The following is a 60,948-nucleotide window of genomic DNA, read 5'->3' as shown; positions in this document are numbered from 1 at the left end:
TGGAAATTCATGATATACACATAAAATGACTTCTGCTGCTGGGGATGGTGTATATAGGGACAACGGAAGCAGTGACACATGAAGATACATTGAGATACCTTAAGTAGACGTTAGCATTGGACAGTCTGGACTTAATAACAGCTCTGCTCCTCACCACCATTTAGTTTATTAAGTATTAGTTTGAGCCTCAGTGTTTCTTCTATGAAATGTAGCAGTTTGGAGGACAAATGATGAATGTATGCACATGTGTTTAAGCACAGGGAGGAATAAGCAACTAGTACTCTCTAAGTGGTGGGCTACTGTTAATCCAGGGCAGCTCTTCAAAGGCTGGATGTTGCAGGGGTTCAGAAACAGACTTGCACCCAGAGAAAATTAAAGCGCACAAACTTTATTATGTATATTATCAGAAAGGGATGCTATGGCAAACACTTTTGTACTAATGCTCTCACCCCAGGACTCCTTCTAGGCTTTTTCCCTCTCAAGGATGACAGTTTGATATCTGGAGAAATAAAAACTCATGGGACCAAAAAGCACTGTCATTCTACATCTAAAAAGATTTTTCACCAGGATATGGAGTTTCCTGTCCTCAGTGATCAAGGGTAAATAGACAAAAACATTATTTTAAAATTTAAAATGCAAGTGCAGCTAGAGTCCTGTGTTGAAACAGTGCATATACCTCTAATAAACTCAAGAACCTGGACCAAAAGTAGTTGAAGTTTTCTAAAATAAGCTTAAAAATGGAGAATGGTGGAAGGGATATTATGGGCTAGGATCAACAGAGTGATTCAGCTAAGGGCTGAGATAAAGACAGGTGCTGGAAAAGGAAGCTGTTATTCTCAGACTTCAGGTAAACTGAGAGCTTCAAAGAGGATATGCTGTAAATGTCAACCACCAGATTTCCGGGACAGTAGAAAGTGTCAGGTTGCTCCAATTCATAGGCACTTGCATAAAGAAGATGTGTCCTAATATTACAGGCCAAGAAGCAATGGCCCAAAGGAGCTGACTACTTCCTTCTGTGTCAACACAGACTTAAGGAAAAGAATAATGTGGCAAACTAAGAGTTCTACATCGCACATATGTATCCTAAGCTCTACAGTGTTGGCCCATAATCCTTTAACATTACAGGTCTTCATGGGTGGGATTGGTAGGCACGATATTTTGCAGTGTACAATAGTTAATAGCATGCAGACAGTAATGTTAATGGTTTTTTGAAGATATTTTTTTAAAAAATCTTTTAACTCTTTAGCTATTCAAATGGGTATAACTGTTTATAGAACTTAGAGAAATTTTTATTAAAAAATCAAAACTATTCAAAACGATATGTGAAAACAGGCAAAATTTAGAAGAAGCACTTTTGTGATAAGTAGTGAGGTGGTTTGAAAGACAGACCACAGAGGGCTGTCTTCCTCCCGAAGGAGGCTCAAAGGAGTTACAAAAAAAATGTATCTGCTATTTTCACAAGGACCAGCATAATGCTGAATTTAAAAAGTTACTGAAGGGTCAGTACAACCCTTTTCATCAATCCTGACCATTGGTTATGGGTTGATAGGTACAAGAAGAAGATGCCTCCTGTCCAGTGAGGTTTGGGTTTATGAAGTAGGTAGACACCAAGGAAATGTCCTTAATTAGGACCCCCTGGAGGTAAGGCACAGATGGCCCAGAGAAGCTGGCTGTAGCTTGTGTTCTTGCCTCTGGTTGGGCTGTTGACAGTGTTCAGCATGACTCAATGGAAGTTAAAAGAAGAGGGATTTAACCTATTCCAGGATGATCTAAAATACAAACCCTTAATTAGTTTAAAGAGTGGGACATTATCTTACATATAAATCGCCAGTCTCTCTCTTAGTATTTACAAGCCAGTAATTCATTCCACTGTTTCTATAATCACTACACATTCTAAAACCCTTGACATATAGAAAAGGACAAAGCAGGGATATTCAAGGTCCCCTGCTCTACTCTCTTCACGGAGCTGAGGGCTAACTTGGTCTCCTACTTCTTCCTCAGACATGTATAGCTCATCTCAGTGCTGGCCTACATGGCTCAGTGTTTTGCCCCCATGATGCCCTGCAACATATCTATAGGCAGAGGGAAGACAATTGTGGAGTTTTTCTCAGCAGCAATGGTGGTCAATGTCTGAAGGTATCGAAGCTGAAGGGCTGCAGGAGACTCGGTGATAACTATGGAGGCTTCTTTCAGAGCTCTGGATGCATTCATTTCTCCTTCAGCAGCAATAACCTATGGGCAGGGGAAAGGGGAGGTCAGACTGGAGGAGCCAAATGGTGGTGTACAGCAGTTTTCAAACTGGAGATGTATGCAGCAGGTAGTATGTGAAACTTCCCAGGGAGTGTGCCTGAGTAGTGTCAAGGAAATCAACTGCTATATATATGTATGTATTTCCATTTATCTCATTTTCTAGGGTACCATACAAAGGGATAAGTCACACTAGCGTATAGACTTGAGAAAGAACAATGACTTCAGAGACTCCACATAAATCTTTCTGCAAATCATGTGGATTTCTATTTCTTTGATTTCAAAGAAAGGAAAGAGGACCTTATTGAACTGAAAGTTGATGGATCAGCAGAAAAGATTGCTGTATGATCTTTTAGCACATATATTCAAAGAGAATGTTAAGAATTTCATGATTTTAAATAAAACTACTTCCATCAGCTTTATATTAATATTTCTCTTGTCTCTAAAAAATGAAAACTGGAAAGAAAATTGATACCAAATCCTGTCTCATTCTAATAATAAGTAATAGCCATCCACACATTTGTGATGTAACCCTTCATTTATTGCATTGAGCAGCATTTCTGGTAAACACTTATTCCTTATTTGGGAGAAATTCTAGAAACATTTCCCTTGTTTATAGTTACAAGAACTTTTAAATAATTCTAAATTTTATACTAAAGATGTTACAGTAGGGTAATAAAATAACTCATGATAAAATATATTAGGGAAAGCATCTGTAGGTAAGAGGTGAAATGGAAATATAATTTTAGTAAGAAAAAAGTATAGTGTAATACTCAGAATTGCTACAAAAGAGGTTATTTATTTTTAAATGGATTTTAAGGCACTGTATTATTTAAATTTTCCTGGATGTATTTAAAAGAATGGTGTTACTCATTTCAGTGTAAGATGCCAACATTTACAACATGGCAGAAATTATATACTTCGTATGCATGTATCTCCAAGATTTTTACATGCCAATTTAAAATGTATGATGGATATATATTTTACAAATTCTTTAAGGAGTTACATGGGTAAAAAAGTTCACAGATCATTGGAGTGGTATACAACAGCGAATTAATAACCAAATATTCTCAAAGAGGTTATTTTACATCAGAACCTCCATTTTTATTCTCAAAATGGGTCAACACTTCACAGGACGATTGTGAGGAAGACAGAAAAAGGTATTTAAATGCCGAGTGAGTAAGAAGAGATGACTGTACAGGAATGGTATGTGCTAACAAGACCCGATTTTTGAGTATAACTATCCTTTGATACACAAGATATTTAGAAACTAAATCAAGGCAGTTACTTTAAATTCATAATGCCAGAAAGAGAGAAGCTATAAAGTTATCCTAAATCATTTAGATTAAGGCTGCAGTTTCAGGAGATTGCTCTCAGAATGGACCTCAAGATAGAAATGGTTCATAAAGTCCTTGTGAACATCCGAATCAGCAGCAATGGCCTTATGCCCAAGGAGATTCTGCTCGCTTATACAGCAGACTTCAGGGGCCTTTAGGTGTAAATAAACCCTGTGCAGAAGTTCCAGATGGAGGATGGAATCCCTGGCCTTCTTGGCTCCTTTACATTAGCAGAGACAGTCATGGGACCCTAGTGTGATGAACACAGACAGAAATATGTGCAGGGAATGGTGCAAGCAGGAGAGGCAGGCAGAGAGCGAGGCAGTGAGGTTACAGAAGTTGAATCTTAAAGAATGAAAGATTTTCTGTTTGGATAAAGTTGTGGAAGAACATTTTAGGCAGAAGATAGGACATAGCACCGAGCTATAAAAAAGCTGGTATATTCCAGAAAACGGTTGGTGGCTGAATGCTGTGTGAGGAAGACAGAAAAGGCAGGGGGGTGAGTGAGGCCAGGATCTGCAGGGTAGGGAAGGCGAGGGCATCTGATTTTTGTTCTGTAGATAACAGGAAGCCATGGATCGGTTTGAAGCAGGTAAGTAACCTCATCAGATTTACTGTGAGAAAACAAGGAGGAATGTCTGAGGAGAGAGGAGAGGCCAGGAGCTGTTCACCGAACTGCTTCAGGGAGGCCAGTGAGACTCACTTGTGGTGAGAATGAGGACATAATGGATTGAGAGCTACTTTAGAGGGACAGTGGACAGTATTTGACTGGTGAGACTCTTGTTTCTAGGTTTTATTTGGATGGGTAGTGCCATGGGTGGAGCCAAGGTGTATAGCATATGGTTTGCAGGATAATGACCCTCATTTATCAAGGCATTGTGCCCACCTATCTTGGTCTGTGAGAAGAGGCAGTGCCAAACATACTCACAGAAAACCACACTACTATAAGACAAGCACTAGAGAATTCATAAATAAACCCCTCCCCTGGAAACAGCAAGCTCTGATTTTTTTTCCATGTCATCTTAAATATCCAATTTTATATATATATATATATATATATATATATATATATATATATATTGTAAAGGTATCTCATTTCCCACCACCAATCAATACACAATCTCTTGGCTGGGAAGCCAGACCCACCTGGTTGGTCACACGGTTTGTTCATGGAAAAGATATCCTGAGCAAGCTGCCAAAGACTGAACACGATACCACAGGCTTTGTCTAGATGAGGCCCAGTACACACCTCAGATAGCATGTTGGAGAGCAAAGCTATTTGTGAAGTGTGTAGGGCTGTTTTTTTTTTTTTTCTAAATGTGGGGCAATTTCATGTCAATCAATGCTTTATATTCTCAAACTTTTATTTTATTGTATTGCATTTGCAGTTTTGGGGACCAAACCTAGGATCTCATGCAGACTAGGCAAGTGGTCTACCACTGAGCCACCTTGCCAAGCTTCACAGATCATAATTTAAAATTCTGCCTTTACACATGTATGAGGTTGGCACTTCCCAGCCCTCTCTGGAGAATATGTGGGCTGGTGAGAGGAAAAGGCAGAAAAGATGACATTCTTCAGTTTTGCCCTCCACCCCTTCTCCAAGGACACCAGCCCAGAAACATGAGCCAGAAAGCATATGCCAGACATTTTTCTAAGTTGTCGAAAGGAAGTATGGGAGAACGCAAGCACTAAAGATTTATAACCTGAAACATTAAGAGTTGATCTAAAAGAGGCTTGTTTACATAAAGCACCATTTATAGAGAATCTGTCCTTTTTTGCAAGGCTTTTTACTTCCACTTGTGTTTATAAGCAGTTATAGGTTTGTCCTCTTTGTTACAGAGGATTCCTCCAGGTGAATAAACCACGCTTCACCAATTCAACTAGTGGACATCAGGGCAGTTTCTTGTCTGGGGCAATTACAAAATGTTGCTGTGCACATCCTAGTATATGCCTCCTGGTACACATTTATAAGCACAAACCCCTGAGACACATGCTGAGAAGTAGAGGTACTGGCTTACAGGGTCTGCAAATACATAGTCAGATTATCTTCCACAATACCAATGTACAATCCTACCAGCAGAGATGAGTATTCTAGTTCCTCCCTCAACCACACTTAGTTCTGTTCTATTTCTTTTTCCAAGTCATTTAATAGATAGCTAGATGTTATGGTATGTATCTAGATGTCTCCTCAAAACCTCATGTGCTCATAAGCAGGGCTTTTCGGAGGTGACTGGATCTAGGGTGTGTGAATGTGGATTAAGAATAACTAAATGAGTCCACTGTTTGGTTTAGTACAGTTCTAGTGTGTATAATGGGAAGGCCCATCCTGATGTGGGTAGCACCAACCAATAGGCGTATAGCCTGGGTGGGATAAAAGGGAAAGGAAAGTTTGCTGGTGCTGCTCTTCTCCCTCACTGCCTTCAGCTTGCCAAGCCATGAACTCTTTCGTCTCTACAATGCCCTTTGTCATGTCCCCACTGCCTGGGAGCCAGCTAACTATGGGCTCAAACCTCTACAAACCGCGAGGCAAAATAAACCCTTTCCTTCTTTAACTGGTGGATGTCAGATATTTTGTTCAAGTAATGAGAAAAGTAGCTAAGACATCAGAGTTGCATCCAAATTTGAATTTCCTTGTGACTAATTAAGGCATTTTTCTCTGAAGTCTCTTAATCTATAGATTCTCATAATGAATCTCTGTTCCTCTGCAATTTGTTGAAGAAACTGTGACTCCTGTGCTTTCCATGAGAACTTGAAGTAAGCCTATAGTATAGTAGGCTTACTGTTTTTTTTACAGAAGTGTTTGCTCATTGTGTGAATATTAACCTTGAAGATAATTAATTCTATCAAGGTTCATGAAACAACTGTGAAACTAACCTTTCAGACCTATCCAAGTGACACATGGTGACCAAAATTCTATCAGACTTTCTGATCTTGTTGTAAAGAAATGACAGGAACTTTTTCTCTAAACTGGTGTGCTGTAGAGAAGGTTCAGCCCATCCAGGACATAAACAGAAGGCAGGAGAAGTAGAGGAGAATTCTCATTTCCATTGCTATTAACCTTGAGGGAATCACTTAAATTTTCTAGGTTTCAATTTTTCACTTGGCTATTGGGATGGCAAACAAGTTCCATTTCTAGGGCTACCTCCAGGCAGTTGAGGGCTGACACTTGGAGCACTGAGAAGGACCGATTCTGAGGCAAATCTACGTTCAAGGGCATATAGTGCTGCTGGGGGTGGGGTACAGTGTGTTTGTATGAGGAATTTGTCATCTTGGGGGGGAAGACAATCTCTGAGGATCTTTCACACTCTGCTAGTCTATGCCCGGGAATTCTACATGCTATATGGTTTGGAAATGGGGCTTTTGGTTCACGATAGAGTCTAGGTAAAAAAAAAATCTTTAATTTTCTAAAATAACCAGATGATAGTAGGGTACATTTACTAACATTATCATAAATATAACTGAGGCTTTTTTTTTTGTAACTGAGTCTTCTAAAATGATGATTTTAAAGAAAACACTTGAGGATTCTGTAGCATCATAATGTGGTTATCACAAGCATCAATAATTATATTAGGAAAGTTTAGAATTCTGGTTAACATAAGATTCTGGAGGTGGCATGTCATGGCTACTCTTCTATTCAGTATTAAGAAATTATACTAACCAATTGTGGCTTAAAGAGCATTCTAGGAAAAAATGGGTTTTGTGGTCAGCTAATTATCATCAGCTATTACTTCTGTCCAATGATGATAAATTGGTTTGTTCTTTATGTCTGGGAGATCTGCCAAGGCTATAGCAACCCATCCCATGAAAACTCTTCTGCTGGGTGTGATGGCACATGCCTGTAATCCCAGCACTCTGGGAGGCTGAGGCAAGAGGATGGCAAGTTTGAGCCTAGCCTGGGCAACTGAGTGAGATTACAGCTCAAAATGTTAAAAAAAAAAAATGACTGGGGATGTATCTCAGTACAAAGGTCCTGTGTCCAATCTCTAGTAACACACACACACACACACACACACACACACACACACACAGACACACACACACACATATACATACACATACACACACGTTCTCTTCTTCCAGCTGTCAAGGAGTTGGGTGTGGGGTTGTGTTAGTACTAAACTTTGCCCTTGAACCAAAGTTGGACCAAAGAAAACCTCTTTTCCGCGAATTTGTTGTCAGGACCGGTCTGTGTCTTTGGTGCTTGCCTGCACAGTGTGTGACCTTGAGAGTCGAACGTCATTGGCCACAAACTATCTGCAAGTGGACCTGGCCCAGGGAAGGTAATGAGTGGTTCCTTTCAGTCCTGACTATGTTCAGGTCTGGTGGGCAATTCTGGTGAGGCTAGAGCCTACTGCCTATTCTTGGGTTTGGTGAGAAAACCCTGTATTTTTGTACATTATCACCTTAAAAGATAGCCTTTTCTTTTTTGTTTTTTCAGACAGATTCTTGCTTTGTGGTTCAGGCTGGTCTTGAACTCACTCTGTAGATACCAGGCTGGCCTTGAATTCATGGCAATCCTCCTGCCTCAAGCTCCCAAGTGCTGGGATTACAGGTGCATGATCCTGGCCTCTTTTCTAAATTATCTAAACAAATATGCCTTCAGGGCTATGCCCGTAAACTATTAAATAAAAAGGGCAAGGTGTACAACAATCTGTTGGTGTGACTATTTTTGCAAAACAAGCCAATTGTCCAACAACTTAAACAACATTTAAGTGTACTAAACAGTCAAGAGTGCTGGACGTGGTAGTGCATGCCAGCAATCCCAGCACTTGGGAGGCTGAGGCAGGAGGATCACCAAGAGTTTGAGGCCAGCCTGGACTACATAAGTGAATTCAAAGCCAACCAGCCCGAACTACATAGTGAGACCCTGTTTCAAATCAAAAAACAAACAAACAGTGTGACCTCGAGGGAACAGGTTCAGAGTGATGGGGAAAGCTTCCATCTTCACTAAACACTTCAGGGTTGTTTCAGTTTTTTGTTTTGTTTTATTTTTTTCAGTGAGCTTTGTGGGGTTAAAAAAGAAAATTTGACCAACAAAACAAAATAACAACAATGAAAAACAAAGAGAAAACATTACCTTGGCTCGAGCCTCCCGGGATGCTTCTGCCTCTGCAGCCATAGCTCTCTGGAGCTGCGTGGGGAGCTTCACATCCTTAATTTCCACTCGCTCCACCTTTATTCCCCAGTCGTCAGTGGCATCATCCAGTGTGCACTGTTAGGGGACAGCAGGAGAGCAGCACTCTGTCACCTCCCACCCAGATGCCCACGGTGGCTGCAGTCATTGAGACAGGGGGCAGAGAAGCAGGCTGACCAGAGCTGAGTTACGGGGAACTGATCATGAATCTGCTCCTAGAAGCCAATGGCCAGCTTCCAAAAGGGCAGTACAGGAACTGCATGTCATTCACTTGCAGTCTCTGCCGCAGCTACTACAGGTCAACACATGCGATGTGTGGGGCTTCCAGAGAAAGTTTACTGCAAAAGCGCACAGCCAGCCTGAGGGCTACAGTGACTGCATTGCAAGTGAGTGTGATGCGGCGTAAGGAATGTTACCTCTCTGTGTCTCACTTTCCTGTTTACAAGGGCAGGAAGGAAACTGTACTGTATTGTGAACTCATGGTGCACATTAAGTGAGATCATAGATTTTACATGCAATAGGTTTCTGCTAACAGTTGGGATTCAGACTTAAGGATTCACTTTAGCTTTGTGGACAGAGCCAGGCTTAAAACACCTACTACTGAAGCAAGACTGGAAAGCACAACAGGTAAAAGGGAATTCATAGGATTCACACACAGAATAAGGCTTGGATAATATCTGCAGTCTTGCAGAACAGCCTCGGAATGTGATTCTGTGAACTGAAAAGGCTCATACTGGTTGTGGGGAAAAATAAACACTGGAGGAAACTAAAAACATGCATCTCAGTGTTAAGGACTCATGAACAGTCAGGGTGACAAGCAGTGACCCCTTCCACCCCTTCCACCAAATCTGGAAAACCTAAGGAGAAAAACAGGCCAGAGATTCCCAACTTGAACGGATGAAAGGTTCTCAAACATCCATGACTCTGCTTAAGTTTCTGGTGAATCTCTTACCTGCATATTATGGGCAATTTCTTCCCTGTCAGAGAGGATCTGGGAAAGGTTCTTAGTGCCCAGAACATTCCTGAGAGTAGTTTGTGCCAGAAGACGGGTCGCTGAGTCGGCATTGGTGATGTTTGCCACTGCCAGGGTTGCGTTCTGGACGCGGTAATAGACCACACCATCCACACTGATTGTCACTGAGTCCTTCGTGAGGACCTGAAAGAGGAGGGAAGCAACTTGGTGTCTGCTGACCGCTTTCTGTCACACAGCTGTCAGGACTGCTATTCTACAGACTAGCTTTAAATGCTGGTAGCTTTTCTTAAGTAAGGCATCAGCAAGTTAATTTTATCCTTAGAAATTCAACAAAACAGATTCATTAATTCTTTAAATGCATTGACTCATTCAATCAGCAAATTTTTCAGTGCCATTCACTAGCAGAAATTGTATTGGGAAAAAGGCAGGAAAAAACTTTGGTCTCTACATCCAAGGAGGTCAGGGAGTCAAGAAAGCCTTTTAAGGGACAAGAGGTGGGTGGGTAGCTAAGATCAGCAGAGAGAGACCTGAGTGAATCTTGAGAAAAAGAATAAAATACTTTGAGGGTGGAGTGGACAGCACTTAAGGTAGAAAGGATTGTGTGTATAAAGGAATAAAGCCTTGAGAGAGCTGGGGTTCATAAACTATAAAAAGCACAGTACTACTGGGACAAAATGCATGGGAATGTTTTTATAAGACAAGGTCAGGCAAAAAATAGATTCATGGCATGCTATATCAGAATGCTTAACACGACATTGAACTAAAAGTTACCTGAGTGAGAGACACAAGACAGTAGGAAGGCAATAATACAAATTACTTAACCTCTCTGGGGCTCAGTTTCCTCATCTGTAGAGTTGAATAATAGTACCAGTATTACAAGGATGTTGTTGAAATAATAAGTTAACACATTTAAGTGTTGAAAATAGTGCTTGACACACAACAAGAGCTATCTTTAAACTGAGCATGGCAGTGCGTACCTGCAACCCCAGCACTCTGGGAGGCTGAGGTAAGAGGATTGTAAACTCAAGCCCAGGTGGGGCAACTTAGCAAGACTCTGTCTCAAAATAAAAAATAAAAAGGTGCTGAGGATATAACTCTGTGCAAAAGCCCTAGGTTTCATCTCCAGCTTACCCCCACCCGAAAAGAGCCATCTTTTATTATTTTTCTTTTCAGACAATGGCATTAATTGTATTAAGTAAAACACTGATCCTATTAACTGTAATGAGTTAATTTACATAATTCTTTAAAAAAAAAAAACTACTTCACTTTGTTTCTAATTCATGTCCTGTACAGATAGGTGGTTCCTGACTCAAAGATAGCATCTGACTTCATGATGATCCGAAATCAATTCACTGTCAGTAGATACTCAACTCCACCTTCTGAATTGTGTGGCCTCTTGCCAGGCTAGCAGTATGCAGTGATTTCTTTCTTATGATGCTGGGCAGCAGCAGTAAGCGTCAGTTCCCAGTCAGCCCCGAGACTGAGGAGAAACAAAGGCCACTCCACAGTGCCTGTGTTGTGAAATCACCAATGTTTGGTGGAGTTGATGCATTAAATGAATTTTTGGTTTAATGCTATTTTCACCTTACTGTGGGTTTATCAGTACTTAACTTCCTCACAAGTCAAGAAGCACCTGGGCTTACACGATCTTAAGTCCAAAGTCAGCAACCCTTGACTAACATGCTCCAGTGGCTTCCTGCCACTTTCTAGACAAAGTCCATTGATATCTGGCCTTGCAGTACCTCTGGCCTCGTTCTCCCAACTCCTACCCACATTCTGTGCTTGGCCACATGTGGGTCTCCTCCTGCTCTGCGATCATCCCTCAGGCCTTTATACCAGCCCTGACTCCACCTGAAATCTCCTGGCTCCTAACAGGAAACTAGCACATTGCTACGCATCGCTCATGCATCTTTCCTCTGTGAAACACCCCTGCCTCACTCAACAGACTCAGGCAGTCTTCCTTTGCACACGCGCTGTACCTCGGGGCTGTGACATCTTTTGTTGACAGCTCTACTTCTCTTTCAGTCTATGACCTTCTTAGGGGCAGTTTGTCTTTGTATCTCCAGCAATGGCTGAGGGCTTGATACACAGCAGGTGATTAATAAGTGAGAGGTGAAATGAATGAAAAATGAGATCCCAGCAGGAGTGGCTGATGAAGGGTGGAGGGGAGTCAGAGACCCAGACTCTATTTCCAGTTCTGCTTGTTCCCTCTGGGGGACCTCAGGCAGAGACTTTCGACTCTGCTCATGGGACCTGGTGGTCCTTCATTTCTGAGATGGGACTAACAATACTGCCCAATTCTCCCCAAATTTCTGTGCAGATCAATTTAAAAGACCTTTGTGCAATGTGCAAACAAAGTCTTTTGCAAAAAGAACTGAGTCATGTGAACGGAAGGCATGTAAACAACACTTTAGCTATTTAGTTCTATCAGGCATAAAAACAGTCATTGTCTTGTTTTTCCTCTCTCTTTAGCAATCTAAAAATATCTTTAACAAGAAAGAGAAGCAGGGGACTTGTAAATAAATGTACAGTCTATTACCATCTTGTGTGAAAATTATTCCCAGGATGTGGTGGGAAAATGAGTGTCACTCCGGGGCTGGATTCCTGTCACTGTGACTCTGCCACAGCTGCTTGCAAAGCTGCAGCGTCTCACACACTGTTTTGGAGGCAGAGTGTTTATCTCCCTTCACAGCGAGTTCACAGGGGATCAGGAAAAGGACTGCTTGCCAAGTTCCAATCTGCTCTGCGTTGTTCAGCAGCTTGCAGGGGAGGAGGGAGCGGCTAGAAGGGAGAAGCTCACAGCAGCCCTGCCAGATGCCTGCGATGTTTACATGGAAATTGGTCAGAATTCAAAGCAACTCCAAGAAAGGGGCTCCTTCAGGAAGCCATCTTTCTCATGAAAGATGGGAAAACTTGCAGAGAATACAGGGACACTCTCAGACTTGCCCTTGTAAGACAAGGGTAAAAATGATTTCTGGCATCTCTACAGTTGTGAGGCTTGGAAAGTCTGACCTCAGCAACTACTTGGATCTGTACCAGGAAGGGAGTTCCTGGGCTAGTTCTGGATTTTGTGACAAGAGAAAGCAACCTGGCCATTTTCCCCATCATGCTGAGAACCTGGGAGATAGCCAGGAAACCCAGACTGTTCTTTCCTCCTTCCCTTCATTACACATAGAGGTTTTCTACCTGCAGTGGTTATTTTGTCTTTTAAGGCATGGGCTGCGATCCTCTTCAGGGCTATGATGGAGCAAATGCAGGTTGCAGTTAGCAGGGAGCTTGGGCAAAAAGCACTGGACAGGATTTGGAAGAGCTGAATTTCTGTTCTGGCTTTGCCTTTACAGTTTGAGGAATTATCTCATTTTATTGCAACTCCGTTTATTTTCTACAGATTCTGCTATGGTTTTCAACTGGGACAATATTTATGAAGTTGCCAGAAAAAAACAAAGCACAAAATACTGATGAATATGTCTAAAATGCCAAATGAGTAGTTTCAATAATGACATCTCAACTATTGATCTAAATAAATAGCATCTTCTTTCTAAAACCCACTGAGGAGAACGTTGTAGCAAAAATAGTGATGGTGACTGCAGTGGGGATGCTAAGGCTCCTCTCCCACTGGCTGTACAGTCCACTCTGTTGTCACAGCAGCCAGCATTCATGCAGCACTCATCAGGCACTGTCCTAGGCACTTCGCATGTGATGTCTCATTTATTCCTCCTGGAATCCCGTGAGGTAGGTCCTGCTATTACAACCTCTGTTTAATAGTAAGAAAGTAGCTGAGGCACAGAGGAGGCCAAGCTCTTCCCCAGAGTCATGGAACTGGGAAAGGAGAAGGGATTCAGGTTCAAAAGTGTCCTCCTTTTCAAAGCTAACAGTGGTGGTCTACACCTGAAATCCCGGCACTCAGGAGGGTGAGGCAGGGGAGTCACTGTGAGTTTGAGCCAGCCTGGACTACATAGTGAGACTTTGTCTTAAAAGGCAGGGCAGAGAGGGGCAGTGGGGAGAGGGGAAGGGGTGGGGAGCAAGGGGCAGGGTAGGGCCAAAGTGTCTCCCTTTTCAGTGTTCACAGAGGATCCCTCAGCTCACTGAGCCAGACCCAAGGCTCTCCATGATTCAGCGCCATTCACTGGACTACAGAGCGAGAGAACCAGGCCTCACCAGGAAGTGATCCTTGCCTGGAAATCATCATTTTCATTGTTTAGTTGAGTTGGGTTTTATTGTCTTCACTTTTGTTTGTTTATGTTAACTCTGATGACATGAGCAGCTATTTAAGAGACAGCAAGACATATTATGGTAGCCATTTTAGATTTACTATTGGTTTCTTTTTTGCATTCATTGTTTTGTTTTTATTCTTTCTAATCTATGCTGTTCTGTTTGGTTTTTGCTATGTCCAAAGATATCTGCAGCTATTTTGAAGACAACAAAAGACATTATGGTAACTATTGCTGATTTTGCAGCGTTTTGAAGTCCTGTATCACTTCTACTGGTTTATTTTGATTGGTTTTATTCTGTTTTATTTTCCTTGGCTTTATCCTCTTTAAAATAAAAAAAAAAAAAAAGAAAAGAAAAAGGAAAGTAAAGCTCACCTCCTGAGGAGGAATGTCAAAGGAAATGGTCCTCATGTCCACTTTGATGAAGCTGTCAGTGCAAGGCAGAATAAAAAACAAGCCTGCAACAAAAAAACACGGGGTCAAACAGACATGGAGTCTCTGCTCCCTTTCCCAGCAGTTCTCATGGAATCCACTCAGTTCACCAAAGTTACCAACTGCAGAGCTGAAAGCTTGGAAAGTCATCCTCACTCCTCTCGCTTGCTTACTCCTCTCGAAAGTTTCCACCAAGGCCCCACGGCATTCATTTCCTTATGCCACTGTTCTTGTCACTTTTCTTCCTTCACTCAGGCCCGTGCAATTGCTTCCAGCTTCTCTCCTATGCCTCACTTGCTATGCTGCAAGCACAGGACGCTTCCCTAAGAGACTGGAGCCTTGCCTACCATGGTCCTGAAAAACTCACCTAGCTCACCTGTTCCGTCACAGCCTCTGTCCTCATACCCTTGCTCGCACTGGACTGAAGATCCCTCAATCCACAATGCTCTCCCTACAATGCTTTGTACAGGTTGTCATTTGAGTTGAGACTGCCTGCCTGTGGTTACCACCTTCCTTTACTCAAGACTCGGCTGGGAAGTCATTCCCAGGAGCCTTGTCTCATCTACTCATCTACGGTCTAGGTCAGTCACACATCTGTGAGTTTCTTGCTTCTCTGGCCTATGTGGTTACTCAGTCACAGTACGCGTCCCTACAATGCACTAGATATGATTGTAACACACAGTGAATGTTTACATTTTTTGAAATTCTTACATCAAAAGACATACTGCTATTGATCTCCTCAAAATACTTCCCCCTTTGTTGAACACATTTATTCCATCATTTTTGGACTCAGGTCTAGAATCCTTCAAGAGGTGTGATCAAAACTATCACTATCAAGAGGTGGGTGTTACTGCTGAGCGCCACTGAATGGAAAAGCAAACAGGTAAAAACACTGTGCTGAGTCCTCATCCAGCTCACTCATCTGACCTGGCACCATTTGACTTCTGGGTCTTCCCAAATGTCAACATGATATGGAAAGTAAACATTTTGGATTGATTCAGGATACTGAGGCAGCCACAACAGCACAACTAAGGACACCAAAAAAGAGGACTTTCTGCAAGTGCTTCAGAAAGTGGCAAGAACAATGGGACACCTTGTTGGTGTCAAGATCCTCCAGGGAAGGAGCTATTCTGGTCTCTCTTAAATTCCCAAGGCCTAGAACACAGTAGCAGTTCGGTTGAAGTTTGTCAAATGAATAGCTAAAGGCCTTTCCTTGCCAGGGGTTCTCATGCTCCCATTTGCAAAGCTGTGGCTATTCCTGGGGGAGACAATCTTATCAGCTGGAATGGAAAGGAAAGGGGAGGGGTGGGAAGGGAAGGGGATCAGTAGTGAGATCAGCTGGAACCTCCACTATTTTTATACAACTTCTGCTCCATGAACTCTTTCCAAGTACCAGAGCAGAGCCTGGCACAAGAGAAAAGAATTTCAGTGTCTAAGTGGGCAACCTCCTGCCCCAGCACTCACCAGGTCCTTTGGCTCCTCCTTGTACAATGCGGCCCAGTCTAAAGATGATGGCTCTCTCGTACTCCTTTATAATCTGGAAGAAAGACATAAATGACAACAGGAAGAGCACCAACATTTACAGGCAGGCGTAGCCTAAATGCTTTTCTTCTAAATAGATTAGATGCCTCATAGTCAAATAATATTTTTTCCATATTTTTCCTCTATATCCAGATATTATCTATAAATGCTATGTCCAATGTTTATCCCTTCCAAACATGATATTTGTTTACTAGGTTTTGGCTGATTATAAAAGCAATAGATATTCACTGTATAAATTTGGAAAGTATAGAATAGCATACAGAAATCCAAGACCTCACTCCTCAATTGTTAGTATTACTCATGCATTACTTATTTACATTCATATATTACTTATTTATGAGAAAACCTCAGTTTTCCTTCTGATTCTTTCTTTATTTATTTGCTTGAAATGGGGATTGAACTCAGGGCCTTTGCACTGGCTACATTTCCAGCCCTTTCCTTATTTTTTATTTAGAGACAGGGTCTGGCTAATTTGCCAAGATGCCTAAGGATTGAGCTTGCACTTGAGAGCCTCTGGCTTGCCTGGCTTCTTCTGACTCTTTTAATTATAACAAATTCATGCAAAAATGGCTGAAGCATATTTTATCCTTTTAGGAATATACAAACCATAGCTATTTATCCAAATACTATTAACTATAGAGAAAATAACCAGCATATGGCAGAATTTATTGTGGGTCAGGCATTGCAATAAGTCATCTATGCACCTTTCATTTAATCCTCACAGCAGCCCTATGAAGTAGGAACATTATTTTTCCCATCTTACAAATTTGGAAACATGGTCAAAGTCATATGGTAAGAAGCAGAGCCAGTAGGCAAACCTTGCCATCCTAATTCTGGGAAACCTGTTCTTGGGAGACCATCTCACATCCTCAGCCTAGATAAAATTTTTTGAGACAGGGTCTCGATATGTAGTTCAGACTGGCCTGGACTCACTACGTAGCCTAGGCTGGCCTTGGACTCAAGGCAATCCCCTTGCCTCAGCTTCCTGAGTGCTGAGATTACAGGCGTGTGCCACTACTATACCTGACTCCCAGAAATTTTTTTTTTCTTTTTCCTTTTTATCAGTACCAGGGATCGAACTCACGACTGCCTGCTTGCAAGGTCCCAGAAATTTTTAAATGGTGATCCTATTTTAATCCATGGAGAAGGATTGATCGGATAATGGCTAAAAAGCCAGTTACCATTCTAAATGGTAAGTAGCATGGAAGTTCAAAAAAAAAGAAGATAAAGGAAAAAGAATTGCAGGCTAAGTATGGTTTCTCTCTGTCTCCCTCATACACCAAGTGGGCTTATGGAGGCAGGAGCTGACCCCTTCCAGAAGTGAGTGAAATGTTCTTTACCTTTATGCACATCCATATCGATATTGGGAAAGTTACAAGTGTGAATAGGAATGAGACAGCCACCAAAATCCATCCACAAATTCCAAGACCCGTGCGGGAGGAATCTTCTGAAAACAAAAACCAGCAACGCTTAGCATGGCATTAGCATGATCCTTGCCTTCATTCCCACTATTTGCTGAAGAGATACGTGTCCGGTTTTATGCCGGCTCCTTCAGGTGCACTTTCCCATCCAGTCCCCACTCAACCCTGAAGTGCAGCCGCTATTTTCCTTGGTCTACTTACACAAGTACTGCCCAACATTACAAATTAATTTCTTCAGGAAACATTTATTAAACATCTCCTATTTCTTTTGCCCTGTACTTTGCTTTAGAGTGATAATGAATGCCCAGCTTTTTTTTTCTTTAAACATATTGTATCCTGTTTTCCCTCCAAATTTAATAATGCATACATAATTATTTAAAATGTTCCCCTCATACTGTAAACAACTTTTCATGTCAATATATTCTTTATCATTATTAATGATTTAGGTTGAATCTAAATTTCTCAATTAGAAAGTACTGCATTAAATATATTTTCAGCAAAGTTTTGGTAAATCCTTCTTATCGTGTCATGAAAATTAATTTCCTAAACAGACGAAAGTATACAATTTTCTTTCTTTCTTATCGGTACTGGGGATCGAACTCATGACTGCCTGCTTGCAAGGCAGGCGCTTATGCCGCTGAGCTAAATCCCCAGCCCCAAAAGTATACAATTTTAAACTTCTCTCATTTCACTTTACGATCACTATCATTTACCGAATGCCAACACATGTTGACTCCTTATATATTCTATTTCTAATGTTTACAAAAGTCTGAAGACATAAAATATTCTTCCCGAAGACCCAAAGTAATAATGCAAAAGATCTGGAAAAAAATACAAGAAAACAAATCCAAACCATAAAACATAAAAAAAGAGGAACTGTACAGGAACTGTACTTTTTGTTGGGTCACCTTTAGATAAAGCAGTAACACATTCTTTCCAAGATCCTAACTGAGGCCGGTGTTCAGAGGTCATTACCCATCCTTACCAGCTGGTTCACTGTAAGATTTATTGAACTTGGCATGACTGGAAATCACATGGCATAACACAGCCCATTCATCACTGAGACCAAACTCTAAAGTTCAAATACTATTGCGCTTTCTCTGCAGAGAAAAGCCAGAAACATGTCTTAAATTATATCTAAAAATGTGACTCAGAGCCACATAATAGTGCCGTCCCCCCAAAAAAACGGAGGGGCTAAGAGTTACTGAAATAATCTAACGCTTACAGGTCATCATTTTCCCCTCCCCTTTCACTGGGTTTGGTGTAAGCTGCCAGGAAAAAAACAAGGTCTGAGTGGAGACAGAGAGGACCTCAAAAGCACAGGTCACCTGGGCCCAACAGCACTTTTTAAAGGGGCCAATACACAAGACCTTGTCCATTTTCTTCTTAAAAGCCATTATAACCAGGATAGAAATGTTCCTTTGGCCATCATTATTCCACATAAGATATTCTATGTCAGGGTTTGGCAGACTTTCCCCATAATGGGCCAGACAGCAAACTGTGCTAGTGCAGTGAAGTGGCCACAGACAGTGTACACAGAGTATGGCTGTGTTCCAATAAAACTCAATTACGGGAACCATAAAATCCAACTTACATGTGTAATGTGAGACATTATTTTTTTTAAAAAAAATTTTTACTGTAAAACTACTCATAGCTCTGGGCCATTGGAAAATGGGCAGTTGGACAGATTTAGCCCCATGGGCAGCTATAGTCCCTGTCCTTGTAGTAGGACGTACAGGGATTTATTTGAGGAAGGAGATTCTCTCTTAAATCTTTCTTCCAACTACTCAAATAGGGACACATTTCCTAGCTTCTCAGTTCCTCTTTACTTGTCCTAAAACAAGGCCTTTATAAAATCTCAAAATGATAATGTGCAAAAGGGTCATTTTCATATGGAAATTTTAGGAGAATGACAAACAAGGGGAAAAAAGGGCAGAAGAGATGGAAACAGAGAAAGAAGGGAAAAAGAGAGAAGCAGAAATAAATGCAGCACCCTACAAACCAAAAGGGCTGGAGCGAAAAACAGAGTTAGCACCCAGCAGGGTCTCAGTAAGGACACAGGCTGACAAAATGGTGGTTAACTGGAAACCAAAACTTGAAATTCACAGAGGCAGAGGACTTCAAAGTAAATAAGCATATTAGGACCGGTCTTTCCACTATTTTAATTAGGCAGTTTCTGGTTATTAGGGTCCCTAATCCTTCAATCTGTAAGAAATTATTTTCTGGGCTGGAGTGGCTTCAGACCAGAAGGCAGCAATGGAAAATCCCTGACTGAAAGACACTACAGTACCTTTTCTTCTCTACCGGAAACCATCCACACTCTCACTGCAATCCAAAGAGCTCGTACTGATAGAGCGGTACATGAACTGAGCCATAAAGTTTCACCTGTGTTTACCATGGAATATTACAGAAAGGAAATGGACTTTGAAGTTTACACCAGCTTACACCAAACCCAAATCCTTTTTGAACGATTTTTCAGTAAAAATTGAAATAAAGGGAATTCTTTGCTTAGCTCAAAAATAATGAGACTGAGAATCAGGCATGGTGGTGACGCCTGCAATTCCAACACTCAGGAGGCTGAGGCAGGAGATTGTTGTGAGTTCAAGATCAGCCTGGGCTACAAAATGAGCTCAAGGCGAGCCTGAACTGCACAGCGAAACTCTGTCTCATAAAGACCAACAAAACAAAAGAAAACAAGCCCCCCCAAATCTCACCAAAAATTAACAACAACAAACACCCGAGACTGAATATGCATAAATGTTTTATTTCCCATATATTTCCTGAAGGTTTTCCATACCTTTTAATATTTGGACCTCTGAGTCTTAGCTCTCCTTCTTCTAAGCTGCACTTTACCTTACTTAAAACTTATCACACTTATAATCTTGTCTTATTCAAAATGTGTTCTCTTTATGAGAACACATAGCACAAGGACTTAGGGTTGGCTTTGCCATGCACTGTGTGATCTCAGGAAAGCACCTTACTGCTCTATAACTCAGTTTGTGGATCTGTAAGTAAGGTCAATGGGAGCGGGGGAGTCCGCAGAGGGTAAGCGGATGAGTAGTGAAACTAACTTTGCAAGATTCTTAGGTACTCCATACACCACTGCTAAATGGGTTAAATGAGTGGAGTGAGTCTGCAGTTTCTTTGGGAAAGGGAAAAGATCATCTGTTACATAAGACAAACTGAAACTACTGTATATGTCAGCACAAAAGGTCCAACAGCACAGCTTGGAATCACCCTCTGTCCCAAAGTCGTTGAAAACTTGTGCTCATCCTAAAAGAAAAGAAAAGAAAAGAAAAGAAAAGAAAAGAAAAGAAAAGAAAAGAAAAGAAAAGAAAAGAGACAAATCAGGCCTTTCCTAACTATAAGGTTAGAGAATTCAGGAAGTGGGGAAGCTGGGCTGACCACGGTCCATGTATAGAAATATAAAAACATTTCTGTTCAGAAAGTTGAAGAGAAAAAGACAATTTTATCACGGATATCAAGTTTATTTAAATCAGACTAGGCCAGAAAAACATGAAAATAGAATAAAATACTATATTTTAGTTCTTTCATGCTTGATGCTTAGTGTTCAACAAATAGTAGCTATTATTACTACAATTTTAAGATCATTATTGATATGTTACATGGCAATAAAGTTTTAAGTACATGAATTGCCTTCTGAGACCTGCGCACCATGGAGAAAATACCAAGACTAACAATCTGTCCAGGGACTCTGTCTCTAGAGGAGACAGATCACATTTGGTATGTTGTGGTGGGGGGATAAGTTAGAGCTCTAAATGTTGTTAAGTCATACATCATATAAACCTTTTATACTCACCCATAAATTCCAATTTACTAGAAAATGACTAGGCTGAGTAATACTCCAAATATAGCGTTCTGTTTGAAGGTCCTAGAAGGTTATGCCCAATGTACAGCTGAGGAACTGATTCTCTGGATATGCAGATCTGCCTAAAGTGACCCAGGTATGAAGTGATGGCCCTGAGATCGAGCTAGAGCTTGTCATTCTAAATTCTACATCATTTCACTACATAACACTATCTTCCCACAGGGGCTCACTCCAGGGGTCAAGTATGGCATCATCTTTATTGCGGGGTGCTTTAAGGAGGATGTTTTCTTGGTCTTATCATCAAGGCTAAGCAAATAAAGCATCAAGGCGAAAGCTTGGGGTTCACATTTCTTGAACAGTTCCAGAGCACAAAGATATGTATAGAAAAAACCGGAGTGAATGCATGTATCAGGAGGAAATAAAGACACGATTCTTTCTATTGCTCAGATCTCTACCTTCTCTATTTTCATAAATGAGATTTCTCATATTATAACATATTATCTTGGCAATTGTAGTTTCTTTCTTGATAATGTAAACTCAGATAAACAGTCTATATAGTAAGAGTATGTAATAAGGAATGTGATTGTTATGTTTAAAATCAACAGTTGGGGTTACAAAAACAATAAAATAAGCTGCCAATGGACATTTCACAACCATTTCATGATACGATTTATTCCCTTTCTAACTTCCTTTTTCTTTCATATATTTAATATTGCTATTACAATGAGGAGGGATCTTTGTTTTCTAAAGCTCTCCTGGTCCAAAAGGGTGGAGAATAATGGATAAATGAAGCTGGTAATCATAATACTATGTAATAAACATTGTGACAGAGGTATGCACAGGCTAATACGCTAACAATTTTCAGAAAATTGCTTTTCCTTGCTTGTTTCTCCTTCTCTATGCCACTGCACCCTTCTAGTTCCTCCTACTTTTTTGCAGTACCAGGGGATCTCACACATGCGTGGCAAGTGCTCTACCACTGAACTACCCCCAGCCCTTTAGAATTTGTTTTTCATTTTAAAGAAGAGTTTTACGAAGCTGGCAAGATGGCCTTGAACTTCTGATCTTCCTGTCTCAGCCTCTTGAGTGCTAGAATCACAGGTGTGAGCCACAGGATCCAGCCCATGCTGTCTTTAAAAACAGATTTTTAAGAGCTGGGTATAGTGGCACATGCCTGTAATCCCAGCACTAGGGAAACTGAGGCAGGAGGATCACCATGAGTTCAAGGCCATCCTGGGCTGCAAAGTGAATTCAAGGCTAGCCTGAATTATAAAGTGAAACCCTGTCTCAAAAAGATGAAGCAAAATGAAATGAAATGAAAAAAAAAATGAAATGAAACAAAAGATTCTTGTTTTGCCTGAATCCTATTTTATCAGCCTGAATCCTATTTTATCACTTTATCAACATCTTTAAATTTTTCTTCAAATGTGACTATCTTTTCTAGCATAAAATTTATCAGTTGACACCAAAAATCTACTTATAATCATAAAAAAATACACAAATGACAGCTTTTGTAGTTTTGCCCTCTGATTTCAGGTAATATATGACCAAAGATGGTTTCGCTCAGATTAATTACTAAAGAAGCTACAAAGTTCTTCCCCATTTGATCAGCCTGTAACAACTGAAATAAACAAATCAGTCCCATGATCCTGCTTATTTTCTGAGATTCTCCCAAAGGGATTTATCCTGTTGACATGGATTTTAATTATCATGACACTTCTTTTTGTGATTCACCTGCATTATTTCATTATAAAGTGAATGTACCAGCTTTAGGAAAAATGAGTCATATTCTAGGTTTGATTCTGTTTACCTACCTAGGAAGAATTCTTAGTAATGATATAAAGAGTGTGGGCTTTCTTGTCATTCCACTGTTTCTTGCAGAAGCAATGCCTGCAAGCTGCCATACCCAAGAGGTCTTGACTGATGCAAGCTTCTGCTGGGTTTTCTTTGGCTACTGACCTTCAGCAAAGTACTCAAGTTGGAGTCTCTAAGATAGACACAACAGATTGGAAAACCAGAGAGCCTGGGTTTGCAACCTGGCTCTAAATCTTATAACCTGTGTCTGATTTTTATTACTCTGACCTTCAGCATCCTTTTGGTAAAATGGAAATAATGACATTTCCCATGTGGACTTGTTGCAGCCTTGCAATTAGATAAACATAAAGCACTTAAGCTGTATCTGACAGATGACAGCATTCAAAAGATAATGAGCACTGAGGCTGTGTTTGGCATACAACAAGTATTCTAGAAAGTCTATTCAATATATTCTAGGCTTTACACACACATATGCATACACAATAACACAGATCAAGCAAATTCCATTTGTATGTATACTTTCAGAGGAGAAAGTGCATTCATTTTCACTAGTTTCTTAAAAGATTTCTATCTTTAAAAAAAGACTAAGTGTAGAACCTCAAAAAAGAATTTAGAAGTTAAAAAACTAGTCTGTGATGATAACAAACATTTAAGTACAAAAATCATATTTATTTCCAAAGAACTCCAGAGTGATCTTCAACACCAGTTTCCCAGCAGGAGGGTTAGGGTATAGAGGAAAACAATCTTTTTTCTCTGCTTTTTTTAATCTAGGAAAACACAAGTATTACTTCTTGCTATTATACTCTAATTTGAGGAGACAACTCTCCAAGGTGTTTAATGGAAAAAGAGAAATACACACACACTCACACACACACACACATAATTGGTTTTATTTGGTTGGGTTTTTTGGGTTGTTTTGTTGTATTTTGTTTTGTTTTGTTTTGCATTGCTGGGGATTGAATTCATCCAGGGGTCACACACATGCTAGGCAACCAAGTACTCAGCAACCACTAAATTATATCCCCAGCCTTTAAAACTCTGTTGAGCTGTGAAGGAAAAAGGCAGGAATCCTAAGGCTGGCTGAACAAATAATCACAATAGATAACTTTGAGAGCTGCTGGGAAAGTCCACCAGTACTCTAAATTTCTTTCTCTGTCATCATTTCTGAAATTCCATGGTTTTTTGTTTGTTTGTTTTTGTTTTGAGACAGTGTTTTGCTGTGCAGTACAGGCTGACCCTGAAGTCACTTTGTAGCCCAGGCAGGCCTCAAACTTGCAGCAATCCTCCTGCCTCAGCCTCCTGAATCCTGGGATTAAGGTGTGCACCACTACACCAAGCTCAGTGAAATTTCATCTTTAGAAATAATTCCTTTGGATCACTGAGAGCTCTGAGAGGACAGCAATACTCCTGAGGGAGGATGAGGATGTCACCTCTCTTACCCCACCCTGAAGAGTTGGCCAATAAAATCTCAAGGTGGTATTCTCTTAAGGACGCTAGTTTCTTCACAGGGAAACAAGATTGAGTCACTCATAGTGGCTCAAGACCGAGAAGGACCCAGTAGGGTGGTGATCGTAGAGGAACTCAGAAGTCTTCCTAAGGGACAAAAGCCCTGAAGGAGAACTGCCTAAGACAGAGCAGAAGAGGAGAAAGAATGGAGCAGAAAGAGGGGAAGCATGCCCAAGACAGACTTCCTTCCTTGGGTCCTGTATCAGGTTCCCTAGCGGGGGATGGTAGTGGAGGGGAAGGGGTTCTTTCCAGGTCCGAGGAGGGGGCTTACCCCTCGGGATGGCTAAGGCTGAGTGGAGGAGATGGCCTCCGAGGGGACGGGAGGGGAACAGAGGGGAGTGGGAGAGGAAACAGGACTCCGCCTGCACCATTCACTGGCTGCCAGTGACTTATGTGTTTCCTCGCCCTCGTGGATGTCAGGAGATAAGGAAGCTCTGGCTCCCGGCCGGGCATCTGGTGACGCGGGATAACGCGAGTCCTGGCACTCTCCTGAGTACTGGGCACGGCCCCTGCCCTCGGAGCGCCCACCATGCGCCCTTTGCACCCACAGCCCCGATGTCGTGACCCCTAGCCTGCGAAATGAGGTTTGAGAGAGACAACGATGGTTCTGGGAAGCGCTCTGGCAGCTCAAAGGAACAGAGGCACGGTTCTGTCACCCCGCGGACCCCAGAGAAGGGAGGGTCAAGGGGCGGCGAGCCACGCTGTGGCCTTGCCCAGGGCAGGAGACTCACCCTTGAGGGTGTCAGGCAGCCGCCGGGCTTGGGCGTCGTCTGTGTACCGCTTCTCCATGCTGCGCAGAGTCCCACTCTTCAGTCACAGTCACTGAAGCAGCAGCCTGGGGAACGTGGGAGTGCGGCCAGCGGACAGGCAGCCCTAGAGCCAAACTGCAGCCTCGCCCCGCCCCTCCGAGGACACGCCCTGGAGTCTCGACCAGTAGGTGCCAGGCTTTGAGGCACTTTCGCCGTTGGCCCCGCCCCTTAGACAGCTCCAGCGCGGTCTCCAGCTCTGCGGACGGCCGAGGGGCGTGGCCTGAGCGGCTCTGGGCCCGGAACTAGGTCTGGGGTCCCTGGCAGCGCAGGCATCTAGGAGCTTAGTGCCCCAGGCGTGGGATGCGGGACGGGGGTGTGGGGGGGGGGTAGCGGCCGTTGGGACGGTGAAAAAAAGGTGCAAGTAAGGGAAATGCAATTGGAGTAAGGAGCCTCCTGTGGGCGAGGGAATGTGGAGAGATCAATGACCTGTGGGGTCCACAAACTTGGGCACAGTGAGGAATGAACCATCCGTGTGAGAGGAGAGGCCACCCACGGTCCGCCTTCCAGCCAAAGTGAAAAAATTCGAGCGAGGTGCGTTTATGAGTGAGGCGTATACAGCGAGCTGTATTAAGATAAAAGTCCAAAAAGGAGCCCCTGGCCTGTGGTGCAGGTGTGGTCACTGTTGGGGCGCAGGAACCCATAAACAGGCCAACGCAGCACTGAGCCTCTCCAGGGTTGCTACCAAGGAAATAGCAGAGGGTCTCCACTTTGTTTAGGGAGTCAAGTGAAGACGGATTCTATAAGGAGGTAGCCTTGAGCTATTGCCAGGAAAATGGAAAGAAACCAGCCTGGGCAACCGAGACAGGAGAGGCAGCAGGGCGGCAAGTCTTGGCGAGGGAAAAGCCAATCGGAAGCCTTTCCAAACTTTGACTTCTTGGTTGGGGGTGGCTGAAAACCACATTTTTGAAAACCATCTTATAATGCTTGAAAGGACAGGCTCTGTCTAGTGTTTGATAAAAGCCTGATTCAGCGCTCTGACAGGGACTTCCAATGCAACATGGGCAAAGAAATGTTTATATTCCTTGGAGTGGTATACAGCTCATGCAGTCACATTTATTAACCTTCTGCAGAAGGCAAAGAGGGCAGTACAGCAATTTAATGATCCTTCTTTGCAAAAATCATTTTAGCCGAGTGTGGTAAAACACACCTTTATTCCCAGCACTTGGGAGGCTGAGGCAGGATGGTTACCACAAGTTGAAGGCCACTCTGAACAGATAGTAAGACCCTGCTTAAAAAGAGCAAAAAAACCAAGCAAATAAAAATCGTTCTAGACAAAGTCCACAGCTTCATTTTTTCCATTCTAACTTGAAGAAGATCCAGAGGCATGAACTTCCTGTTTATGCTGTGGTTCCCAGGAAAAGAGGGGCAAGTGCCCAAGAAACTAAACTCTTTATTAGAAGAGGACTTGGTCACAGATTGCATACTGCAAAAAAAAAAAAAAAAAAAAAAAAAAAAAAAAAAAAAAAAGAGTATTAGGTTTTACTTTTGCTGGAAAATAATAAATAATATTTCAAGGTGAATTTAATGTCTGTAAGCCTCCCTGCTATGTTAGCTCAAGTCTCAAGGCAGTCCCAACAGCGTCACTTCTGAACCTCTCCCTCTGGGACAAAGATTTTAGTAAACACTTAGAGGCACTGGTTTTAGATTGCGTCAGTTCTAGAGGTAATTCCAGGCCCAAGTGAAATACCAGTTGGTGATGACAGTGATGACATTAAGATGTGGAGATGGGGGTTGAAAGGATATGCCTTGAATCCGTAATCGAATACATCAGAAGGGAATTCAATTAGTTTTTTTCTTATGCCTGAAGAAATGCTTCAGTAAGAGCAACAGGAAAGATTTTAACGTTTTTTTCTTTAAATTGATAAGCCAGGCTTTTCCTAATGTCTTTAATGAAGCCAGCTAATCAGATACATTGTGGGAATAACCATGTTATAAATTCGTGCCATTCTGCTCAGGATGGGATTAATAAATTTGATGTTTCTTTGTATGGATTAATTTGCATTCGTTGCATTACTGTTATCAGGTAGCACCTTCTAAAAGTGGCTCGCCAATTAAATGTTACTGGGTTTTGGGTTGCTTGCCTCTCTTTCTGGAGTTAAGATTCTACATTCTTCTCATCTCAAACAAAGAATTGAATGGAATGAGCAAAAAGCAGTGAACAAATTTATTTGAGAAAGTGAAAGTGATGAGGAAGAAATGGGCTCTGCAGAGGAGTCTGGGCTGAGTAAAAAAGGGAAAAGTAAGACAAAAGTACCCCCTAGAGGAAGCAGAGCAGGCTGTCCTGAGAAAGCCATAATGGCAAGCTCTTCTTGGCATCCGTGTCTTTTTATACTGTCCAAATCTTGAGGAAACCTGCAAAACCTTTTACTTACAGGCCTGAGAAGCAGTGCTAGGATCTCATGCCTCAGGCTGACCATGCACATCTAGGCCACTATACTGAAAACCTGTCGAGTTCCCCATGGAAGTCCACAGGAAGGGTTTTGGGGAAGTGTTCCATGCATGTTCTCAGGCTAATTAACTTCCCCACCCAGTTTGCCTACACCTTGATCTCCTATGTCATTAAAACTTTTGTCATCTCCTTTTGAATCATCATAAGAGTTTCACTAGAAGATTTTATCTATTGAGATGTGGCAGTAGCCCAGCAACACCACAATACCGGAATTAAAGTTCTCAGTCATAAGAAAACCTTACATTAATATAACATTGGTGCCATTTAATAGAGTTATGTAAAGAAAAGAATCTTATTAATCCACTTTATTTATAAATTCACTCGGCAAATAGTTATTAAAAACCAACTATATGCCAGGCGTCATACTATTGTTTGGGATACATAGGTGAACAAAAAAGACAAAATTCCTTTCCACATGTATTAGTTTTCCAGGGTTTTTATAACAAAGTACCACAAAGCAGGTGATTTAAACAAGAGAAATTTATCTTTCTAGTACTTTCTTGTAGGTCTAGAAGTCCAAGACAATGTGGGGTTTCTGTTTGTTTTGTCTATTCGAGATAGGGTTTCACTTTGCAGTTCACACTGGTCTTGAACTCACTATGTAGCCCAAACTGGCTTCAAACTCACTGGGATTTTTCTGCCTCAGCCTCCGGAGTGCTGGTATTACAGGCGTGCAACACCATACCCAGCTAAATGGTCTCTTCTTACAAAGACATCCTGCTGCTGGGGGTGGAGGCATATCCCCATAATCCAGCACTGTGGGGCCTCTACATCCAGTTGTGTCAGTCCTTACACTGGACACAGATTCCAGTCTCAGCCAGCTGTTTTTCTGTCTTAGATCTTAAAAATGCTTTCTTTAGTGTTCCCTCGGTGCCTGAGAGTCAGCACATCCACTAGCCAGAATGGCACTATTGACCTGGACAGTCCTTCCCTAGGAGTTTTAAGGCTTTTTGGCCCACCACTAGCATAAGGCCTACTAAAATGGAAGAAAGAGGGCATCACATTATGCAGATGGTCTGATGCTCTGTGGGGACACAGAGACCCTGTGAATGGGTCCCTCCTTAACTTTCTAGTCCCCTGGGGTTATGAAGCATCCTGGGAGAAGGCCCTAATCTGCCAGTTCCAGGTCACCTATTTATGATTGCTCATATCTGAGGGCAAAAGGGCACTAAAATCAGAGAAAATACAACCCACTCCAGACTTTCCTTTGCCAAAATATATCAAACAGTTGTGAGCCTTTCTGGGGGTGACTGGGTTTTGTAGAATTCAGATTCCAGGATATGCTCAAAAGGCCCCTTTACCACCCCCTACCTCGGCCTTAGACATCTTAACAGCAGCACTGTGAGTCTAAGGCCAGCCTGAACCACATGACAGGAAAACACACAGAACAAGCTAACTCAATTACATCTTTAAAGATCCTTTCTACAAATACAGTTATAAGCCAAGCACTATGACCTCAGCAAATGAATTTTTGGGGAAATAGTTCACCCCATGTTATTAGATAAAGCTGCTCTATATCCAAGCCTTTCTTCTAAAATCTGTTTTTAGGGTTTTCTTTTGCAGTGTTTGGGATTGAACCCAGGGCCTTGCATGTGGCAGGTAGGTGCTCTACCATTGAGCTATATATCCTGACCCCATATCTCTGTCTCGCCTGTTTCCTCAGTTGCATTATGCAAAGCCATTTGTGTTTCCCTGCAGAGTATGTTTAGCTCAGCGGGCTTCATCATGTTTCCTGACTTGATTTGTTTTTAAATAGTGCTGAAAAGAAAGTTGATGGTTAGGATGGATTACTTAGAATGTTGCTCCATCTAGTGTCCACTATAGTCTAGGACTATTGTACAAGTGATAAAAAGGAAACTGTTGGAGATGGTTTTTCTGTTCAACTGTTGGGTTGTCAGTCACTCAGCACTAAGAATGCATGGTAAAAAAGTATATATATCATTTCAAATATTGTATGTGGAAGAAAATAAGATCCTATATAAGGACATTTTATTATTTATTTATTTATTTTGAGACCAGGACTCACTATGTATTTCAGGCTGGCCTTGGACTCACTGTACAGTCCAGGCTGGCTTTGAACTCACAGCAGTCTTCCAGCCTCAACTTCCTGAGTGCTGGGATTTCAGATGTGCACTATAACACCTGGCCTAATGACATTATTTTTAAAATTTTTTTAAAAGACTAACATAGTTACATCATTTACTATTACCACCAGTTACTATTTACTTTTATCCCAGAGGAGACTGAGACCAGGTTTCTCCACTTGTCTAAGATCTCACAGATTATAATGTGATAGAGATATTTTTTTTGCCTCCAGTCTGTATAACTCTTGAGTTTGAGCTCTTAATCATTCTGAACAAATAAAAAACAAAAAGACACAAACTTACCAGAATGCATTCCTCAGGTGTGGAAATATCTAAGCATGTATCAAAATGTGCATTCAAGTTTGCCTTCAATTTCATGTATGTTTTATGCTGCAGTGATACTTTATTGTCCATTGTTTGTATCACTGTTCCTCTACTCTGTGAATGTGTCTGTCCACTTAGATGTTGAATTTATAAAGATTATGATAGCTAACTTAGACAGAAATGAATATAGTCAGAAAGGGATTGGCCCTCCAAAGAAGTCAGCATGGAAAAAAAACCCCCAGAAACATCAGAATTGTGGCTGAAGGCAAATCTGAAGAGAGCCAGGCCTCAGGGTAGAGATGCAGTAGCCAGGACTGCCAGATAACAGCAACTGAGATCCTACTATAATGAACACCACCTGACCTAGTAAACCAGCAGGCCTCAGGGCCATAGTAGGTGACCAGAATATCTGGATCCATACTCCTCTCCCTTCCCAAAAATGCCTTAGTTCTTTCCATAAATCATCAACCCATTGTTTTATCCCAGAGGAGATTGAGACCAGGTTTTTCCACTTGTTTCCATGTTAGAACAATATAAGATAAGCAGCTATGTAATCCTATGGTTTGTCTGTAGTCTGACCAACATTGTTCCCACATTGTAACTTTGTTGTATAAATTTCCACTCACAGGGCCAGGGATGTAGCTCAGCAGCATAAGCACCTGCCTGTAAGTGCGAGATTGTGAGTTCGATCCCTGGTACCAAGAATTAAATAAACAAATAATTTCCACTCACAAAGGGCCTTCTTTCCCTTATTTCCAATAAACTCTCCTAACTCCTTTTGATCTGCAGCTTCATTCCTCAGTGTTGTAAGAACATGCTTTTGGCAAGTTTGATATCTTCGATGTTGTAAGACTGTGAATTTGGCACATTTGACATATAACAAGTTAAGAGTTTTATTTCCTCTATATAATTTTGGAGGTCCCACTGAGGTAGTTGGAAGGAGGTAAGAGTTCAGTTTTGTTTCATTGCACCTCTAAAATATTTTGACTGGATTTTGAATTGTGACCCATTCAGGTAATCAAAAATTGTCATACCTTGTTTGCTGGTTGCATGTGCCTTTCGTTGGTTGCTTGTACTTTATTAAACTTGAGAGCATGGAAGATTGGGGGCTCTTTGATGGCATATCATTTTTTTGCAAATAGGACTTTGAATTCATTATTTGATTTGTTTGGCAATTACAAGATGGGTCTCCTATGACAGGTTTTAGAATGTTTTTGGGCTGACAGCTTGCAGGGGTGTGTCTGAGGATTCAGCCAGACGCTGTGGGACAGGTTTCTGCAGTTCACTTCTGTGATGTTATTAGTATCAGAAAACAGTTTTTCTATTTCTCTCCTGAAATTCTTTCCTTTCCAATACAACCCTTTCCTTTTCCAATTGAAAGCTCCTGTACACCTAGAAAATAAATGCCCATCTATAAGGCACTTAAGACAGGCATTCCTTTACAGAAGAGACTAAGCATCTATCCCCCTTCCATGGGTTACAAGGGAATTGGAAATCATGCTTATCCAGGAAGACACACATAAAGGTTTTTGACCTTCCCAGCCCAGTGTCTGAGCAGGGGTCTCATGTGACTAGCAAGAGAGACCCTCATCCAGAGACACAGTGGAGAACGCAGTCCCTGGGTGACACCAGGGAGCGCTATCTCCAGAATCACACATATTTATGAGCCCAAAACAATGTAGCTTAAAAGAGCATCTTCAATCTGCCCCTTGCTCTTCCTTCTCATTCATTTTCTCCCTGGAAATGCTGTTGTATTGGGAGTCAGCTGAAGCTTTTGTCTTTGGAGAATTTGGAGGATTGTGAGGATTAGGTAAAAAGAGACAAATCACATAAAGTTCTCGTGCCTTGCACAGACTCACCCTACTGTCCTTTCTCCACTGCCATCCTGTGAGAAATAATGTAATTTATAGCAGCAGCAGCAGCATCTCATCCAGGACAGTTCTCTTCCCTGTGGCTGCCAGATTCCAGGACTCTCCAGTGACCAGGTTTTCATCTCTCCAGGACGGTGAATTTCTCCATCCCTGCCACCCTTCAGTGTCTGGCTCCAGAGTGAAGCTGGACTTCACTATTTTCTCTGGCTAATCCCCAGGCCTTATTCTTAAAACCTGGTCTAGATTTAATCCTCAAATTCTCAAAGAACGAATGAAAAAGTTTTAGGCTAAATTTATCTGCTGTACTTAGAACAGTTCTTCGAATACAACTGGAAATTAGGGAGTATCTTCACCCCCTGAAGAATGCTGCTTGGACAGGGCAGAGTGACCAGTTTAAAATAGAGGCATTACAGCACTGATGGTTTCATTAATAAAACAAAGAAAATGTTTCTGGGGATCCTTATGAGTCTGATAACAGTTTTAAACAGAAACAGTTATTAAGGGATAGCTATAGGCTCCAGTCTCCAGAGGACTCCTCTTGCCATGATTTCTTTCCAAAACATGCACCACTCTGGCAACAATTCTATACCCAGAGATATGCTAACCGAGGGCTGATAAAGGAAATCTGATAGCTAAATATGACCTAAGGGATCATTAAGAAGAGGGACTATATGCATAGTAAGAGCAAATAAGTCTAGCTCTGGTCACTTGCTCTCGCTTCCAGTTGATTGCAGCCAGCACTGGAAGGGGTTAAACTTAAAAGATGCCTTAGTTGTATGGTACAAGCAGAGAGGGCTGAGGGCATAGCTCAGTGGCTCAGCACCTGTCTGGCAAGCACAAGACCCTGAGTCCAATTCCCAGTACCAAACCAACCAACAAACAAACCAGAATAAGCAGCGGTAGACAGGGTTGCCTATTTTTCCTTTGTTTTTAAAACAGGGAAGAAACTGTCGTAGAGAGACATCTGCATCAGGCAGGTTGGGGCCTTGGTAGACCTCCTTCTCCCCTCTTTGGACTACATACTTAGTAGGCTCCCTGGCCAGCATCCTCTAAAAACAACATAGTAGCAAAAAACAGTGTGTTTCTTTAGAGCAAATAATTATATGTGACTAATAAAACAGCAGGTTTGCTATTAGCTATGTCTATCAAAGCAACAGCAGGCCCCAAGGAGCCTTTATTCTAAGATTAAGAAAAACCATCAATTTAGGTCCCTTCTTAAAAACAGTCCTTGCTTTTACAGATGTAAGACTTTTTTTTCCTTCTGATACTTATTATAAGAGATCTCTGCTAATTGGTGACCTATAGGAAAAGTTCTGACTAAACTATTTACAGTTGCAAATCTAAAAGCTAAAAGGGGTGGGCAGTACATCTAAGAGTGCACTCTGATTTACATGTAATTGACTTGTGTGTGTTTATCCGTCTGCCTGTTTAATTTGTGTTAATAACTGGTTAAAGCACCTGCCCCTACTTCATTTAAGAAAACTGTTTTTTAAGCTCAACTATTTCTTTTTTCTGGTACTTTTTGAGATTTCCACAAAAAGCCACTTGTTTATCTTTTCAGGGTAACCAAATTCAGTAGTGGTGAGAGATGACTATAGACTGAAATATACATATCAAACTCAGATGATAATTGTGAAGCTACTGAATGAGGTTCATAAGATGTGTAGAAGGATCATATTAGACTTATCAAACTATCATGTAGGAATAAGAATAAGCCCACATCTATTCGACAAACTGAATAAATAATTAATAACCTTCTATAACAAAAAAGACCCACTGGACACAGGTGCACTGATAAACTTTGCCCACAATTTACAAATAAATTTAACAGTTACTCACAGTCTTTTACAAAGATAGAAGTAGAGGGAATATTTCTTAACTCATTCTATGAGGCCAGTGTGGCTCCCATATAAAATTGAATAAAGATATTAGCCAAGAGAACTATAGATCAATATTTTTCATGAGTAAAGATGCAAAACTCCTCAGTGAAATATTGGCAAATTAAATCTAACAATGTATAAAAAGAATTATCATGATTAAGTGCTATTTATTCTACATTTATGGGACATAATGCCAATTTTTTTCATAAAGGTGCATCATTATGGATGTATATCATGCACATTTATTCTTTAGACTATTTCTATGGATGAATTTTTAATTTTAATTTTATGAGTTTATGATATTAAACAATGAATACTTAACAGAAAAAACCATAGAAAACATAAAGCATTGAGTTTTTAATGTTTATTCAGTGTTTATAAAAAGCATAATTTTCAACACTGAGGGCAATCAGCTTGGGTCTGGGAAGCAGAGGCCAGCCCTGACCCCATGCACACACCAGATGCTATCCTGCCAGTACCAGTGTGAGCTGGGGAAAGCAGCAGCCAGCCCTTCACCAGCACATCCAATGGCCATTGTTGAGTAGCTGTAGCCAGGAAAACCAACCAGTCACCCTTCAGAGAAATTGTAGCCAACATAGGAAGTGCCTGGGACCCCACAACCTGCTAATCTGGAAGAATCCAGGAAAATGTCAAGATGAAGAAGCAGAAGGCAGTCTCTGGCCTCCAACCCACGCAGAGAAAGTCCAGGAGATGTAAACACAGAGGAGAATGGGAGTTGCACACTTAAGTTATGGCAACTGAAGTAAAGAAACAACTTCATGAGGCTATAAAAGAAATTAGAACAGAAATAATATCTCAGGTGAAAGAAGAAATGAAAAACATAATAAAAAGAATTGCTAAGCATTTCTAAAGAAGATGTAGATTAAAAAAATAGAGGAGCACAGGAAAATGAGGGAAACCTTGAAAGAACAATATAAGAAAGGTTTAGAATGCAAGAAACAGATTCAAAGAGCTATGCAGGAAATTAAAAACTCCATTGAAAGCTGGCAAATCTGCTTAAAGAAACTGAAGATAAACTTTCAGACTTTGAAGACAGGTTTACAGCTAGAAATTGTGAAAGGAAAGATCTATTAAAAATAACAAGGAACCAGAAAATAACAATTCAATGGCTGCAAGATGATGCAAAAAAAAAAATAGTTTGAGAGTGATAGGTGTCAGTGAAAAAGCAAGAGTCAACACAAATGACATGAAAAGACTACAGAAGTAATAACAGAAAACTTCCCGAACATGGGTAAAGAATTTGGCATACAGATAAGTGAAGCACACAGAACTCTAGCCATAACCAAAATAAAGCTACTCCCAGACATATAATAGTCAAGATCCCAGAAATTCAGCACAAGCACAGACTATTAAGCTGTTACAGAAAAGAAACAGATCACCTATAAAGGAAAAACTATTAGAATCACAGGAGATTTCTCAACACAAACCATCAAGTCAAGAAAAGTTTGGAGTGAAATATTTCAAGTCCTAAAAGAAAACAACTTCCAACCCATACTCTGCATGATAAATGTGCATGATATACATCCATTATATACTCTGCAAAACTATCATTCAAAGTTAATAGAGAAACAAGATACTTTAATGACAAAGAACAATTGAAGGAGTTCACTGCCACCAAACCAACCCTACCAAAAATACCGAAGGATATTCTAGAGAGAGATAAAAATGACCACCGTTCCGGGAACAGCAGCAGAGGGGGATCACTCAGCAAGGTAGACAGTTGAATGGAGGGGAAAAGTTGGCAGCAAATGGCAGGAAAATAGCATGGCAGAGATGAGTTAGTGCATGTTGGCCATAACCATTAATGTAGATGGACTTAATTCACCAATAAAAAGAAACAAGCAGAGTGGATCAAGAAACAGGATCCATCAGTATGCTTTATACAGGAAACATGTTTAATTCAAAAGGAAATTCATAGACTAAAAGTCAAAGGAGAGAAAACAATGCTGTATGTGATAGAGAACCAGAAAAAAGTAACACAGCTTGCACATCACCTGCAAAATGGATAAGAAAGGTATGACATCTTTATACAATGGAAAGCTTCTCAGCTATAAATAAAGATAACTTCGAGGCTCTTGTGGGTAAATGGACACAACTTGAGATGCTCATAGGTGAAATGGTTCAGAGCCACATATAAGTGAACATGGTGTTGTCTCCCTAATATAAAAAACTAAAAGAGTTAGTGGGATCCAAAATACACAATAGGTATTGTGAAAGTGAAAGAGGAGAAAATGTCTAAAAAGGAAAGGTAGTAACCATTGTTAATCTATTATCTTGTTTCAAAGCCCCATATTATTTTCATTGTTCTGTCTTATTTGGTTTTATTGTTTTGTTTTGTTTGATTTTGTTATATTTGATGGCATGGCAGCTATTTTAAAGATAATAAAATATATTATCATAGCCATTATTGATTTCTATTACCTTGTTTCAAAGACCTATATTGCTTTCATTGTTTTGTTTTAATTGATTTTATTCTATTTTTTTATTTTAATATGTCTGATGGTATGGGCAGCTACTTTGAAAATAATAAGAGGCATTATTATAGCCATTGTTGATCCTTGTTGTCTTGTTTTGAAGTCCTGTATTGCTTTCATTGTTTTGTTTTTATTGTTTTTGTTCTATTCAGTCTTGTTTGATTTTGTTGTGTCTAATGGTATGGGCAGTTATTTTGAGGATGGCAAGAGACATTGTGTGGTCATTGTTGTCTTGTTTTGAGGTCTTGTGTTGCATTGGTTGTTTTGTTTTGATTGACAGTATTATGTTTTGTTTCCTTTGGCTTTATTTTCTTCAAAATGAAAAAAAATCATAATTTTTTTTCAACATTGACCTTTTTTTTGGAGTCTCAGATCTAAAAAATGACAATAGAAATAAATTCCTGTATGAACTACAATCGAAATGCCAATAGAACTCTACAAAAAATAATTTTTACTTCATTTATCATAGCTGAGGCAGTCTTCACACCCGACAACACCATGTTCCACAAACAAACACAACAGCTTATACTGCCAGCATATGTTTTGCCTTCCTGGCCTTTTTGTAGTACATGCTTGACATCTTTCTGTTTTGTCAGGAGATTTTTATTATATTTTTTAGTGTATAGTTAGCAGGAACATAAAATATCAATAAAATAAAGTATTAAATTCTTGATACACATTGTGTGTTTAGAAAAAGTATCAACATTTTCCTACCACCTGTGTACTTGCTTATGAAACCTAAAAGATAACATCAGAAATAAAATCCTATATGAACTACAATGAAAATACCAGTAGAACTGTCCAACAGAAATAATCTTTGCTTCAGTTGTCACACCCAGGCAGTCTTCACATATGACAACTAATTGCATGTTCCACACATATTTCTTGCGGACACTGACAGCACATGTGCTTAGCTCCCTTTCATATGTGGCAGGCCATTCATGTCACCCCTCTTGTCTTGGTATTTAATTAGGATCTTTCTACTGTGGTACTGTGGTACCACTTTCTACTTTCTACTGTGGTAATGTGCATTTAGCAATAAAATTGTATATCAATAAAATATCAAAAATGTAATGAGTGCTTAGAATAGACATTAGCATTTTCATATCAACTGTTTACTTGCTTATAGAACCTAAAAACTAACATCAGGAATAAAAACTATGTGAACTGAAATATAAATACAAAAAATCTACCACAGAAATAATCTTTGCTTCAACTATCACACCCAAAGTAGTATTCATACATGAAAACCGCATGTTCCATATACAAGCATCACTTACACTGATAGGACATATGTTTTGTTTTCCTGTTCTTCTTTGTAGGACATAGTTGAAATCTTTTTAGTTTTCCTGTTTTCAAAGTAAAGCTTGTGAGGCTGTGCCTGCTTGTTCACCTGTTAGCTTATCTTTGTGCTCCACAATTTCTTTGTGTAGTTCCCTGGGCAGAAAGATTTTAGTTTTCCTTTGTTGTAAATGGTCTCTTATGAGTTCCAGTCCAAATCCCCTATCTTGGTTAATTTTTCTCATTGCTGAGACAAAATACCTGATGACCAAAATTAAGGAAGGAAAGGTTTATAGCTCACAGTTTGTAGAGGTTTCAGTCCATAATCAGCTGGTACCAAGACAGGGTGGCACGACAGAGGGCAACAGTTCATGGCCACAGAAGACACTAAAAGCAATAAGCACAAAGAGAGATGAGTTCAGCGATAAGGCTCTTTCTGTCTCTTACATTGTATGTAAGCTACCCACCATAGGGTGGATGTAGCACTCACACCCATAATCCCAGCATTGGACCGTGAATTCTAGAAACTTGTTCCCTTGACTACATGAAGCTTTGGGAGGACATCTAGACACAAACCATAGCATTCTTCCCCAGTCCCTTAAAGACTCACACACATCTTTCATGCAAAAGACATTTAGTCCAAAGTCCTAACAGTTTCAGCATTGCTGAAAAGTCCAAGTCCCAAGTCTCCTCTTAGATGTAAGGCAAATTCTTAGCTGCAAGCCCCTGTACAAATGAAAAGTTTAACGCTTCCAACATTCAATGACACAAGATAAATATTACCATTCCAAAAGATACAAACAGGAATACAAACTTTTTGCCAAGCCATAGCACATATCATCTGGAGTCCAGCACCCAATGCTGTCCTTCTTAGCAGACACCTTCTGAATCTGATCTTTACTGGCAGGATTTCTATCAGTTTCCTGGTCTTTTAAGTTCCAACCAGAATCTCCCATACAGAACAGCCTGAGGCATTCTAGTTGATTCTTGTTCCATTTCACTGTCACAGGAACTTTGACTCACATGACTCACATCAAAGTCATTATCATCTTCACTATCCATGCATGAGTGATCTGATGATTGACTTTTGAACTCCTCCAAATCTTACAGATCTGTTTTTTAATGTGCCACTTCACTGAATTGGGTAATTCTGCCAGAGTAATCAGAAGAAAAATTTTTAAAAGAAACAAGTTCCAAATGCCCAGAAATTCAGCAATGAGCATTTCATGGGTAAAACTCACCTGTGTGAATGCAGATGGGTTTTTTCCTTTTCCCAGGTGCAGCTATTTTGAGTTACACCCACATTTCATCACAGTAAAGTACATGTTTGCAAAACAGAAGAGTGGTATGGGTGTATTTTATCCCCTGTGATGCTGAGGTAAGCATATGCAAAACCTATTAGAGCATTATGTGGGTAAAAATCCGTTTGACACTTTTGTACACCTGCACACACCTTGCTGTTCATCATACTAAATGGATAAACATAAAGATTGCTTTCCATAATCCCCAAACACAGCTAGTAAGATGCACAGCTGGCTACTATTATGTTAAAGTATGAATTTACAGTAGAAAAAATATAGGATGGGTCATTGTAACCCAGTGTTATGCCCAGACTGATTCAACATTTGAAAATCAGCTAGTGTAGGCTGAGGATGTAGTTTAGTAGTAGAGTACTCAGCTAATATGCTTGAAGCTTTGGGTTTCATGCCCAGTATCAAAATCCAAAGTAAGGTAATCCATAGTAACAATGGGCTAAATGGAGAAGAATCATATTGAGGTAGGCTAGGAGAAATAAAAGATAGAAAAGGAGACAAGGAAGCCATAGCTAATAAATTGTACTTTTAAGAAGACTACAACTTTCAGGAACCAGCCAAAATTACCCAATGCATATCAGCGTTTCTTTTTCTTTTTAATTTAGACTTTTTCCCTACTAAACTCATCATACTCAAAATTCCTTAGGAATACCAAAGACCATAAATTGGCTTCATCGCAAGAGTAAATAACAGGAGCCTGATCTCAAGATAAAAAAGCAGGTTGGGAGAACCTACAGAATATTCAAATTATCGATCTTTTAAAAAAATGCCCCCACCTGTAGAATGGACTTGGAGGGGCACCATTTCTTGGATTTTACATTCCTTCAGAGAGGCATTAATGTTCCCAGTTCCAAACTGTAACGTGTTTCACTTCGCTGAGGACCCACACTCTGCTCTTGAGTGTGTCTAATAAACCCTTCATGAGCCTCCTACTGATGCATCCTGAAAATTCTTTTTTGTGTGACAGAAGGCAGTGAACCTACAAAAAGAGAGTAGGTTAGCTTCCTTATTTCAACCTTGGGGACCCTCAGGTCCAGCCTGATCACAATATAGATGCAGGAAAATCACTTGACGAAATTTAGTAATTCATGCATGATAGAAGCTCAATAAAATAGAGATATAGAAGAATTTAACTTGATAATGAATATGTGCAAAAATCCTGCAGCTAACACCATCTTAGTCATGAGAAATTGAGGCTTTTGTATTAAGATCAGGAGTAAGACAAAAATATCATTTTTCACCATCCTTTTTCAATACTACATTGAATGTTCTAGCTAATGTAAAGACAAGAAATAGAAGTCACCAGTACATGGAATGAGAAAGAAGAAAATGAAACTTTGTGTTTGTACATGACATGATTATCTATATAGAAAATTTGAAAAAATTGACCAAAATCCTCCTGTAACTAATGAGCAATTATAACAAAATGGCAGGAATCATATTCAAAAGTCACTTACTTTCCTATATGCCAGGAATAAATAATTGGAATTTGAAGTTCAATACAAATACCACTTGTGTTAGCATCCAAACATTAAATACTTAGATATAATGCTAACAAAATATCTACTATTTTTATAAGAAAATTTGTAAAACTCAATCAAAATTAAAAAATTAGAGTGACATTCCTTGTCATAGACAGGAAGACTCAATATTCAATATTTTCAAGATGTCACTTCTTCCCAACTTAATATACAGATTCAGTGTAATCTTAATGAAATTTCCAGCAAATGATTTTCTGAATACTAAGAAACTTATTCTAAACTTTATCTAGAGAGGCAAAAGACCCAGTGTAGCAAACATAATATTGAAGAAAAACAATTTAGATGACTGATAATACTTAGCTTTAAGACTTACCCTAAAGCTACAGTGCCGTTTGCAAAATACTAGACAAATAGATCAATGATTGGGAAAGAATGAAAAACCAGATACAAACCTACATAAATACAGTCAATTGATCTTTGATAAATGAGTAAAGGCGAAAAAATGGAAAAGAGATAAAATTTTCAATAATGGTGCTGAACAACTGGATATTTACATGGAAAAATGACTCTAGATATTTATTTTATATCCATTGTGTAAACTAGCTCAAAATAGATCACAGACCCATGTGTAAAATGCCAAATTAAACAATTCCTAGCTGGGTGAGGTGGCTCATGCCTTTAGTCCTGGTGATTCAGGAGATTTAGGAAAGAAGATGTAGTTCAGTGTGCAGGTCCTGAAGAAACAGCACACCAAAAAAGACACATGGGTAGCAAATAAGCATAAAAGTGATGGACTAGAACCCACGTGAAGCCAGACCAGACATTCTGCCGTAAGAAGGAAGCTTTATTGGGCAGGGGGTGGACTGCCTTGTGGACCAAGACAGCTGCCTGGTTGGCTTGGGCAAAGGGTTTTTAAGAGGTTTTCTTGGAGGGGGGCACACTCTACAGGTGATCCAGGTGTGAGTAACAGAGTGTGACATGATCATCATCAGGTACACTCTTGGGCAAGGTTGACTTTTACAGTTGGAGCAGTTCTGGAAAGTTTTTTTTCTTGCAACCCAAGCATGAACAGGCTCGGGGGACAGACTTACCCTTTATTCCAGCCTTTTGTTTTTAGGGATCCAGTGATGAGATCTTCTGGGCTGCTTTAGGCTGGTGTAGGAAGAAGTGGGAAGACTGGGCTGGGGATGTAGGGTCACTGTTGGGACCAGCCGTGGGCATCATCTGATAAGAGAAATCTTAGAGGAGCATCTGGTTAAAATTTTAGGTGGTGACTTTTGTGACTGTGCTGAGGACTGGGGAGATGAAACATGGCATGAGCATGATGCAGAGGCCTGCGAGGGGGCCCAGGAGTGGTGAGAGTCAAGAGAGGAGCTCACAAGAGAAACTGAGGGGGGCAATGTTAGCAGCCTGATGTGCTGTAGATGGAGTCTGAAAGGAGAAATAAGGGCCAGGTCACAGGAATATGGGTGGCTGAGAGACCAAGTGTGATCTATGATAGAGATGGATGGCAAAGGAACCTTGGCAGTTGAAGTGTAAGGGGATAGTGAAACTGTAGGAATATGAGACAGTATAGTGTAAGGGTTTGGCACCAGTGAGTGAATTGGCATTAGCCCATTGTTAATAGCTCTGGTACTTTGGGCTAGGTGATACAAGCCATTGCATTTGAGGGTAGGGAGAATGGGGTGTCATAAGGAGAGTGAGTGACCATTGGAAACCCATTAGTTAACAAGTGGTGGATTATATGTTGAGCCCCATTGAAATTTGGGGGCTACTAAGTATTGGGGAACAGAAGGGAAGACTGAGGGGTGTTTGAGGAAAATTAGCAGCAGAGTAATGTGGGTGGCATGAGTGGGATAGGAGGTGTCTCAGACTGTAGGGTCAACAAGGGAGGAGGGAAAGGGAGGGGCTGAGTCAGCGGGGCCTGATGGTTGGGATTGGAGTACAGAGCCTCGAGGAGAGAGACAGTATGAGGAACTGGGTGTTTGGAGTGGTTTGTTTTTTTCATCAAAAAGAGGTACAGGACAGGTTGGGATAATAAGACAGCTGTGTGTAAAGAAAGGGTTTGGAATCTGTAGGGAGTAGGTCCTATCTGGAGAGGTCGTGCATGTTGGCCATCAGCTCCCACAACGGAGACTGCAGATGAGGAACATCAGTCTGAAAACTCAGTAATACCCTATGAGTGGCTTCCATATCAACAAGAAGAAAGAAGATTTTACCTGAGCTATCCAAAGAGACTTGGGGCTCTGAGAGAGACACTTTGGTGAGGCCATGGGCCCTGAATCCCATCAATCCTCTTCAGTGCATTGCTGAGCAGTCAGCTGGTGATGAATTCAATGCATCAGTGTCCCATCCTGTGAGGGCAGGGAAGGTGATAACTTATTTGCTTTCTGGTGGGCAGGGCAGTCACACTTCCAGTGGCCCTCTTGGTTGCAGATGGGATGAGTTCCCAGTCCTGGCCACAGTCAGGGCAGGCTCATGTCCAATTGAAACATAGTGGTGAGGGTAGGGGCTTGGGTGTTTTTGGCCCATGTTTTATCTTGAGCTCTAAGTGCTGCTGCTGCTGCAGCCTCTGTGGCCAGAAGTTAGCCTTGGAGTTTAGCTTAGAATGCAGCCTTTTCTTTTCTTTTCCTTTCCTTTCCTTTTTCCTTTTTCCTTTTTTGTTTATTTTTGTAAAGGTCATCCTGGAATGTAACCTTGTTAAGACTGTCCTTTTTTTTTGTTTTTGTTTTTGTCTATATTGTTGAAGTCATGGAAAGCCATATCTAAGAGGTCTCCCTGGAGAGGTTGAGGACCAAGGTCTGACTTTTTGAATTTCTTTTGTTGAGGGGATACAGTGGAAGTGATAATGGATCAGAGGGGAAAAACGGAAATGAACATAGATTAGAGGAGAAGATGGCAGCAGTGGAGAACAAGGGGAGTTTTATGGGTGTGGTGGGGGGGCGAGAGAAGATGGAATATAAAAGTCAGTGGGACCGTCAGGTAAATGTTTTGGAAGGTGGAGGGTCTGAGAAGGATGGTGCAGAAAAAAGGGAGTCCAGTGCAAAGAGCAAAGAGAGCTTGGGCATAGGGCACCTAGGACCATTGTCCATTGTGTTGACAAATATATAGATCCCAGAGGATATTAAAGTCAAGTGTACTTTTTGGGGGAGCCAAATTGAGCTGTTGTTTAGTTTATAGAGGGGTTAAGCTGTCTGGCAGTGGGAGGTGAGATGTCTGGGTTGGGCTCCATGAGGTTGAGAGGGGAGCAGAGAACAGATTTGAGGCAAGTGAGGACAAAAGTATGGATCAAGGGGAAAGAGGAGGGAACATTGTCCAGGGTTAAAACGAGGCAGAGGAGAGATGTCAAGACTGAGAGAAAACCAAGGGCAAGAATCGTCCATCGAAGGTCCCAAAAGAGATGTAGGCATGTTGCAGAGGGGAGGAGGACTGATTGTTCCCCATAGTAGGGATGAGGCAGAGGAGGGATGTGGAGACTGAAAGAGGCTGAAGGCAAGAATCGTCCATACAAAATCCCCAAAGGGAAATAGGGCCACAGGCTCTCAAGGCAGGTGTACCTGGTCAAGGAGGAGGTTGGACATAGAGGGAGGAGTGGCTTGGTGTGTCTACCTGACTTTTGAGGGAGGGGCAGGGAGCCCAGAAGCGTAGACCAGCCATTCCATGGAGGACTATTGCCTTTGTGTGAAGAAAAAGAGAGAAGAAAATGAAACTGCAAAAGGCAATTTGATCAGGTGTAAAATCTTGAAAGGTGCCCTGAAAGAGCTCTGTAGTGACCCACTCCAGAAAAGAGCTGAAACAAGGGCAAGTGGTTGGGAAGTCCCAGAGTGTCTGGGAGGAAATATGGGCAACAGACAGAAAGGGGGATTGGCATTGAAAAGGAAGAGAAGGGAGGGGGAATAAATGGAACTCACACATAATTTTGAAGTGTCTGGGTGCTGGTGTCAGCAAGGAAATGGTCCAGGGCTCGTGGTCTGCGCAGGGTCAGTTGGCTGTGGACCAAGGGAGAGGCCCCTGATCAGGAAGGACCGGCCAGTTAAGCTAGGCATTCTTCTCGGGTTCTAGCACCAATGATAGACCAGACATGCAGAGCCAGACCAGACATTCTACCTCAAGAGAGAAACTTTATTAGGCGTGTGTGTGTGTGTGTGTGTGTGTGTGTGTGTGTGTGTGTGTGTGTGTGTGTATGTACTGCCTTACAGACCAAGACAGCCACCGTTTGGCTTGAGGAGAGAGTGTTAAGTGTTGTTCTGGTGGGGGAATGTCTCTGCAGGTGAGCCAGGTGCGAGGAGCAGAGTATGACACGGTTTTCATCAGGTATCCTCCTGGACAGGGTTGACTTTTGTGTTTGGAACAGTTCTGGGAAGTTTGTTTTCTTGCAACCCAAGTGTGAACAGGTTCTGATGCAGGCTGACCCTTTAATAGCTTTATTACATTTATTTATTTATTTATTCTTTATCTTTATGGCTTAAAAAATCTTTCTATATAGTTTTGTGGAGTTTCACAGGGCATGAAACTAGACTATTGTGTTAGATCAGCCATCTTTATTTGGAAAGGGGAAATATTTTTAATCACTAAAATTGATATTTAATCTATTTTTTGTGCTTATCATTTCTACTTGTAATAATTCTGCTGTTGATACAATCCATGGGTCACAGAATGCTTTTGCTTTGTACCATCACTATTAGATCTTATGAAATATGGTGATCAGTCAGAAACTAAATCCAAATGTAAGAAAGTGTGCCCTGTAGTGTTTGGTGTGCCTAGCCCTGATTTTCAAAGGTAAATTAGGGTTACTGCTACCACATTCAGTTCTTAAGGTTAACAAAAAGAAGGAAGGTGCAGGCACCTCAGGAATCCAAGTTTGGGCCAGTCTACCCAGAAAAGAAGCTTAACCAAACCTTGAATGAAAGAAGGGAGTTAAAACACCCATTATGGCTCCTTTACAGTGACATTGCAGAGAACTGCAATCCTTTGTATTTCATCTCTTGTTTGCCAGCATTTTTATATAGAATGTTTTGGTGTGTATGTGTGTGTGTGTGTGTGTGTGTGTGTGTGTGTGTGTGTGTGTATTATAGGGATTGAACCAAAACCCTGTGTAGTGAGCTTAAGCCCTTTTTAATTTAAAAAATTTTTTTGAAGCAGGATCTTGCTAATTTGCTATGTTGTGCTGGCTGCACTTGGCACTCTGACCTTCCTGCTTTGGCCCCTCAGAGTGCTGGAATTACATGCCCCCATGTCTAGCTCAATGGTATTTTCTATCATTAAGTGTTTATTTACTTTTTCAATAGGTAACATGTCTGTATGGCTCAAAAGTCAAAATAACATGAAATACTATCTGATAGAACTGTGGAGGGGAGGAAGAGGAGGAGGACCGGTGGCGGCTGAAAACATAAGAAGTATAAAATATAAGTAACCTTTATTTTGGGAATGCGGGGAGAGACACCCCCGACCCCTTGGGCGTGGCATCTCCACCCCGGGCCTGCGATCTCTCCGTGGAACACGTGGAGTGAGGCACATAAGTAGCCTCTGCCTGGGATGGAACCCAAGGGGGCATTAGGGATGCACAGGTAGCCCATGGGTCTTAGTTTGGCGCCAGAGGTAATTCCTAAGGGTGGGGGGAGATAGGAAGCGCGCACTGGGAAATAAAGAGATGCTGGCAGCACTATCTATTGAAAATTCTCAGTTCTGTCCCTGTGTGCTTCCATCTTCTTGCGAAGGGCCCCAGTTAGTGACCTTGTTTGCTAGTTTCTTGTGTGTCTTTTGGGTATTTCTTTATGTACATACAAACCTACATTCTTATCTCTCCCCATCTTAATTACTTTTCACTCATTGCTGAGACAAAATACCTGATGCCCAAAATTATAGGAGCAGTGTTTATTTAGCTCACAGTTTATAGAGATTTCAGTTCATAATTGGCTAGCTCTAAGCAAGAGTGTCACATGGCAGAGGACAATAGTTCATGGTGGTGGAAGACAGCAAAAGCAGCAAGAGCAAAAGGGGAGGGGAAAGACTCTTTTTCTTCCCTTATATGGTATATAGGTTAGCTGCCCTAGGACAGATGTAGCACTGACACCCCCAATCCCAGCACTAAACAATGAACCAATCGCAAACTCCAGATTTTGCTGCATCTGAAAAGCCTACCCTCCATGACCGCATCAGGCTTTGGGGGACATCCAGACACAAACCATAACACCTTCTTATCACATAAAAATTATCATCCTACATGTCCTGTCTGCTTTCCTCATTAAATAATATATGTTGGCACTTAGGAGATTTCCTTGTTTTTTTTTTTACTGCCCTAAAATAGTGTACCGATATTTATTTAATCTGTTTCCTAAAATATCTGTTTCTGACTGTTTGCCTTACAAACAATACTATGATGAATAACCTTGTGCAAACCTCATTTTATTGCTGTGTAGGTTTATTTGTATTTAAATTCCCACGGGTGGGAGAGTTATGAAATAATGACTTAGTAGTATGGTGTTTCTGGAGTGGGATTGGCTGCAATCTGTTTTAACAGTCAGAGGCTTCCAGGAAAATGGCAATCATTTGCAGTGCTTACAACAGAGAGTAGTCTATTTTCAAATTTTTAAAAATTTAATTTATTTTTTAAAAAATGTGTTATTATTATTTAACTTTTTTCTTTGCAGTTTTGGAGATTTGGACACATGGATTTCAGATACTAGGCAAGTACTCTACCACTGAGTTGTGTTCCTAGCCCTTATAATTATTTTTTAAACACAGTAAACAATGCAGGGAAGTGGTTACTAGGTGATGAAGGAACTGAGTCCCTGAGAGAGTGGAAGCAGTCCAGAGATTAGTAGCATCAGGAAAGCCACTGTGTATAGCCAGTGTAGACAAGAGTCAGAAAGTTGTATCATTCAGTGGGGACACCCAGAGCTGAAGGTCATTTGTAAGAGTCTCTGTGTTGTATTCAGGTTTTACAGTGGATTCAATATAGGAAACAATTTATAGGATTATTTTATAATACTCACCCAAAGAGTCAAATGCAAAAGAGTATAAGAGATCTTCCCTACATCAGAGATCTAAAGAATCCAATCTATAGCACTGTCCTGCATGAGTCCAGTTAAAGATCTAGAGCTCATGGCAATGTCCTCCACGAGTCCAACTTGAAGCCTAAAACCATGACAAGTCTTACGCAAGTCTGTATTAAGGATCTGCACTGGCAAGGCCCAAAGGTCTTCAGAAGAAGCTAGAAAGTCTGCACCAGCAGGATGAAGAATCTGTGCCACCAGGCTGAGGGAACTGAGCTGGATCCAGGAAGCAACACTCAAGGTAAAGACCAGAGCTCCCCTGAAGAGAACTGGGCCATCCTCAGCAACAGTGAAGACCTGAGCTCCTCCGATGATAACAGCTGTGTTCATGTCAGGAAAGCCAGCATGACAAGCTTCCCCAGAACCCACAACACATGCCACCTCCCCTCTTGTTCTCCTTTTATGGAATTGGCAACAATCCTCATGTGGGCCTTACACCCAGTATCATGATAATTCAGTTCAGCTGACTGTTCCAAGTTGATCATTAGTTAATCCACCACACTCTATCGTGGGAACTGAAGCAGCTGAAGAGATGAAGTCACTTCCAGAGAAGGGAGGGGGATAGAAAAGGCACAGCAAAAAATGTCCTGGCCTATCCCTTCTGTCCCCTGTCCTTTAGTCTTAAGACCCCTGCTGATAGCAAGTCTGAGAATTACAGCCAACAGGGATTGGGCCCCTGCAATCCGGAGCAGAACACGAAAGGGCAACAAATGAATCTGAGAACTCAGAACCCATAAAATCCTCAGCAGTCACTTTCAACCTTCCACTTGTGGTTAATACCTTTGAGGCTCTTTGTCATACAAACAAGAAGAAATTCAAAGTCTCACTCATTACTGTGACCCTCTCTGGTTCAAGATCTGACCTGGTGATCCTCATTCCATTCCATCAGGACCAAAAGTGACTTTTGGTGGCCCAATGACCTATGAATTAAACTGTAATGATGACCGTGTGTGTGTGTGTGTGTGTGTGTGTGTGTGTTTGTGTGTATCTAATCTGGAGTTGAACTTAGGACCTTGTGCTTGCCAGGCAAGCACTATGCTATTGAGCTATATCCCTGGCCTGACATTTATAAAGGCTGTCTCCATTAAGATAAGGAATTGGTTAAGCAGTTTTGGGAAATGATGCTTCCATATCTGTCACTGTGGCCATTTTGAACTGGCCTGTTACACATGAGGGCAAGGAGCAGTGCCTGACTGGTAGTCACGGGACAAGGCCACTTGTTCACATTGTAACCGAAGGCCCCTCTGCAGTAGCTGTCCTTTGGTAAATATTCAAACCAGGTGTTCAGTCCTGAAAGATCCATGCATGTATCTCTTCTTCCATCTTCCTTGCTATCAATCTTCCAGGCCTGTTCTTTCCAGATTCCAAACATGAAGTACTGTCAGTGAATGAGTGCAGACCTGTGTCACAGGCTGTCTCAACTTCCCTACCAAGCGGGGCAGAAGATCTGAGAGGATTTCCCTCCCCGTTTCCGCATCAGTTGCATCCCTGATGCGCACATAATGTGGAGACCTTTTTGTGAATTAAGCTCTGGTTTTCTTCTTCTCCCTCCCATAAGCCATATGGAACTCCTCATAAAAGCCTTGGTGTGGGTTGGGGTAGGGGCACTGGCAGAAGAAGTACCTATAGGTATGGGAGACTCGGTGACCTGTCTGTGTCACCATCTGTGCCTTCTGAACTTGCTTGAGTCTGGATTTATACATCAACTTCCACCTGATGACAGATTACTGCTGCCCATGCCCAGCCTTGGCACAGTATTTGATGTCTTACCCAAACAACTCTTGTTCATAATGGGTAGCATGGGTCATATAATTATTTAGAACTCCATGTTAAGCATTCAGTTTCTGCTAGGGAATAGTAGTAAGTTATGCACTGCTTCTGTAATGAAGAACAATTATCAACAGAAAGGGGTGTGCTTCTATTCCCAAACTGCAGATCTGATTGGTAACTTTGCGGTTGAGGCTTGCCAGAGGAGCATTCTTAAGCACTGTCACTCAGCACATATCACTGGAAAGACTGGAACAACAGTGTAGCTGGCATCACTGCCTGGGCTTGCCACAGAGCTATTTTCTGCTCCAGGCTACCTAGAAGTAGCAGCCAAATACAAGATGTAGTTGGTAACTTGTTAGAAATGACTCAGAGCAGCACTTATGCAAACTGTAGTTTGCATGGGCTGTAATGTCTAAAGAGACCCAGGACTCACATACTGTTGTTGATCTTGAGCTTAGAAAACAAGGCCTATTGGGTCTGGGGGTGTAGCTTGGCAGTCCCAACAGCTGCCTGGTAAGAGTGAGGTCTTGAGTTCGATTCCTGATACCAAGAAAAGGAACCTATTGGTAATGATCAGATGTGGATTAAAAATGAGTGGTCAGCTTATTACCAGTTGAACTGAATCAGCATGGTGCTGAGTGTAGATGGCCTACCTGAGGACTGTTGCCAGTTTAAAAAGGAGACCTGGAGAGGAAGAGTATAGCATTGTGGGTTCTCCTAAGTGTTGCTGTTGCTTGGAGCTGTTGGTTGTCTTGGAGGAGCTTGGCATGGCTAGCTTCCCTAATATGAATTTGGCCATTATCATCAGAGGAGCTCGGGACCTTGTCACTGAGGATGGCTGTGGTTCACTTTGGGGGAGCTCTGGTCCTTATCCTGAGGGTTGCTTTCCTGGCCCTAGAGGTAAAGATGTGTGCTGTTCAATCTACAGGAGAAGTTTGTCACACTGGCTTCCTGATATGAACTCAACTGTTCTCAATATTGTAGGAACTCAGGACCTTGTTGTCACTGAGAATAGCTATGGTAATTTTCAGGGCAACCTTGGTCCTTATTTTGAGTATCGTTTCTTGTCTCCAGTGTAGAACCCTCAGCCTACTGGCACAGATCTTTTCCTCTGCTGGCACAGACTTTTTCTGGCTTCCACTGCTGACTTTTGGGCTTTCGCAATGTAGATCTGTGAAACAGACTTACATGAGTCATTGTTATGGTCTTTAGGCCTCCAGTTGGACTCATGGGAGGCATTGTCATGGGTGCCAGGTCTTCAGTTGGACTCATGCAGGACATTGCTGTGGAATCTAGGCCCTTAGCTGAATTGTCTGTTTTTAGTGTTGTGGACAGATTTCCTGCACTTTCTTGTATTTAAATCTGGGTGACCATTATAAATAATACTATAAATTCTGTGTCCTGTATGTAACTGTTCTGCAACCCCTGACTGAAACACCAGATGTAATTGATATCTTTTCTTTAAATGTGATCATACACAAAATAGACCACTGTGTTAGGTAGGAGCTTTCTGGGATTTGTATTATGGTAAGAAGTATATGTGTGTGTCCTGGCAGGTAAGGGTAGTCTCTTGCTTTCTTTCCTTCACTTTTCTTTCTTCCTTTTTCTTTTTCCTTCCTTCCCTCTCTCCTTCCTTCCTTTATCTATGGAGCATCCTGTGCTCTAGGGGAACTTCCCTTCTCACGTTAGGTAGTTCTGATGAATAGAAGTTACCAGATAAAGAGAAGGCATTCTAGAAAGTGAGAACCACAGAAACAAGGGCATGTAGGCATGGTGGGCTCGGGGAGAAACTGTCAAGTGAGGGTGAACAGGAAGGAAGTATCCCGGTGAATGAAGAGTACAAAGAATAGAGAGGTGGAAGATAAAGTTGGGCATGCCACAGAAATTTATGTGTCATACTAAGAATTTGGCCAGCATCCTATGGGCTGAGGGAACCTAATGATGGTCATTGCAGAGTTATAATATGATCCAGTTGGTATAAAGGGTGTTCTATAACAGTGAAGGAGATAAAATTTGAGATAGGCAATGCTGGAGGTGGGATTGTTATTTAAGATTACCTAGGAATCCTGAGTTAAAATTATGAAACCTGTTAAAATTATGAAACGTGTAATAGTCATTGTACAAAAGAGAGGAAAAGAAAGTGCTCTAAATGATATAACTGCATGTATATTTAAGTGTATGAGATAGAAAATGATATCACTGAGTTTTATTGGATCATTGAACAGAGCTGTTTGCAGTATCATTGTTGGAATGTCCACTTTACAAGCTTTAATTTTGTGACTTGAACAATTATTTCTAAGATGACAATATGTAATCCATTAACTAGTGACTTCCTACTGTTTATTTTTTTCTGTAAATCTGTATAACTTGTACCCTTTCTCTGCTTTTTTTTCCTCCTTAAATAAAATTTAAAAAAAAATATGAAACCTGAACTAAGTAAGACAGCAAGAATATGAAGGAGAAAAAGAAGTTAACTGATACATATGAGGTGAAATTAAAAGATCTGGTGGGTGGCTACATGTGGAGTGGGAGGACAAGAATTTACATAATTTTAGATTTGTGTGGCATAATCCTGATTTGCATTTGAGTGGACCTCAGACACATCTGGGCCTAATGTGGAGCCACCAGCTGGATGGGTTTGCCTCAGTAAGGTATTTCCTGGGATTTGAGACATCCTGTAATAAAAGTGGAAAAGTCTGTAGTAAACTGAAACAAGGCCCTAATGTGACTCACCTAATGTGAGCTGGCAGACTGTTAGTGACAGGAACTTCCTGGCATATGTACTGAAACAGCAGAGATAACTTTGAGCCAGCGAGACAGTGTTTAGTGAAGCAGAGAAATTGTCCTTCCTCCTGCCACGAGGTGTCTGGCTTGCCTAAATAACCATCCCATGATGTGGGTTCCAGGAAGAGAGGAGAATAGAATTAAACTATGAAAGAACTGTTGTTATCATCTATTGCCCTGATGATGGAATGTAACCCAGAGGGAATCAGTTCTTTCTCTACATGGGCCACCCCATAGCTCTGGACACTTGAGGGCTTTAGTTCTGGCGATCTCACTGATCGTCATTGGGGGTGATTTGCAAGAGATGGGTAGCGCGGTCTGACCAAGCCCCAAACATCCTGAATGAGTAGAGGGCAAAGGTTTAAATACAAGAGACAAATGGTATGATTTTAGGGCTTCAGAAGGATCAAAACCCTCTAGCAGAATTAAAAAATGTCTAGGGGCTGAGACAAAGAACTTCTCTGGGTGGCACATATTTATTTGGTTTTCAAACAAGGGAAGGTTTGGAGTGGAAAATGTGGGAACCTGAGCAGGACCATGGGAGTGGGCTCAAGGACTTCTCCAAGTAATAAATTATGTTACCTCGAGGGTTAACCCTCACTGCAGGAGTGAGATGCCTGCAACTACAGTCTGTATCTAGTTCACGGGGATGGAAGCCAGGCATCCTCAGCTGTGGCCTTTTCTTGTCCTTTGAGGCATCCCTGGCATCACAGGCCACTACAGGCCTCAGCCAGAACCAGTGATTCACAGAGGTTCACGTGATGTGAATTTGCTGCCCATCTCTAGACAAGGGGCCTAGGCCTGGGACAGACTCACAAGTAAACACAGAAAGCCAATTGGTTAATTTTAAATCCTGCCCAGGGCCACTTTGTAATGGTCTCCATCAGATGGGGAGGAGAAGGAAAAGGAAAAGGAAGAAGGAAAATGGTAACTTGTACTGGCACACAGGTGGACAAGAATACTTTAGGAGGGCAGATTGCCATCTACGCAATGGGACACCAGTCAATGAAATCCAAATTGTTACCAAAAAGCGACTTCACAGGCTTTCCTCTAGGGGAGCTCATTCAGGAGGGAGTGTTCAAGAGGGTTGTTTGCTTTGTTCTGTTGCGCCATCTAGCGCTCATTCTCACGTACAGTGTTTCCCGAGTCCTTGGAGGGTTACAAGGCACATGAAAGAATCTGAGGGCTGTTCCCTAAGCTCTCACTACTTTGTTGGTTCTTCATTCATTCGTCTGCTTACCTGTCCAAAGCCGATTGAGCATATGCCAGTTACTTTTTTAGGCAGTGGAGTTCTAATGTTATTTTGTCCGTTTTGTATGATACAAAATGGACAAAATCCTTGAGTATGTGGAAGCTTATGTTAATAAGAGAGAATGCATTTAATTGTTTCCCCAGCACCACTTATTAAAGTTTACTTTTTTTCCTTTGGAATTGTGCAGTGGCATTACTGTCATACCTGAATTGTCCCTTTGTGTGAGTCATTACATATCTCAGTTATGTTCTATTGATTTGTCAATTTCTGTGAAATGTATTATCTTAATTATCTTTTTATTTTATAATCAGCCTTAATATTTGGTAGAACAAGAACTCCCACCTTATTTTTAGACTGTTTTGAATATTATTGGCTTTTAAAATATCCACAAAGTTTAAAATCTATCTGTAAAAATCTGTTAAATATTCATAGAAGTGTTCCCTGGGATTGAACTGAATCGGTAAATCATTAAAAGTGAATTGATATTTTTATCTCACTGAGTCTTCCAATTAATCATTTAGTGTCTCTCAATGTACATATAGGTATTGCTCATCTCTTGGTAAATTTATTTGTAGATTTTTATGGTGCTGTACAAGTCATCTGTAAAATATTTGCTAGTCACATGCACACTGGTAATTCTAGTACTTGGGAGAATGAGATAGAAGAATTATCATAAGTTCAAGGCCAGCCTGGGATATATAATGAGTTTAAGGCTAGCCTGAACCACACAGTAAGGTCCCAAAAAGACCTAAAAAAAAAGAGTAAACATACAGCAAGAAAAGCTAAAAGACACATATAAAATCTGGATAAATAGGAGGTAGAGTCCTTTGTAATATTTTTGCAATTTATTACCTACAAGTCAGAAATAATTTTGATACAAAGGCTAAAGAAGAAATATGACCACATTTATGATACTCAACTTTATACTGATTCATGTTTTACTGAACTGACAAAATTAATCACAGTGAACTGTAGGTTTCTTTTCTCCAGGCACATATGACAGCGGTGATGTTGAATCAGAGGACTTTATGGTGTCAGGACAAAGAAGAGTTTGGCTCTGCTGGCCTGGAATCATCTCCCCAGGCTTGGGTAGGCTGAGGCAGACATCCATCATCCCACCTAGCTCTCTTCTGCTTCCCTCCCCACTGTGCCTGATGGTTGCATATTCCCCCTCTTCATCAAGTTTAGGGGACAAGAATCTCTTACCTATATTCTAGCAGTGACCAATAAAGATTTTTAAAATTATGAATTTCAATGTAATTAAGTCCTTATCTACAAAGAAGAGCCCCAGGCCCAGATGAATTTACTGCGGAATTCTACAAAAAATACAAAGAAGACCTAACGCCGACACTCCTCAAACTCTCCAATGAAATCAAAAGGGAAGCAATTATTCCTAAGTCTTTCCTGGAATAAATATTACTTTAGTACCAAAATCTGAGAAAGAACCAACTAAAAAAGGGAACTACAGGCCAATCTCCCTAATGAACACAGATGCAAAAATCCTCAATAAAATACTGGCAAACAGGATGCAGCAAATCATCAAGAAGATTATACATCATGACCAAGAGAGATTCATACCAGGCATGCAGGGATGGTTCAACATACGTAAATCAATAAATGTAATCCACCATATCAATAAAGCTAAAAGTAAGAATCACATGATCATTTCTATAGATGCAGAAAAAGCTTTTGATAAGGTACAACACTCATTCATGATAAAAAACCTTACAGAAAACTGGATTAGGTGGACTTTTACCTCAATATGATAAAGGCCATCTATAACAAACCCACAGCCAGCATCATAATAAATGGCTAAAATCTGAAGGCCTTTACCTTGAAATCAGTCACAAGACACGGATGTCCCTTGTCACCACTCCTATTCAACATACTACTGGAAATACTAACCAGAGCAATTAGACAAGAGAGAGAAATAAAAGGGGTAAAGATAGGAAAAGAGGAAGCTAAATTATTATTTGCAGATGACATGGTATTCTACATAGAAGACCCCCAAAACTCCATTGAAAGACTCCTATATATAATAAATAAATTCAGCAATGTAGCTGGATACAAAATCAATACTCAAAAATCAATAGCATTGCTATACACTAACAACAAAATTACTGAGAGGGAAATAAGAGAATCCACACCCTTCACACTAGCATCCAAAAGAATGAAATACTTAGGGATAAATCTCATGAAAGAAGTAAAAGATCTACACAGGGAAAATTATAATACCCTGGAAAAGAAATCTAAGAAGATCTCAGACAATGGAAAGACATCCCTTTTTCATGGATAGGAAGAATAAATATTGTGAAAATGGCCACTCTTCCAAAACTGTTATCCAGATTCAATGCAATCACAAAGAAAATACCATCAAAATATCTCATTAATCTAGAGAAATCACTCCTAAAATTCATCTGGAACCAGAAGAGACCTAGAATAGTAAAGGCAACTCTAAGCAGCAAAGGCAAGGCAGGAGACATCACAATCCCTGACTTGAGGTTATACTACAAAGCTACTGTAATAAAATCCACATGGTACTGGAATAAAAACAGAGCTGAAGATCAATGGAATAGATTAGAGGATACAACCACAACTACAAACACACTCAAGCACCTTATCATTGATAAAGGGCCAAATATGTTCATTGGAAGAACAACAGTCTCTTCAATAAATGGTGCTGGAAAAACTGGCTCTCCATATGCTGAAAACTAAAACTAGATCGATGCCTATCACCATGTACTAAATTAAAATCTAAATGGATCAAAGATCAAATTGGGTAAAAATCTTGAAGACATAGGGGTAGGTAGAAAATTCATGAACAGGAAAGAAACCGCATGGGAAATACTTCCAAGAGTCAATAACTGGGATCACATCTTATTAAAAAGTTTCTGCATGTCAAAAGAAATCTCTAGCATAGTGAAAAGAAACCCACAAACTGGGAAAAAATCTTAGTGGACTGTCCCTCAGACAAAGGACTTCTGTCTAAAACATATGAGGAATAAAAAAAATCAGACCCCCAAAATTCAAAGACCCAACCCAAAAGTGGGCATCTGAGGTGAATACACAGTTCTCAGGTGAAGAAATACAAATGGCAAATAAATACATGAAAAAATGTTCATCATCATTAGTCATTAGAGAAATGCAAATTAAAATCACACTGATATTCCATCTCACTTCTGAAAGAATGACCAGGATCAAGAAAACTACCAACAACAAATGCTGGAGAGGCTGTGGGGAAAAAGGAACTCTCCTGCACTGCTGGTGGGAGTGTAGACTGGTACAACCTTTGTGGAGGTCAGTCTGGAGATTCCTCAAAAAGCTGGGACTGGAAGTCCCATTTGTCTCAGCTATTACACTTGTAGGCATATTCTCAGAAGAACTGAAAACATAATACCACAGTGATATATGTGCACCCATATTTATAGCAGCACAATTAGCAATAGCCAGATCTTGGAAACAAGCTAAGTGTCCATCAACTGAGGAATGGGTAAAAAAAGGTGTGGTATTTTTATACAATGGAGTACTCCTCAGCTATAAAGAATGATCACATTGAGATATTTATAAATAAATGGATGCAACTTGAGACCATACTCATAAGCGAAATAAATCAAACTCACATATGTATAAATACTGTATAGTCTCCCTAGTGTAAGAAAAGGTAAGAGTATGTAAGAGTTTATGGTAATCATGATTCCCCATTACATTGCTTTGAAGCCTTATAATGTTTGCATTCATTAGTAGGAATGGTTTTATTCTGGTTTGTGTGAATTTATTATGTGTGATGGTATGCACAGCTATCTTGAAGAAAACAAGATGTTATAATAGCCAGTGCTGATTTAATATCATCTTGCTCTGAAGTCCTACCATTGGTAGGACTTCTGTTTGTTCTTCTGTTTCCATTGGTTCTATTATGTTGTATCTTACTGGATTTTATTATGTGTGATAGTATAAACAAAATTTCTATGGAAAATGAGATAATATAGTAGCCATTGTTCATCTTCTGTTATTTGGTTTTGAATGCCCTGTAATACTTTCATTCTCTTGGATGGTTTTATACTATTTTGTTATATTTGATACTATTGTATATGAAGTTATGCTCAACTATTTCAAAGAAAGAGTAGTTACAGATTGTCTTGTGAAATACTGTGTTGCTTACAATGTTCTGTTCTGATCTGTTTTGTTATTTCCTCTTTTGTCTTAATCTCTTTAAAATAAAAAACTAATGTATTTCAGAGTGATTCATATTTCAGTGTCGTAGCCAGGATTCTCCAGAGAAACAATAAATTAGTAGGATTGTGTTGTGCTTGTATGTATGGAGAGAGAGAGAGAGAGAGAGAGAGAGAGAGAGAGAGAGAGAGAGAGAGAAAGAAGAGAAGAGAAGAGAAGGGAATAGGAAGAAAGAGATTGATTTAAAGAACTTGTCACATAGATGTGAGGACTAAAGGTAACATCTTGTATGGGGCAGGTAGGATGGAAGCTCATTTAAGAATTGAGAGAAAATGTTACAATCTTGAATTTCTCATTTGGAGGGCAGGAAGATAGACTGGAAGGCCAAGCAAATATTCTATATTACAGCCTTAAGACAGATACCTTCATTTCTGCAAATGCTCAAAATGTTGCTTCTATGTCCTCATTGGAAGTGTCCCACCCACATTATCAAGGACATTTTGTTCAAGTCAACAGATCATAATTGCTAAACAATTCTACAAAATAATCTTAAAGCAAAATGTAAACTAGTTTTTAAAAACCCGGGCATCATAGACTACTCAAGTCAAAAACAAAATCTTGCCATCACATTCAGCATCTGTTTTTAAAAAAATCTTAAAACTATAAGTTACAAATTTTTAAAGAGTACAGGAAAACATGATGATGAAAATTTGGCAGATTAATCTTTAAAGTTTTGGTTTCTAAGTCACACAAACACACATGGGTGAAGGACTAAATCATTTGCCAAATTTCACTGTGAAGTCCACTACTTTTTGATAAAAGTTTGTTCAAGGGAGGAGCCCACTCCTGCTCAGTGTTCACTTCTGGACAACTCTGCACCCAAGGTTTCCATGCCTTCACCACAGTCACCCACTAAATCCAAATATGCTCTGTATTTTGTTCCCCTCATTACCAGCCATCAGAGGCACTGACCAATCAATCAACCTGATCCTGGATGAAGTCAATGCTGCAGATTCTGTTGCTGTTGTGTTGTGAATCAGTTCACAACACAAACAGTAAAGTCAAGAAGATCGCGGAGTGAAGTATTTCAGGTCCTAAAGGAAAACAGCTTCCAACCCAGACTGATGTACCCTGAAAAACTGTCCTTCAAAATAGAGGAGAGATAAGATACTTCCATGACAAAGAACAGCTGAAGAACTTTATGATCACCAAACCAACCCTGCAAAGAATACTGAAAGACATTCTAGATACTCATAGGAAAAAACCACTAAGCAAGGCAGACAATTAAACAGAATGGAAAAGTACAGATGCAACAGCAGAAAGATAATATGTCAACAATAAACCAATATATGAGTTATAACCACTAATGTAGGTGGTCTCAATTCACCAAAATGGATCAAGACAAAACATCCAACCATATGCTGTCTACAAGAAACTCATCTAACCCAAAAGGAATCCCAGAGACTGAAAGTCAAAGTTGGAAAACAATAGTTCATGCAACAGGAACCCCCTGTTGGGATGTAGCTATTCTGGAAGTAGCTATTCTGTTTGCAGACAGTGTGAACTTCAAACCAAGAATGATCCAAAGTGATAAAGAAGGTCACTACATACTAGTTAGGGGAAAACTTAAAGAGGAAGAGATAACAATCTTAAATATATATGCACCAAATTCCAGAGCACCTAGCTATGCAAAGCAAGTATTAACAGAAATGAAAAATCAAGTAAGCAATAACACAATTATAACAGGAGACCTTAACACACCACTGACACCAAGGGACATATCAACCAGACAGAAATTCAGCAAAGAAATAACAGAACTGAATCACATCTGTGAACAAATGGACTTGGTAGATGTACACAGAGTGTTCCATCCAACAACATCAGAATAAACATTCTTCTCAGCAGTACATGGGACATTTTCTAATAGACAATATACTAGCTCACAGAACATATATAAGTAAATGCAAAGAATTGGAATTATCCGAAGCATGTTATCAGATCATACCAACATGAAACTAGAAATTAATGATAAAAGAAGCTGCAACCCCCCCCACAAATATATGGAAATTGAATAATACATTCCTGTACAATCAGTGGGTCACAGAGGAAATTAAAGAAGAAATTAAAAAATTCATACAGGCAAATGAAAATACAAATACAATTTAAAGGAATCTGTGAGATGCAATGAAAGTGATCCTCAGAGGAAAATTTATTGCACTGAGTTCCCATATCAGGAAAACAGAATGAACACAAACGAACAACCTGATGCTTACACCTCAAACATCTACAAAAAACAAGAGCAAGTCAAGCCCAAATCCAGAAGAAGGGAGGAAATTATAAAAATCAGAGCTGAAAATAATGCAATAGAGACTAAGAAAATAGTCCAAAGAATCAATGAATCAAAGAGTTGGTTCTTTGAAAGAATAAATAAAATTGATAAGTCCCTAGCCAACTTTATTTAAAAAAGGGGAAAAAAGCTCAAATTCATGGAATAAGGAATGAAAAAGTTGAAATCATTTCAGACTCTGTAGAAATACAGATCATCAACACCTATTTCAAAAACCTCTACTCTCATAGTTTTGATAATACAGAAAAGATTGACAGATTCCTAGAAACATATAAAGTACCAAAGCTAGGTCAAGAAGATGTGAAACTGCTGAATAACCCAACTTCTATTAATGAAATTGAAAATGTAACTAAGTTCTTACCTACGAAGAACTGCCCAGGCCCAGACATATTCACTGTGGAATTCTACAAGAAATACAAAGAAGACTTAATGCCGACACTCCTCAAAATCTTCAGTGAAATTGAAAGGGAAGCAATCTTTCCTAAGTCATTCCTGAAAGCAAATATTACTCTAGTACCAAAACCTGAAAAAGAACCAACTAAAAAAGAGAACTACAGGCAGATCTCCCTAATGAACACAGATGCAAAAGTCCTCCATAAAATATTGGCAAACAGGATGCAGCAAATCATCAAGAAGATTATCCACCATGACCAAGTGGGATTCATCCCAGGCATGCAGGGATGGTTCCACATACGTAAATCAATAAATGTAATCCACCATATCAATAAAGCCAAAAGTAAGAATCACATGATCATTTCTATAGATACAGAAAAAGCTTTTGGTATGGTTCAACACTCATTCATGATAAGAACCTAAATCTGGATGCTGAGAAACCAAGACCAAGGTAACAAACAATTCAGTGTCTGGGGAGGGCCAGCTTCCTCATAGATGTATGATCTGTATCTTCCTAAGGCAGAAATGTGAGGGTCTTTCTCAAACTTTCATTCTTTTTTTCTTTTCTTCTCTCTCTTTCTTTCTTTACTTCATTTCTCCTTCCTTCCTTCCTACCCTCTGTTTTTCTCCCTCCACTTCTCTGTTTCTTTTTTCCTTTATCTTCATGTACGGGGATTGGGTCCAGGTCCTTTGGACTGAATCTCATACCCAGCCTTTCTTTTATCTGTAAAATATCTTTTCCT

General features: G+C 40.6%; 1 protein-coding gene across 2 annotated transcripts; it reads right to left on the bottom strand.

Moving 5' to 3' along the window:
• Positions 1 to 372: 372 nt before the first annotated feature.
• On the bottom strand, positions 373 to 25,375 carry Stom (stomatin). Of its 2 annotated transcripts, none has more exons than XM_005007947.4 (7): positions 25,179 to 25,375; positions 17,217 to 17,323; positions 15,799 to 15,871; positions 14,278 to 14,360; positions 9,671 to 9,874; positions 8,662 to 8,796; positions 373 to 2,232 (listed from the first exon to the last, which is right to left on the bottom strand). In XM_005007947.4, the coding sequence occupies exons 1-7, from the start codon at positions 25,234 to 25,236 to the stop codon at positions 2,038 to 2,040; spliced, it is 855 nt and encodes a 284-aa protein (XP_005008004.1). In that variant the 5' UTR covers positions 25,237 to 25,375; the 3' UTR covers positions 373 to 2,037. The 2 variants fall into 2 exon arrangements, with proteins under 2 accessions (XP_005008004.1, XP_003479180.1); XM_003479132.5 differs by having other exon boundaries at positions 17,217 to 17,320; positions 25,179 to 25,328.
• Positions 25,376 to 60,948: the final 35,573 nt, after the last annotated feature.

The sequence above is a fragment of the Cavia porcellus genome, unplaced genomic scaffold (assembly GCF_034190915.1).
Source record: "Cavia porcellus strain 051 isolate PalLab524CR breed Dunkin Hartley unplaced genomic scaffold, mCavPor4.1 scaffold_1, whole genome shotgun sequence".
Taxonomy (NCBI): domain Eukaryota; kingdom Metazoa; phylum Chordata; class Mammalia; order Rodentia; family Caviidae; genus Cavia; species Cavia porcellus.
This window is presented reverse-complemented; position numbering and strand designations above follow the sequence as displayed.

Excerpts from the sequence above, each read along its gene's own strand:
- Stom (XM_005007947.4), bottom strand. The coding sequence starts at position 25,236 with ATGGAGAAGCGGTACACAGACGACGCCCAAGCCCGGCGGCTGCCTGAC. Across the intron at positions 17,324-25,178 it reads GCTGCCTGACACCCTCAAGG|AAGATTCCTCCCGCACGGGT; the intron begins GTGAGTCTCCTG and ends TTTTGTTTTCAG. Across the intron at positions 14,361-15,798 it reads AGGAGGAGCCAAAGGACCTG|GCTTGTTTTTTATTCTGCCT; the intron begins GTGAGTGCTGGG and ends TTTTTGTTGCAG.